Here is a 72,089-nt window from a genome sequence, read left to right on the forward strand (position 1 = left end):
ACATGGCAGGTGGCAAGTGATGTGGAAAGTGGACAATCCACAACTTGTGACAAGTGACGTGGCAAGTGATGTGGCAGGTGATGTGGCAAGTCACGTGGCAAGTGGAAATCCACAACTTGTTGCAGGTGATGTGGCTGGTGACGTGGCAAGTGGACAATCCACAACTTGTGGCAGGTGGCATGGCAGGTGATGTGGCAAGTGACGTGGCAAGTGGACAATCCACAACTTGTGGCAGGTGATGTGGCAAGTGACGTGGCAGGTGATGTGGACAATCCCCAACTTGTGGCAGGTGACGTGGCAAGTGACGTGGCAAGTGGACAATCCACAACTTGTGGCAGGTGACGTGGCAGGTGACGTGGCAAGTGGACAATCCACAACTTGTGGCAGGTGACGTGGAAAGTGACGTGGCAGGTGATGTGGCATGTGACGTGGCAAGTAGACAATCCACAACTTGTGGCAGGTGATGTGGCAAGTGACGTGGCAGGTGATGTGGCAAGTGACGTGGCAAGTGGACAATCCACAACTTGTGGCAGGTGATGTGGCTGGTGACGTGGCAAGTGGACAATCCACAACTTGTGGCAGGTGGCATGGCAGGTGACATGGAAAGTGGACAATCCACATCTTGTGGCAAGTGACGTGGCAGGTGATGTGGCAAGTGACGTGGCAAGTGGACAATCCACAACTTGTGGCAGGTGATGTGGCAAGTGACGTGGCAGGTGATGTGGACAATCCCCAACTTGTGGCAGGTGACATGGCAAGTGACGTGGCAAGTGGACAATCCACAACTTGTGGCAGGTGACGTGGCAAGTGGACAATCCACAACTTGTGGCAGGTGACGTGGCAAGTGACGTGGCAGGTGATGTGGCAAGTGACGTGGCAAGTAGACAATCCACAACTTGTGGCAGGTGATGTGGCAAGTGACGTGGCAGGTGATGTGGCAAGTCACGTGGCAAGTGGACAATCCACAACTTGTGGCAGGTGATGTGGCTGGTGACATGGCAAGTGGACAATCCACAGCTTGTGGCAGGTGGCATGGCAGATGACGTGGAAAGTGGACAATCCACATCTCGTGGCAAGTGACGTGGCAGGTGATGTGGCAAGTGACGTGGCAAGTGGACAATCCACAACTTGTGGCAGGTGATGTGGCAAGTGGACAATCCCCAACTTGTGGCAAGTGACGTGGCAAGTGGACAATCCAAAACTTGTGGCAGGTGACGTGGCAAGTGACGTGGCAGGTGATGTGGCAAGTCACGTGGCAAGTGGACAATCCACAACTTGTGGCAGGTGACGTGGCAGTTGGACAATCCACAACTTGTGGCAGATGACATGGCAAGTGACGTGGCAGGTGATGTGGCAAGTCACGTGGCAAGTGGACAATCCACAACTTGTGGCAGGTGCCGTGGCAAGTGACACGCTAAATACAAGTACACTGCAGCTCTCACAGCTGCTGCTACTCACTCTGGTCTCACAAAATTGCTGAAATAGTTAATTTTTGAGCTGGGGAGGGTCCATGATGTTAGCTTAACTAAACGCTTCTAGACGCAAACGCGGTAAAACGCGGTAAAACGCCGCTAAATCGCGGTAAAAATCGCGGCAAAACGCGCGTTTCTAAACGCCGGTTTCAACATGTGTCCAGCAGCGTTTGCATCTGCGTCTCGTGTGCATGAAGCCTTATATGTGCCCCATTAGCAGCCAAATAGCACCGCTAAAATGATGGTAAAGAGCCGCTAAAACTTGCGTTTTACCATCAACGCCTACCCGCTCCAGTGTGAAAGCAGCCTTCATAAGTGATACAGAACATTTCTTACATTTAAACATTTATTAAACAAAACAAACCTCCAATCAGTTTACTTGTATGTATGATTTAGATTAAAAAAAAAAAAAAAACCTATATATTAAATAAAAACAGGTAGTCAAAACTTTTGGACGAAAAAAAAAATGGGCTAACTTTACTGTTTTTATTTTATTTTTTAAATAGTGTATTTTTTTCCCAAAAAAATGCATTTGAAAGACCTCTGTGCAAATGCCGTGTCACATAAAATATTGCAACAACCGCTATTTTATTCCCTAGGATCTCTGCTAAAAAAATATGTATAATTTTTGGGGGGTCTAAGTGATTTTCTGGCAGAAAATACAGGATTTTTACTTGTAAGCAACAAGTGTCAGAAAAGATTTAGTCTTTAAATGGTTAAACTGAGAACTTCTACACACTGAGATGACTTCATTCATTGAAGTGTAAACATTGTATCTTTCTGTTCTTTTCTTGGCAGCCTGCCCAGAGAGGAGGAAAGAGGTTTCTATGACAACTCAGGCAACTTACACTGACTTCTATTACAGAAGTCATTTCAAAGGCCCGCTGTAGTTCTAAATCGGCTTTTTATTAGCACAATCGGCCGATGCCGATTATATAAAAAACGGCAAATATCGGCCGATATATCGGCCGGTCGATATATCGGTCGATCTCTACTTACAATGTTGTGGCAAAACCAACACCTTGTTCCGCCATTTCTGCAGAGTATATAGGGCAGGCCCCTACTTTCAAACATCCAACTTACAAACATCTCCTACTTGCAAACGGAAGGAGACAACAGCAAGTGAGATGAAAAAAGATGGACGACAAAACAAATTATACAGGGGTGATAACCCTTCCCTATGTTTTCCAAAAAGCTTAAAAAATTTTTTTTTGACTGGAGCTACACTTTAAAAATGTACCAGTTGAAAATTACAAACAGATTCAACTTAACACAACAAACCTACACAGTCCCTGTCTTGTTTGCACCGCCTGTATACTGCTGTTCTGAGTATATAGGGCCTGGGGGCCACATGCATTTACTTTTTTTAATATGGGTACGGGGTTCCCCTTAATATGCGTACAAGACCCAAAGGGGCTGGTAATGGGCAGGGAGGGCTACCCATGCCATTTTTCTCAATGATTTTCAACCATATTGCAGGAACCAGATATAACATTAAAACCGCAAGCAGCTTTAAATGACGTTATTTCCGTTAAATGTCATTTTGTGCATGGACTGTTCTAAACACGGGAGACACGTGGCACTTCACAGGCATACTACAGACACCCTCCAGGCACCATATTTAAAGGGATATTTCACTTTTTTTTCCACTTTAATCATCATTAAAATCAGTGCTCCCGCCAAAACGGCCGTTTTTAAAACTTTTTTTTGCATTGACCCATGTCCCCTGGGGCAGGAGCCAGGTCCCCAAACCCTTTTTAGGACAGTATCTTGCATATTAGCCGTTAAAATTAGCACTTTTAATTTCGAACGTTCGAGTCCCATAGACTTCAATGGGGTTCTAACGTTCGTACGAATTTGGGGTCCGTTCGAAAGTTCTGGTGCGAACCGAACCGGGGGGTGTTCGGCTCATCCCTAATGGCTACCTAATGAACAGTATTCTGTAAAGTCTCCCTGGAGACAATCTTCAGGACATTAATCCGTATGTTCATTTTGCACTACATCCATGATGCTAAAACTGGAAAATTGTATACTCATCTTATGGTAATTTTCCTTTCCTGGCAAATTCCTGGTGCTACATATACCCTCCCGTGATGGTGTGATAGTTGCACAGAATACCATGGCAGGCTCCAGTTCTATGCGGTTAGAAGGGCAGAGCCTAGCTCATTCTTATGCTGTCATTGAATGCCGAAGTGACTGTAGATACCTTAAGCCTAGTACAGGCGGAATGTCAGACGGCATCAGCTGGTTCAATAGAAACATTCGTCCCATGTGTACTGGAGTCAGTCCGACAGAAGCCGGCCATTAAGCCAGTTTCTGTCGAAGGGGTATAAGCAAAAAGGTCTGCCGACTGGCTCCCATTCAGCGCTTTCAGCCAATGGCTGAGATGCTGACCAGAGTGTTCTGGCGGGAGGGCCGTCCCAGAACACAATAGCACAGCAGGAGAGATCGCTGTACTACGTAATATTGATTTGAATTGTTTTTCTCTTCTGTTCATTTACTTTCAATTTTGTTAATTGATAATAATTAATTGTTAACACTTCTATTTCTGAAAGCATCCTTAACCACTTCCTGACCACCTCAAAAATATCCCATAGTATGTAGATGCTATAACTTTTGCACAAACCAATCAATATATGCTTTTTGGGATTTTTTTTTTCCAAAATCATGTAGCAGAATACAAATTGATGAGGAAAATTAAATTTTTACACTTTTTTATTGGATATGTTTTAGAGCAGAAAGTAAAAAATATATATTTTTTTTTCAAAATTGACAGGCGTTCTTTGTTAATAGCGTAAACAATAAAAGCCGCTCTATTTGTGGGGGAAAAAAAGGACATCAATTTTATTTGGGTACAGTGTCACATGACCACGCAATTGCCAGTTAAAGTAAGGTAGTGTCATATCGCAAAGAATGGCCTGGTCAGGAAATGGAGTAAACCTTCAGGAGGTGAAATGGTTAATTTACAGCATTTTTCACAGTACGGTATATTAGTCTCTCGAGGGAGGACTGTCCTTTGAAGCTGGGTCAAGTAGTTTACCTCCTGAACCTCTACTAGTCTTTCACAAGAGGATTGCATTCTGGGCTATACAGAAGAACTGTTCCCAAAGATTGTAACAGAGAAGAGAATCCTCATATTTCTGTTAAAAGTTCTGGAGTATCCTATACTACCCTACTCCATATCCCAGTTATTTAACACTAAAACCACAAAAATACATCCTCTGCACTGCTCTTTGTGTCAGTGTGTCTAGACTGTTATCTGTGTGTATGCTGGGCCTGTTGGCAGCATCTGTATTAGTGAGAGAGAACTCTGGTAATCATCATCATTGGTGCTGATAATGTATAGTGACTATGCCTCAGACCATCATCATGTAGCGGCCCTCTCAGGGGTATAAACATTGTGAGCACTGCTAAAACACAAAAAGAGGAAATGCCTAAATGTATTTAGAAATTAGATAAAAACATTTTAGGTACACCAGTGACAGAAATAAAAGATATTGTGGGATCACAAAAATGAAAATTGATACTATATTTATGTTGAGGGCATTTGGATATAGCACACCATTTAAACAATTAGATCTGTTAAAGTGGTTCTAAAGGCAATTTTTTTTTACCTTAATGTATTCCCTACATTAGGGTTAAAAACATTTTACAGCTTGCTCTTCACCCCCACCACTCTAAATACTTACCTGAGTCCTCAATCGATCCAGTACTATGCTCAGCTGGATCTCTTCCTCTTCACACAGGGACTTGGGCAGCAGTCAAATTCTGTGAGGAGGAATTGGGGGGTGGGACACACCATGCTGTGTATGTCTATGGATCATGGATTCATAGACACACACAGCTCGGGAGCGAGCACATATATGTCCCCACAGCCAATGGCTTGTTATGGGGCACACAGAAGCCAAGATAGCTGGCGGGGGATGCCAGAAGAGGAGGATCGGGGTTGTTTGATGATGAATACCACTTCAGAGAGAAGGTGAGTATAACATGTTTATTCTTTTAATAAAAAAATGCTTTTAGTAATACTTTAAGTCCTCTCAGAAGTAAATACATCAAAAATAAAAATAAATAACAAGTTGAAGGTGGTAAAGGTTAATTTTCAGAGTTTCTAAAAACAGAGATAGCCAATTAACTGGCTCTCTAAGATAAATATGAGCTACAGTTGTTAGGGCCATTAACAGATCTTTTTTAAATATGATTGTAGAGTCAGCTCCTGAAGAGCACGCGCTATGTGTTTTGTCATTTAACTTTACCCTTGAACCGCAGTTTGGTTTTGGGTTCAATTATCCTACATTTAGACCACAGCACCAGTCTAGCTGGACTGCCTGGTGTTCTGCCTGACCATAGGTGGCACTGTCATCATGGAAGGGTGCAGAACGCAGTTTAGTTGGGTGCATTAAGGTTACTCTCTCTCTTGGAACCAGCCCAGTGGGAGTGTCACTCTTGCTGTGCCTTCTGGGAGAGGGTACTTAAGGTGAGGATGTCACGTGTTTCTGGTTTCTGGTCCAGAAGTGCTTTCTGACTGTTTGGTCCTGGTCCTCCTGACCAGCCCCCAGGACTGCCATGGCCTGGGGTGCAGATCCACCCAACTTAAAACCTTGGGGCTGGCTAGCCCGAGGTAACGAAACTGAAGGAGGAATTTGGAGGTGGTCCGGTGCCGTCTCGGTTAGTGGAGAGGCCCAGCAATTGTGAAGGTTTCCAGGGGAGGACTCTTCGGGAGAAGGCCACGCAAGGGTTGGCTTCTCAACAAGAGCCTGGACCAGTTGGAAGACCCCAAGTGAATCCAATCTTTTGTGGTATCGCCGGACTGGCTGTAGGACACTGGTGTCATACGAAGGTTCGACAAGTTGTCTACAAATTCTTCAGTTTTTACCAAAGTGTTCTACACCAAGTCTGTGGCAGAGACTTGTATCTGAGTAAAACACCTTGTTGGCTGCTAGACCTGGTGAGAGAAGGACTATCCAATAAGAGTGAGGATCCAGTTGTGAATGGCTGTTCTCTGGGTTTACTGATGTGTGTTTTTCCATACTGGCTTAACGCTAAGAGTACCTGGACTTTTCCCTACCTAAACCCTCTAACCCCATGTTGAGAGACTGTGTTCGTTAACTATCTTTTGCAAATAAAAATCCCTTTGAGCGGATCTAGTGTCAGTCTCTGCAGTTCTTGGGCCATCTGCCTCGGGAAACCCCTATACGCGCACAAGGTGAAGAAGGTAACGGTAAGCCCAATTAATTCAGCCGCGCCTTTGGGGGTCAGTGCAACATGATTTTTTAACAGGAGATGTTTTCCATAACCGATGAACAGCTAAGAATGTACTTATCCACAAAAGGGTTAGTAAGGAAGAAATCAGAACCTACAAGCCAGTGAATTTAAGGCCGCTGCCAGGAGCCTAACTGGAGAAGACATGGCCATGATAATTTGCACAAAAATGTGCGCGTGCCTGTGTGCACTGGTATGCGGTGTGCATTGGTACAGCTGTGTGTGCGACGGCATACTGGTACACATAAAGCGTGATAGTTTGTGGCGTCCGATGACGTTTATAAGGCCAGCAGTATTGCTCATTAGTTTCTACATTATCGTCAGCTTCTTATGTCCTATGTTTACTGTATTATTTGATTACCCTGGACTGACCCAACTTGCCTATGGACCTGTCTTGGCTTTTCTCCTGGCTCTGATCCAGGCTTATTTCCACAGACTTGCTACTACCCGTTTTCCTATGCATGACCCTGGTTTGATCTTTTGTCTGTTCCTGATTGATGTCCTGTGTTTTGCTCTGGCTCCTTCCTGCTCTGCCCTGCTGTCAAGATTCATCTGCTCATTAGAGTTGGGTGAACAGTTCGACTAGGGTTGCCACCTCATCCCTTTAAACCCGAACATATATGAATTACACAGGTTCTGAGGCTAATTTAATGTAGATACTGTATGGCACAAAGTGAGTGTATTTACCACCTTAATCATCCACAGAACCTGTGTAATTCATATGTGTTCGGGTTTAAAGGGATGAAGTGGCAACTGTAAGTTCAAGCCGAGCAAAAGTTTGGCATGAACATTGCTTGTTAGCCTGTTCGGCAAACACCCAAATTTGCGGGGCATTTAGAGTGATGTTCACCTAACGAGCACTCAACAATGCACTGCACAGTGCATTCTAGGGCCCTAATTGGTGGTCAGGTGCAAGGCTTTGCCCAATCAGGGCACAGAGCACAATCAGAGCTATGATTGGACAAAGTCAAAATGACTTTACCCAATCATGGCTCAATGCTCATAGTGCTACCCCACACTATAAAAGGTTCTTTCCCACAGGAACCTTTTGCAGTGTGTTGTTGGAGTGGAGATAGATATAGCAAGGCTCTGTTTGCGACTCACAAATTAGTGTGTTATTGTGAGTGAGTGTAGAGTGTCAGTGTAATGTTAGTGTAGTCTGAGTATTGTGTGAGTATAGTGTAGTGTCATTGTAGTGTGAGTATAGTGTAGTGTGTCAGTATAGTGTGCACATAGTGTTAGTGTAGTGCAGTGTTTAATACATCATTACATAACATTTGGTGTTGTATACAGTGCTGTATACCCTTTTTTTTGGTTGCTGCGCTTTTTTTTTTGTTTTGTTTTGTTTTTTTGTCCCGTGCCTGCCTCCGTTTTTCATATTGCCAGCAACAGTTTTTCTGACTGCAATTTTGTCGTTCCTTTTTTTATTTAGTTATTTTTATTTTTTATGGTTTTTACATTTCTGTCAGCAGAAGTCCTCAATTTAAAATGCACCTAACACCACTTTTCATTAAATAAACTGCATCCAATTACACATTTCCCAGAATCTATGAAATTTGGGAAATAAGCTCCCCCATCATGTCTGGGTGGCCAACAAGGAGAGGCAGATGTTTCCATGCCACTATGAGGGGGCCAGCAGCATCTGTGTCCATGAGTAGGGATGAGCTTCGTGTTCGAGTCGAACGTACGTTAGACTCGAACATTGGCTGTTCGTGCGTTCGGCGAATTCCGAACGTTTTGGCCGTTCGCGTCAAAATTCGAGTGACGCGCGCGCGGACCACAATGCACTGCGTTGGCGCAGTGCATTGCTGTCCGATGATTGGCCAAGCATGCACTGTGACCCCGCATGCTTGGCCAATCGCAGCGCCGGCAGCGAGGAGAGCCATGATTGGCCACAGGCATCCTGCCTGTGGCCAATCATAGCTCAGACTGTGTAGTGCACGCCCCACACTATATAAGGCCGCCTTTAAGGCGGCCTCCTGTAGTGTGTTACTTTGCATCTGAAGCAGTGGGTGTTCTGTGTACCTTCAACACAGTACACACCAATCGTTTTTGGCTGATTTCCTATCTTGCTGCTGTGTAGTGGTTGTTGTCTGTGCCCTGACTGCAGTATACACCACTATATTCACCTCACCTATATAGCTAGTGATCTAGCTTTAACCACTTAACAACTGCCCATTGCCGATTAACGGCTTCAGGGCGGTTGTTTAACTCAGAGAGGCCGTTAATTAACGGCCTCCCAGAATTCTGCTCTCGCGTGCCCCGAGGTGTGCGCACTCGAGAGCATCCGTGACCGCCGGGTCCATAGGACCCGGCGCATCACGGTAAACGGCCGCTCATAGCGGCCATTTACCACGTGATTGCTCCGTCAAATGACGGAGTGATCACTTGGAAACAAACCGGCGTCATGTTATGACGCCTGTTCCTCCCTCCCCTTTCTGTACCGATCGGTACAGCGGAGGGGAAAGAGATCGGTGTCAGCAGCGATGTGGGCTGCATCTGCAGTGCCCACATCGCTGCTCACCGAATTTAACCCCTCAATTCCCTGCCAATACTCTGCAATACCAGTGCATACTCTGCAGTACCCTGCCATTACTCTGCAGTACCCCGCCATTTCTCTGCAGTACCCCGCCATTACTCTGCAGTGCAGTACCCCGCCATTACTCTGCAGTGCAGTACCCTGCCATTACTCTGCAGTACCCCGCCATTACTCTGCAGTACCCCGCCATTACTCTGCAGTGCAGTACCCCGCCATTACTCTGCAGTGCAGTACCCTGCCATTACTCTGCAGTACCCCGCCATTACTCTGCAGTACCCCGCCATTACTCTGCAGTGCAGTACCCCGCCATTACTCTGCAGTGCAGTACCCCGCCATTACTCTGCAGTACCCCGCCATTACTCTGCAGTACCCCGCCATTACTCTGCAGTGCAGTACCCCGCCATTACTCTGCAGTACCCCGCCATTACTCTGCAGTACCCCGCCATTACTCTGCAGTGCAGTACCCCGCCATTACTCTGCAGTGCAGTACCCCGCCATTACTCTGCAGTACCCTGCCATTACTCTTCAGTACCCCCCATTACTCTGCAGTAACCCCCATTACTCTGCAGTACCCCCCAATACTCTGCAGTACCCTTCCATTACTCTGCAGTACCCCCCATTACTCTGCAGTAACCCCCATTACTCTGCAGTACCCCCCAATACTCTGCAGTACCCGCCATTACTCTGCAGTACCCCCAATACTCTGCAGTACCCTGCTATTACTCTGTAGTACCCCGCCAATACCCCGCCAATACTCTGTAATACCCTGCCATAAATTGCCATACCCAGCCATACTCAGAGATACCCAGTAACCCAGCCATACTCGGTGATACCCTGAAGTACCCAGCCATAGACGCCCCCCACCCCTCACCGCCCTCTGGTGCTTCTACCAACTCGCCAGTACGATCAAAGCCAGAATCTTTTTTTTAATTTTTTATTTCAGGCTTCCCAGCCTAGAGGTGAGATGTGGGGTCATATTGACCCCCCAGATTTCACTGTAAAGAGGACCTGTCATCCCATATTCCTATTACAAGGGATGTTTACATTTCTTGTAATAGGAATAAAAGTGATCAAAAATATATTTTTGGGAAAAAAAATGTCAAACTAAAATAAAGTAAAATGAACAATAAAAAAATAAAATAAAAATTAAAGCGCCCATGTCCCCATGTGCTCGCATGTGCCACACATGTGAGGTATCGCCGAGAATGTTAGAGCGAGAGCAATAATTCTAGTCCTAGACCTCCTCTGCAACTCAAAACATGTAACCAGTAAAAAAATATTTAAAGCGTCGCCTATGGGGATTTTTTAAGTAGCGACGTTTGGCGCCATTCCACGGGCATGTGCAATTTTGAAGAGTGACATGTTTGATATCTATTTACTCAGCATAACTTCATCTTTCACTTTATGCAAACATTGGGCTAACAAGTGGTTAATAATAGAGCTTGCAGTCTGTAGTGTTAGGAGATAGTGCGTGCTGTCTGCGTGCTCTGTACCCAGTACATACCGCTATAATATAGGGCAGGCCCCTACTTTCAAACATCCAACTTACAAACATCTCCTACTTGCAAACGCAAGGAGACAGCAGCAAGTGAGATGAAAAAAGATGGACGACAAAACAAAATTATACAGGGGTGATAACCCTTCCCTATGTTTTCCAAAAAGCTTAAAGATATTTTTTTTGACTGGAGCTACACTTTAAAAATGTACCGGTTGAAAATGACAAACAGATTCAACTTAACACAACAAACCTACACAGTCCCTGTCTTGTTTGCACCGCCTGTATACTGCTGTTCTGAGTATATAGGGCCTGGGGGCCACACGCATTTCCTTTTTTTAATATGGGTACGGGGTTCCCCTTAATATGTGTACAAGACCCAAATAGGCTGGTAATGGGCAGGGAGGGCTACCCATGCCATTTTTCTGAATGATTTTCAACCATATTGCAGGAACCAGATATAACATTAAAACCGCAAGCAGTTTTAAATGGTGTTATTTCCGTTTAATGTCATTTTGTGCAGGGACTGTTCTAAACACGGGAAACACGTGGCACTTCACAGGCATACTATAGACACCCCCCAGGCACCATATTTAAAGGAATATTTCACTTTTTTTTTTTCACTTTAATCGTCATTAAAATCACTGCTCCCGCCAAAACGGTAGTTTTTAAAACTTTTTTTTGCAGTGACCCATGTCCCCTGAGGCAGGAGGCAGGTCGCCAAACCCTTTTTAGCACACTATCTTGCATATTAGCCGTTAAAATTAGCACTTTCCAATTCGAACGTTCGAGTCCCATAGACTTCAATGGGGTTCTAACGTTCGTACCGAACGCGGGGGTCGTTCGCAAGTTCTGGTGCGAACTATCCATGAGTAGGGATGAGCTTTGAGTTTGAGTCGAACTCGTGTTCGACTCGAACATTGCCTGTTCGCCTGTTCACTGAACAGCAAACAATTTGGGATGTTTGCGGCAAATTTGAAAATCCGCGGAAAACACCCTGTACAAGTCTATGGGAGAAATCTAAAGTGCTAATTTTAAAGGCTTATATGCAAGTTATTGTCATAAAAAGTGTTTGGGGACCTGGGTCCTGCCCCAGGGGACAGGTATCAATGCAAAAAAAAAAGTTTTAAAAACGGACGTTTTTTGGGAGCAGTGATTTTAATAATGCTTAAAGTGAAACAATAAAAGTGTAATATTCCTTTAAATTTCATACCTGGGGGGTGTGTATAGTATGCCTGTGAAGGGAAGCATGTTTCCCATGCTTAGAACTGTCCCTGCACAAAGTGTAATTTCTGCAGGAAAAAAAGTCATTTAAAATCACTAGCAGCTATAATAAATTGCCGGCTCACCGTAATATAGAGAACAGTCATTGAAAGTCATTGATAAGAAAAAAAAATGTGGGTTCCCCCAAATTCAATTACCAGGCCCTTCAGGTCTGGTATGGATATTAAGTGGAACCCCCGCGTCATAAAAAATGACGTGGGGTCCCCCCCCCTTCAGATCTGGTATGGATTTTAAGGGGAACTCCACGCAAAATAAAAAAAAATGGCATGGAGTTCCCCCTAAAAATCCATACCAGACCCTTTATCTGAGCACACAACCTGGCAGGCCACAGGAAAAGAGGGGGGATGAGAGAGCGCCCCCCCTCCGGAACACTGCGGGAATCCCAGCAGCCTGACACTTCTTATCTGAGGAGGGCGGGGCCACCCGTCACCTGACCCCCCCTGACTCAACGGGAAATCCGGGCTTCCCCAGTGCATACGGGTGACCCCGTATCCCTCTGATGTAACGGAAACCTGTCTTACATGTGTGTGTGTCTTTTTTAACTATTTTTTACACTTTGTTTGTGAAATGGTAGGGGTACTTTGTACCCCCTTACCATTTCAAAGAGGGGAGGCTGGGATCTGGGGGTCCCCTTGTTAAAGGGGGCTTCCAGATTCTGATAAGCCCCCCGCCCGCACACCCCCACAACCACTGGCCAGGGTTGTGGGGATGAGGCCCTTGTCCTCATCAACATGGGGACAAGGTGCTTTGGGGGGGACCCCAAAGCATCCTCCCAACGTTGAGGGCATGTAGCCTGGTACGGTTCAGGAGGGGGGGCCCTCTCTCGTCTCCCCCTCTTTTTCTGCGGCCTGCCAGGTTGCGTGCTCGGATAAAGGGTCTGGATTGTTTTTTAGGGGGAACTCCATGCCATTTAAGAAAAAAAAAAATCCTTAAAATCCATTCCAGACCTTTTTTTATTTTTTTAGCAATGACTTTCAATGACTGTTCTCTGTATTACGGGGAGCAGACAATTCATTATAGCCACAAGTGATTTTAAATGACTTTTTTTCCTGCAGAAATTACACTTTGTACAGGGACAGTTCTAAGCATGGGGAAACATGCGCCCCTTCACAGGCATACTATACACACCCCCCAGGTACGAAATTAAAAGGAATATTACACTTTTATTGTTTCACTTTAAGCATTATTAAAATCACTGCTCCCGAAAAAACTTCTGTTTTTAAAACTTTGTTTTTTGCATTGATACATGTCCCCTGGGGCAGGACCCAGGTCCCCAAACACTTTTTATGACAATAACTTGCATATTAGCCTTTAAAATTAGCACTTTTGATTTTGAACGTTCGAGTCCCATAGACTTTAATAGGGTTCTAAAGTTCACACAAAGTTTAGGTCTGTTCGCAGGTTCTGGTGCGAACTGAACCGGGGGGTGTTCAGCTCATCCTTATCCATGAGCAAAGGTGAACAAGGTCCTTCCTCAGGCAGGGCACGTTTTTCTCTGTTTAGTGATGTTGCCCATGCTTTCCAGCCACATCATGCAGAGGAGGTGGTGGACTGGCTTACTAAACCATCCTCATCCTCTATCGCCCAAGCTGAGACTAGTGCACAGTCCATCACAGCTGCCAGAGGAGCTTATTCTGCTTCCTTGTCCACAGCTAATCCTGCCATAGCCCCAGCATTATGCAAGGATGAGTGAGCTGAATTATTTGAACACAGCATCAACAACTCGCTTCTTGGCAATGCACAGACATTACTTTTTTCTGGTTCTAAGGTTGAGGAAGGGAGTAACATGAGCCTACAGAGAGGGGAGAACACTAATAAACAACAAATTGGCAGTCATGGTCCCCCAGCCGCAGCATATTGCCAAGTTGGTCTAGTGATGATGATGATAATGGAGGGGATGATGATGATAAGGTCAGTGACGTGACTTGGATAGAGCAGAGGAGCAACGTAAGGGAGAAGCTCAACCCCAATGAGGCAAGATGTCCTCCAGAGGCAGCCATAATGGAACAGTAAAGGGTAGTCACCCTATTCCATCAGATTGTAGAGCTGTTATCTCCTGGCCCACTTCCCACAGCTCACTGTGTGGGCCTTTTTTAGCACATGTACAGCTAAATGCACTGTTGCAATTTGCAATCTCTGCCGCAAGCAGATCAAGATCAAGGGTGGCAAAAACACCATCTATTTGGGTACCGCATGCTTGACAAAGCATTTAACCTCCCATCACTCAGCCCATTGGCAAGAGCACATGAAAGCCACACAAAAAGGACACAATTCTTTTCCTCCTCACTTCTCACCTTTTGTCAGAAAAGGATCCATCCGCTGGTAAGAGCCATCATTTGGCATGCAGTACTGAGGTCCACCAGCAGGTGTCTCATGGCAGTTTGTAACTGTCAGGAGAGACTTTCCCTGTTGGTGTTATGTCACCATTGGGCCGCAGTACTAGCGTCCACCAGCGAATGGATCCTGGCAGTAGGGAGCAGGCAACACTTCCTGAACTCAGGTGTTACTTGAGGACAATTAATACAGTCCTATAAATACCTGGCAAGCCCACACATGTTTGCCTTGGTATCTTTCTCCCTGCTATCCTGACCTTGAGCCTGCTATCCTGATCTTGAGCCTGCATCTGCCCCCATCCTGGACCTGTCCCTCCTGTTTGCCTTGGATCCCTGCTCTGCAGCCCATCCATCCGTACTCGCCCTGTCCTGTTCATTCCCCATCCTTACCTATCTGCTGATTCCCCTGTGTATGACCTCGGCCTGGCTTTTGTTACGATTCTGGTATTTCCAATTATTTATATATATCATTGTTGTTTTGTGGTTTTGGGTTGGTTGTGCACTATTATATTCACTTACTTTTCACCTATGTAAATAAACACCATTATTTTTCACTTACATGTGTTTCTGGTTTCCTCTGTGCAGTCCACACAGTTCTGGTCTTATCTGATACGTGACACCTTTCATGTCTACCCCCGCTATATCTCATAACCTCTCAGCAGCCTCCACTGACAGAGATGATGGTATAGCAAAGGGTGTCACAGGTTCTTGCAACACGCCTGCCAGCAGCACACCATCAGCTATAGAATATAGCAGACAAATTTATCTGCCCCAGCCCAGTGTCTAAATTCCAACTTGTCCAAATTGCTAGCTTTACAACTCCTGCCTTTTTGTCTGGTAAATTTTGTCCCTTTCCATTAATTTACAGAATGTGCTGTACCACAATGGCAGGTTCCCAGCCTCTATTTCTTTGCACGTAAGGCCATTCCAGCTCTGTACCATCACATGGAAGGGAATGTTTTGGCATTGTTGGGCAAGGCTTACAGCAGCAATGTCCACCTTACTGCTGATATGTGGCTCAGCAAGCAAGGTCCAGGACAATAAATTTAGTTTATAGCACACTAGGTAACTTTGCCTGCAACTAGGAAGGATACAGGGCAGGGCTCAGTGCTGGAGCTTATTTTGCCACCATGTCTCCATACAGCTGGTGATGATGATGCAAGATCTGTCAGCTCCACCCCTCCTCCTCGTCTATTCCCTCCTCTGCTGAATTGTCCTATGAACCACCAGTACCCACTAAGCATTTAAGGGGCTAATCAACGAGTCAGGCTAAAAGATGCCATGTAGTGCTTCAGCTAGTCTGTCTAGGGGCAAGAGCCACACTACAGCAGAGATTCTATAAGATTTGCAGGGGCAGGCCCAAGGTGGTTCATGGAAGCTTGACCGAGGAATGGTGGTGTGCGATAATGGCACTAACCTTCTGTCCGATCTTTCACAGGGAAAGTTGACACATGTGCCATGCCTCACACATGTCCTCAATTTGGTGGTGCAGCATTTCTGAAACAGGTACCCAGGTTTGCAAAATCTTCTAAGGCAGGCCAGAAGAGTCTATAGCCATTTTAGGCAATCATATACAGCCAGTGTTCGATTGGCTGAAATTCAGCAGCAATTGCACCTGCCCGTAAACCTCCTGATATGTGACATGCCCATCAGGTGAAACTCAATTTTGGCAATGCTGCAGTGACAGCACATGCAGCATAGGGCCAACAATGAGTACCTGTGTGAGTATGGCACAAGGACAGGCTCAGGGGTGCTCTGCTTTTTTCCCCATGCCAATAGCTGCTGATAAAGGATGCATGCACTGTACGGTCACTGTTTGAGGAGGCGACAAAGATGTTGAGCCTTGACAATGCATGCATCAGTGACACTAATCCCTCTTGTGTTCCTGCTGGAGCATACTCTGCGTGGCATTATTGACAGGGCACTTGAGTCAGAGCAGTGGGAGAAAGCGAGGACTTCCCTTCCTCTCAACGCCCACTTGTTAGGGCTGGCTTAGCCCTTCCTTCTCTGGGCGGGCTGCTCAGCTGTCAGCTAATTGCCAGCTCTCATCTCTCTCCACAGTTACTAGCTGTTCCTGATCATGCTCGTCTGTCCTGCCTACTTAAAGCTGTCCAGCTCACTTCACCTCTGCCTTCGCATAATAAACAAGTGTGATTTAATTGTACTTCTGTCTTGGTCTGATTCATGGTTTCTGACACCACTTTATGCAGACACCATTCTTGCAATGCCACAGAACACAAAAGAGGAGAGGGAAGAGGACGAGAACTCTGGCAGTTTTGAAGGAATTGAAGCAGAGTAAGACATATGTCAAACCTTAAGAGATGGTTTTCAGTCTCCAGAAACTTTGGGAGTAGTACGTGGCTAGGAGAAGGCAGTTCCAGACACCATAATCTTCAGTGACCACGAGGACTTTGCTTCTCCTGCCTCTGCAAACTTGCAGTGCATGGGCTCCCTTATTCTTCAAAGCCTGCAAAAAGAGAAGTCATGGCATCAAGGAGAAGGATCATTATTGGTTGGCAACCCTCCTTGACCACTGTTACAAGGGGGAAATCTCAGATCTCATCCTACCCTTCGCAGAGGAAGCACAGGATGAAATATCTTGAGAACACCTTAAAGAGGAGTTTATGTAACACTTTTCCACACTCTAGTAGGTTGCAGTCTCATGGAAAAGGTAGTTTTGAGGCTCCTGTTGGTCAAAGGAGGAGTGGTAAAGAAGAAGGCTGCCTAAGTGATGCAAAAATTCTGGTCCTCTGCGCCCAGGGCTAACAACTTCCACATCCCAGCAGCAGCGTCTGCATCATAGGGTGGAAGATTATCTAGGGGCAAAAACAGGCATGGAGAGATTTCCAGTAGATGATCCACTGGGTTACTGGGTCATGAGAATAGCCCACTGGCTAGAACTTGCCCAGTATGCAATTGAGCTGCTGGGCTGCTTGAGGTTTTGTGACAGATAAAAGAACATGTCTGTCCACAGATTCAGTTGACCAGCTGACATTTGTCAAAATGAATCAGTCCTGGCTTAGCAACAGCTATCAAGCTCCTGATGCCGATGTCGCTGATTAAATGTTTTTGGGATATGGAATCTCTGCAAGACTATTTTGGCTGCCTAGCTTTGTGGGTGTTAAAGTATAACTAAAGGAAAAACTTTTTTTTTAGTTTTGGATAGAGGGGAGAGGGATTAGAACCCCTATCAGGATTTTATTTCTGGCTGTGCTCCCATTAAGCGAGTTACCCTCTCTATTTGTCCGGTTTACCGTTATTGAAAATGAAAGTAAAAGAAAATCACACATTTTTGGTTGCCCCAGAAAAGTAATGGAGGGAAAATCTTCCAATGGGGACACTAGTTTTGATGACCTGAGGGTTCCCAAAAAATTTCCTTAATTTGCAGGGATTTCTTCTCACTTCCTGTTTAGCTACAGGACAGGAAGTGAAGGCAAATCTTCGCAATGGGACAGAGACGGCAAAAAAATTATATGATAGGGGTTATAAAACTCCTGTGCTCTATCCAAAATGAAAAAAAAAAGTTTTGCCCATAGTTCTTTAATTTTATCTTTATGTAATTTTTGGTATAGGTCTCAAGGACCAATTTTTCCGTACCTGTTTGACAGGTGCACGTCATTTCAAATTTTTGGAGCAAGGCCAATTCTTGCTTAAGACCCCTTTCACATTGGGGTGCATTTCAGGCATTTTAGCACTAAAAATAGTGCCTGTAAAGTGGCTGAAAAGTGCCTCTCATGCCTCCCCAGTGTAAAAGCCTGAGTGCTTTCACACTGGGGTGGTGCGCTTACAGGACGGGAAAAAAGTCCTGCAAGCAGCATCTTTGGGGCAGTGCGGGAGCGGTGTATACACCGCTCCCAATATGCCCTGTCCATTGAAATAAATGGGCAGCAATGCCGAAACGCCTGCAAAGCGCTTTGGCAGTGCTGCCTGCAACACAGGCGCTTTTATCCCTTTCTTTGGCCACTAGCCAGGGTTAAAAGCTCTACAAATCTATAACTGACCATTGCAGTAAGCAGCATTGGGGGACGACATAAGGTAAAAACAGGGCCAAGAATAAATCCAAGGGAAAAAGACCAAGCTTCCTAACCAACCAGCTCGCAGACAACCAAGTCAACCTGTCTAAGCCCCTGTACACACAGTCGGAGATTTCCACAACCAAATCCGTCGGATTCTGCCTGTCGGATTTTGTCCATCGGATCTTGTCCGAAACTGTTGCCTACACACGTTCGGACAAAGTTGGTGAAAAATCTTTCAGAACGCGATGATGTAATTTCGTTACGATGGGACTACATTCAGGCTAGTAGCCAATAGCTTTGATGTAGGAATTTGATCTGAGCATGCGTGGCACTTGGTCCGATCAAAATGCTCTACACATGATCGGATTAGGTCCGACCGGCCCAGTTGGTTGGGAAATATTTCCAACATGTTGGAAAATTGGGTCCGATGGAGATTCGGACGGAATCAGTCCGATGCATACCACACACAGTCGGATTATCCGACGACACGGTCCGATAGGACACATTCTGACGGATTCTCCGACCATGTGTACAAGGCTTAACATTATGCGTTAAAAGCAGGGATTTAGTCTGCACATATTTGCAAATGCATGCGTAAGCCACTGAGCCTTGCCACGGCACCCTGGTATCTATGGTCCCTAACAATAACTTATAAGTCTCTCCACAGTGGAAGCACATGCATTCTGATGGATAGAGGAAATGAAATGAAAAAAAAACGTTTTCCCATAGTTCTTTCATTTTATCTTGATATCATTTTTGGTATAGGTCACAAGGACCAATTTTTCCACACCTGTTTGATAGGTGCACATCATTAAAAATTTTTTCAGCAAGGCCAATTCTTTCTTAAGACCCCTTTCACATTGGGGTGCATTTCAGGCATTTTAGCACTAAAAATAGTGCCTGTAAAATGCCTGAAAAGCGCCTCTTATGCCTCCCCAGTGTGTGGCTGCAAAAGGTGTCAGTGCATTAGCTGACCAATATACAGTGAAGCAAAAAAAGTGGCACTGCCCCATCTATAACTTGCAGTAAGCAGCATTGGGGGGGGTCGACATAAGGTAAAAAAAAAACGCTGCTATAACAGTGATAAAGCACCACTAAAATTAGCGGCACTTTACCCAGTAGTGTATTTAGGCTTTGTGCTGCCCTAGGCCTGACTAAACTCGTGCACCCACCCCTTCCCCTCAAGGCCACACCCTTGCTGTTTAAGACCCGCCCTGGAATTTTCGAGTAGGGACGCTATTTCTGAGGGCCTGGGGGGGGGGGGGGGGGCAATGGATTCCCTTAATTTGCATAGATTTCCTCTCAATTCCTGTTTGGCTATGGGGCAGGAAGTGAAGGGAGATCTCTGCAATGGGACAGGGATGAACTGACAGTGGCTATAACCCTCCCTCACTCGTTACAAAATGATAAATAAAATTGTTGCTCTCAGGGTACACATGCCAGCAGACAAGTTCGTCCCTCTAGAACAGGGATATGCAATTAGTGGACCTCCAGCTGTTGCAGAACTACAAGTCCTATGATACCCAACAAGACTCTGACAGCCACAAGCATGACACCCAGAGGCAGAGGCATGATGAGACTTGTAGTTTTGCAACAGCTGGAGGTCCGCTAATTGCATATCTCTGCTCTAGAAGTACTCCAAAGCGCAGAAGAACACTTATTCCCTTTGCTCATAGGAAACAAGCATTGGCGCATAGAAGTGCGCATGCCGGAACTGGCGTGCAAACAGGAGCCGTCGCACATTCCCATGTGTGCCAACACTTGTGTGCACACGCGCATGCCTGTGGGCACACACACGCACCCGTGATTGTCACTGGTGCCAAACAGCCTATTTAAACCCATCCAGTGCCTGCCTCCAGTGCTGCTTCGTCTCAGCTCCTGTGTGCTCTGTTACCCGTGAAACATGTGTCCTGATCTCTGTGTTGACCTGGCTTGTTTTGACCATTCCTTGAACTCCACCTGCATTGACCTCGGCTTGGCTTGTTCGCACTCATCCAGTTCCAGACCTGGCTTGTCTCCTGACTACGCTCCAGCCTGCACCCTGCATCTGACTGTCTTGCCGTGTATGACCCAGCCTGCCTGACCCTGCTATCTTTTGCTGTCTCCTGCACCAGCTGCCTGCCAAGATCTTCTGGTATCTACTCCAGCCATTCAGGACATCCGCCCTGCTGCCTGCAAGATTCCTTGGCACTCGTGCGACTCTGCACTCCGGCGCCTTCTGTTCACATTATCAGAAGCCCAGAGTCAGAGGTGTTAGGGAGGCCTTCCTCGTCCAAACAGCCTCTACTACCAGGTACGTGATAGTTGCCTATAGCTCTACTTTAAGTACAAATTTCTGATAATTTTATTGAGAGGACTAAGAAGATATAACCATGCCAATAGTTCAGCAGAAAACATATAACATAGTGAGCAGGGCTGTCTTTAATATTGACTGGACCCGGGGCAAACATTTTCATGGGCCCCCTCTTCCATGCAATTTCGCTCTCTGCATGCTTTGAGACATACAATAAATAGCAGCTAGACTCAAAATCAGTTTACTGAATCAGATCAGGCAGCTATTGCGATTTGTTGCCAGAGGTTACAGTATATCATTACTGCTCACTGACTGGCTGCTAGACATTACAGCACACATGGCTCACTGTTATTTTCTAGAGATTACAGCACATGACTTCTGCTTGTTGATTGGTTGCTAGAGATTACTGTAAATCAATACAGCTCAATGATTGAATGCTAGAGGTTACTGAACATCTATACTACTCACTAATTGGTTGTTAGAGGTTATTGCACATAATTACTGCTCGTTCACTGGTTGCAAGAGGTTAATGCATAGCATTACTGCTCACTGATTGGTTGCTAAAGGTTACATCACATCACCTCCTCACTGCCTGCCTGCATATTCACATGCACCAAAATTAAGGGTGCTGTGGCATCATGTTATTTTGAAGAATCCACCTCCAATTTGCTTACTTTTGCAAAACATGATGTTAAGTTTAATAACCACAATTGTAGGCAGGACTTTCAAGCATGCTCCTTTACTTCCCTGGTGGGCAGCATTCAGCAGAAGTGATGGTGGATGTGACCTCAGGGGGAGATGATATACGTATGAATGCCGCCTCTACTTAAATATCAATGCTATGGACCACGACTATTTACATATTAATGTCACCACTATTTACATATCAATGCAGGTTATTTACATGTAAACACAGGGTCTGCAGGTGAGTCATCTGTACATGGCAATAGGGCAGAGCTGGGCAGCAGCAGCAGAAGTTTACACTGAGCATGGGCCAAAAACTTCAAGGGATAAGGGAATTTAAACAGGGATAGTTGGCAAGTATCAGACAGTTGCTTTGGGCCCCACTACAATGATTGGGGAAGCTACCCCTTTTGCCATGACTTAAAAATGGTGCTGACAGTGAGGAAGGTTTGTGGTCCAGGATGAAAGGGCAGTCAAAATTAGAAGTGGTGCCCCCGCAGTTGCGAAATGCCAGTAGCCGCATACCGGAAGCAGTGCAGCCGCTTTATGGGGGCGCTAGACTTATTTGCCTCTCAGCCAGTCCGCCCCATAAGACTGGTGCTACACTAACAGCGCAAGCCATCAGGGTTACTTTCTGTGCTGCTCCCCTGCAAAGTGCTGCCCTAGGCCTGGGCCTTGTTGACCTAGGCCAGGATACAGCGTTGGCTTTACCACTAACACCAGCACCGCCCCAGTGGAAAAGTACCCTAGCCATTTCCTGCTCTCTCTGGCAGTGTATCCACAGAGCATTCTTCCTTTCACTGGTCTGTAGATCAGTGGGAGCTTCAGCAGCAGAATGGGTATGCCACTAAACTCAAAACCATTCCTTAATGGCCTTACTTGTAAGCCAATAATGGTGAAACTGAAGTGGGGTTAGGGTTGCCGCCTGTCCAGGATTCACCCGGACAGTTCGGGTTTGAAGTCATGCGTCCGGGTTTCAGACTGCCTTAAACCTGGACACATTATTCAGAATGGACTATGGCCTCCCAGCAGGGTTGCTGGCTGCAGTTGTCTAAGCTGCAAGTCTGTGTTACCCTCCTTCCCACTGCCCAAAGCTAGAACTAACAATCACCCCCCCCAAACACACACAAACACACAGACAGGAGAGGAGAGAGGGCTCGATCTGCACCTCTTCCCCACTCCCCTACTCATGTGTCTGCCTGCACTCCAATCGCTGGATTCCCTTTAGAAAAGGAATGCGTGGGATGGAAATTTGAAGCCCAGCAGCCTCAGATAGATCTTTATGAGAGGTGCTGACTACCAAGGGGTGAGTGAGCTCACCATCCATCCATGTCTGCAACTGAAGTCTCCCCCAGCCCCCTCTCTCTCCTGCCTCTGAAGTACACTAAGGCAATTCAGGGTTCTCAGAGCACCCCTTACAAGAGTTCTCCTTTACACCAGAGGTCACAGTGTTTCTCCTTACATCAGAGTCTTCTCCGTACATCAGAGTTCTCAGTTTTCCCCCTTAAATCAGGGTTCCCAGAGCATCCCTTATGTTAAAGTCCCCAGAGCTCTCCTGTACATCCGAGTCTGCAGAGCCCCCCCTTAAAGTGAAAGGGAACTCTGTGAGTTGAAAAGTAAAAGGGGAACGCTGATATAAAAGGGGGATGCTTGTTTTTACCTTCATATGATTAGAAATGTTATTTAATAGCAAAATATATGTATAGTTTATACAATAAAAAAAAATTGCCATGCGCCGCTAAAGTGTTCGGGTTTGACTTGAAGAAAAGGTGGCAACCCTAAGTGGGGTATGGAATACAAGAGATACCTGGTCTCTGTGGATGGCTACATGAACATACAGCTCACCAATACAGAAGAATATATTGATGGGGAATTGTCTGGACATCTTAGGGAAGTTCTAATAAGGTGTAATAATGTATTGTATACACATGGAGTAGAAGAGGAGGAAGCAGATGGCAAAATGACAGAATAAAGCAATTTCTAAACTAGCTTTGTAAATTTCTTTTGAAAATAGATTTTTGGGGTTATTGTTAGGCATTATTTTTCTTAACAAAATGTACAAAAACAAACAGTTTTTTTTCAAGAGTACCTCTATAGGGTTACAGTGTGAAGGCAAAACCAACACCCAAAGCCCAATTTTTCTGCACCTGTCACTTATATCCAAAGTCTGTGAAAGACACAGCAGACTTTATTTATTTTTTTATGTTAATCTTGGCCTGAGTGTACTATAATTTGGCTTCTTCATATAAGGCTTGCTCACTGTGTTGCAAAAATTTGTTATTTCCATCCAAAGTCTGCCAAAGAGACACCAGAATTAATTTAAAAATCTCTAGTCTTTTTCCAAGTGCACTAAATTGTGGCCTCATCATACAGACTGGCTCCCCAAGCCGTTGTTTACAAAATATAGAAAGCTTGCAGGGAAAATCTATTTAAATGTATTTTTTTTCTTTATAAATGTCAGTTTTCCCACAGCAGTTCTATACACGGCACAGATGTGCCACGTTACAGGCAGACTAAGCCCTTGTACACACGGTCGGACATTCTGACAACCAAATCCGTTGGATTTTGTCCGACGGATTTTGTCCGATGGATTGTGTCCGAAACTGTTGCATACACACGGTCGGACCAAGTTGTCGGAATTTGTGGTTGCTAAGAACACAGTGACATAAGCCGTGTACGGCGGGACTAGAAAAGGGAAGTTCAGCACCACGTCCAGCACCCTTTGGGCTCCTTCTGCTGATCTCGTGTTAGTAGAAGTTTGGTGAGAGACGATTCGCGCTTTTCAGATTAGTGATTCAGATCGCTACTGCTCTTCGGTTTGTGCTTGTGTGTGCGTATCTGATAATCAGTGCGTGCAGTCAGTAAGTATTTTGGACTATATCTTGGTATAGTACGCCTTGAAAGGCATTTCTTATTGTCTGCTTGCTTCTGCTATTCAGGTCGTTCTTTTTCAGGCCTTGCTCTTTATCGGTGCTTTCTGGTGTCCGTTATGACGAGCCAACCATTTTGAAACCATGTTTCGTCTACGTACTCGTCGTAGAGTTTGTGCTGTGCAGGGGCTTCGTGTTGGGGTTGTTACTTTGACACAAGCCTGGTCCATGAACAGGGAGGGGAGGCGTTTGTGGACCAAGAATTGGTTGCGCCAGCGTGACCAGTTCTCGCACATGCCTTTGCTCCGTGAGATCCGGGAGAATAATCCTGATGATTTCAGGAATCATCTTCGGATGACGGACCCCGTTTTTCACTGTCTGCTGGCTTTGCTGACCCCTTATATCACCAGGCAGGATACCTGCATGTGACAAGGCCTCACTCCGGAGCAGAGGCTCATCGCCACATTGCGTTCCTTGGGACTGGGAGAAGCCTTCAGGACCTCAAGTTCTCTACAGGCATCTCCCCCCAGGCTCTGGGGATCATTATTCCAGAGACCTGTTCTGCCATCATTCAGGTCCTGCAGAAGGACTATATGAAGTTAAGTTTTATCCTCATGCATATTTGCCTCACTAACTTCCCCACCATGCTCTTCTTGGCCCATAAAACTATAGTCTAGTCACTTATCAATGTCTTTTGTCAGCTCCATAGTATTGTTTTCGCCTAAACACCCCCTATAATGTCTACAAATGTGATGTGTGTGCTTCAATTCATGCAGAGTGACATTTTTAAAAATTTTGGGTTGTGCCAAACTCATTAGGAACCCCCTCCCCCCAACTGCTAGCTCAGCTGATAGCAATCCTCTATCTGATGATTTTACCAAACACAATACACACTCTACCTACCTTTTTGATGATCACATTTATGGATGAATTCACCTAAGCATGTAGTGCAAGGGCCTGCCTCAATACTTTCAAATGCTATTTTTTTTTTTTTTTAACCTATTAATTATCTGGATATGTAATAGCAGAATGTCAAAATGTGCTTCCATTTTGTTTTCTTTTTGGGATTATGACACTTCTTACCTGTCCGGTGGGCTGCCAATAGTGTAACTAAGGAGGGGCTTCCCAAAGTATCACACATTATTTAGGCATTCAGCTCTCAATCAAGTGGAGAGGGTTACCTGTCCAAAACACCCCCCCTCATTTTTTAGCAAGGGCCCATCAGATGGGGGGGGGGGATGGGGGGGTGATGACTCTCATAGGGGACCTTATACTTTAGGCTTTAAATACTCAGTTCCCAAAACGTTATACTATTTTGGACCAAAAATGTTGGTGTCTAATCTGCTTGCAATGTTGATTTGTGAAATTACAAATTTTTGTTCTTGTTTCACTACACAGTGTCCTTCAACACCACAGGAATGGCAGACTGTGGCCTCCCACTTTGCCAGTCGTTGAGACTTTCCCAATTGTGGAGGAGCAATAGATGGGAAGCACGTCCGCATCGTCCAGCCACCCAACTCGGGGTCCTACTATTTTAACTACAAGGGGTTTCATAGTATTGTGATGTTGGCGGTGGTGTCTGCGACATATGAGTTTTTGTATGTGGACGATGGGCAAAATGGACGGATGTCGGATGGTGGAGTCTTCGCACGGACGGAGTTCTACTGGCGTCTCCAGAGTGGCAGTCTGGGCTTGCCACCCCCAGAGGAGAATCAGGAAGGACTCCCGTTCGTCTTTGTCGCAGATGAGGCATTTGCCCTGGCGAACCATCTGATGCAGCCTTTCCCGATGAGGACCCTCACCCCAGAGCAGAGGATTTTTAATTTCCGCCTGTCCAGAGCCTGAAGAGTGGTGGAGAACACTTTTGGTATACTGGCCAGCCGGTTCCGCCTTTTTCTTACGCCTATTCACATGGCGGAATACAAACTGAATCCCATAGTGCTGACGTGCTGTGTTCTGCACAATTTTATGAAAAAAGTTTCTGTGAACTATGCGGTCTCAGTTGGCCAACAAGAAGCAGACTTGCTGGAAAATGAAGATAACCTCACGGGCCTTGAACCTGCTCCTCCTGGCTTGCCCCCCCCCCCCCCAAAGCGCCCGTGAGGTTAGAACCCAATACATGGACTACTTTGTGGGTAGGGGGGGCCATTGATATGCCAGACAATGTCTGAGCGGCATTTTAAGAATACATTTTTCTATGAAACTCCTTCATTTACTGCTTGGCTTGGTTTTAGGTGTCTCCTAGGTATATTTATGTTTTTTCAAGTTGTGCCTTTTTCAACAACAGTGCAAACCCAAGTTCAGAGCGAGATGAGGGGACAGTCTCTTCAGATAATCTTATTATGTTGTGGGTCTGCTACACACACACCTTGTTTTTGCAACTAATGTATGTAGTGCATTACTGACCAAAATCGTGCTAATTTTCAGCACCATGGCAGGAAAATGGCATGATTACCAAATTTACACCTCATTGTGGGTGTATTTTTAATAAAGGCACATCCACTATGCACTACAGGTGCACTGCAAAAGTACACCTGAAACTGCACTTGGAGTGCAAAGTGGAGTTTCCTTTAGTAAATCACACTCCTTCTCAGCACAAACTAAAATTTGACTACAAATAAATTTTTTGCGCAAAGAAAAAGGAAGCCACACATTGTTGATAATGAAACTTTTTAATCCAAGCACATTCACATGTGCGTTTAGAAAAGGTTTTTACAACAAACCAAGAAATTGTGTGTATCAAAAACAGAGTTTAATCAAAATTTGGTTTACTTGGTGTTTTTGTGTAAACAGGCATGTATCAAACTGTAAAATAAAGAACACAGGAACTCACAAAGTTGAACTTTGAAAAGTGAAGACAACATCAGACATGAGTATGTACAAACTGGGCTGATATTGCCTTCATCACATGGGGTGTGACCCCTGAAAAATTCAAATTTGTAAGATGCACACAGTGTGCCAACATGTGCTATCTCCCATCATGGGGGATCAATGTACGTGTTTGTAATTTCAATACAAAAGTGGTGTTTTAAAATATCAAAACTAAAACCCTATCTATTTTTTTCTGTTTCACACTCTCCCCAAAACATCAATGCTGTATATTTTCCAAATCCCGATTGCACCCCATTATCTCCCCAATCAGGATCTGGGCACTTTCACTGGTAAAACGGGAATCTTCTTCCATATCACCTACAAAACAAAGCAAAAAAACACACCATGTAATCAAAATATGGTGACATACATGGCTGAGCTTACCGGAAGCTGTGTTCTCCGAAACTCACCTGTTGTGGTGACAATTTGCCCAACCTCGACGATCTCTCCTTCCTCCTCCTCCTCCTCCTCCTGCTCCTCTGTTTCTGGTTTTCGAAGTTGCCCTTCTTTGGGAGGGGTGTGGTCCCTGGTGTCCTCATACTTGCCGAGTCTTCTCTCCCCTAAGAGAATGGAAAAAAAAGAATAATTAGCACACAGGGGGCAGAATTAGGAATATGAAACATTGTTTGGTAGTGTTGAACGATGTTTCCTACGAACGAATGAAACCATGAACTTGAAAGTGGCCATTTTAAACTGCACAACATGAAATCAAAGCACATGGAGCAGGATGCAAGCAATAATAATCATATGAACACACGACAACTACTTACTTTTGTCAAGAACACGCTTGATCCTTATTGTCACGGTCGTTCCACCACCCCGGTCACCCAAGTAAGACTTACCCGCAGGTTCCCGGTACGAGGGGATCGTCGGTGCCTTCGGACGCGGGTTGGCGCTAACGAACGCACGCGAGTGCACATAGTCCCCAACAGGCGCACGCGGGTGCGCGTTGACACGAGCGGGCACACGCGGGGGCGCGACGAGCCGAACGGGCGTACGCGGGTACGCGGGGTCACGAACGGGAGCACGGTCACCCGCGGGGATACGTAGACGTACCGTGCGACCGTTCTTGGCGCCCAGTTGCCTACTTAAGGGACCTGCTCCTGCTCCTCTGTGCTGTCCCGTCTGCAGCTTTCCCGTGACTCCTGTTATCTGTTCCTGTGTGTGTGTTCCTGACTCTGTACCCGGCCTGTTCCTGGACTTTGCCTGTTTGCCGCCTGCCTCCGACCCTTTTGCCTGATTGACCACGCTTCTGCCTTCCGTCTTGTACCTCTGCTGCCCGATTGTTGCCGACCCAGCTCGTCCCTGACTACTTCTGCCAGTCTGCCTACGGACCTGCTCTGACTACTACTTCCGCAGCTCCTGCCTGTTCACCTGTGCCAGCCGTCCAGCAGTTCCTGTCCAGCATCCTGCGCTGGTTGCACCCTCTGCTCCGGTCCACCATCTGCTCCGGTCTTTTCTACCAGCTGACCAGTCTGGCACTTGTGCCCTCCGGACTCCTGAATCCCTGTTCCCATCTCCAGGGGCTCTCGAGCCGGGGCTTACGAGGCGCCGCTCCCTGCACGCTTGGGCTCTCCAACCAGGTACGTGACAGTACGGGACAGCCATGTCCGAGCCCTCGCAGGGAGCGTCTCCGATGGATGAACTGTGCCACCATCTAGCCGGCCTCACCCAGGCCGTGAAGAACCTGCAAGAGGGTTATGGTCGTTTGGAGGAACGGGTTCAAGCCCTATCTGCCGCAGCTCCAGTTGCCTCCGGATCTCCAGGTCCCCCTTCAGTGGTCATGTTGCCGCCAGAGCCAAGGGTCCCTACACCAGACCGTTTTTCCGGTAACCGGAATAAATTTAGGGCCTTCCGGAATTCCTGCGAGCTCTTCTTCGCCCTTCAGCCCCGGACCTTTTCTCTTGAGGCTACGAAAGTAGGGTTCGTTATCTCCTTACTTACCGACGAACCCCAGGCCTGGGCACATCGCCTCCTTGAACGAAAAGACCCCTGTCTGGACTCCTTAGATGTCTTCTTCCAAGCCATGTCTCGTCTTTATGAGGACCCCCAGCTCGCAGCCACCGCAGAAGCGGCTTTGCATGCACTCCAGCAAGGTCGCAGGCCAGTAGAGGACTATGTGTCTGAGTTCAGGCGCTGGAGCGCCGACACAGAGTGGAACAGCTCAGCTCTCCGTTACCAGTTCCGCATGGGACTCTCGGAGGCTTTGAAGGACGAACTGGCCCGTGTAGGAACTCCTGAGACCCTGGAAGCGCTCATCGACCTCTCTGTCCAGATCGATAGGCGGTTAAGAGAGCGTCGTCTGGAGCGCTCTTCTTCCACCTCGAGCCCAGTCTGGATGATGCCACGGGTTCCAAGTGCCAATCCACCGGTTCTTCCTGATCCTTCTTCTCCGGATTTATCGGAACCCATGCAGCTGGGATTACTACGTTCACCTCTGACCCCCGAAGAGCGCCAACGCCGAAGATCTGGTAACCTGTGCCTCTACTGCGGAGGATCTGGACATTATGTTCGCACTTGCCCCGCCAAGTCGCGTAAGTGCCTGCTTATACCTCCCGCCTCTCCTCCTACTCCGCCTAGTACCAGTACCATCTCTCACCTGGCTGTGCCTCTTCTTTTACAGTTCTCCGGCAAGACTATCCGCGTCAACGCGATCATTGACTCTGGGGCCTGTAGCGGTTTTATGGACCTATCCTTCGCCCTGAAGAACAACATTCCCCTTCGGCCCAGGGCCAAGGAACTTCCAATCTATTTGGCCGACGGTTCCTCTCTGAGATCCGGACCTGTAACCCAGGAAACATCTCCCCTTCTTGCCACCATCACGGGGGACCACCAGGAGCACCTGTGTCTGGACATTATCGAGTCTCCCCTCTTTCCCATAATCCTTGGCATACCCTGGTTGAAGGCCCACAATCCCCTGATAAACTGGTTCACTGGAAAGATCGAGTTTCCATCTGCCTACTGTCATCAGTATTGCCTTCCAGCCATCAAGACGGACCCTCCTTCCCTGCTCTGCTTGGAGACAGACACCGAAACCCGACTGGCAGTGCCCGAAGTCTATCACCAATTTTTGGATGTTTTTAGTAAGAAGGGCGCAGAGACTCTACCTCCCCACAGACTATATGATTGCTCGATAGACTTGCTTCCGGGAGCGGAGATTCCCTTCGGGAGAATCTTTCCCCTATCTGAGACCGAGCTGGGAGCTCTAAAGACCTACCTGGACGATAATTTAAAGAAGGGCTTTATCCAACCTTCCACTTCCCCCGGCAGGTGCAGGGATTTTCTTCGTCCAGAAGAAGGATCACTCCCTACGACCATGCGTAGACTACCGGGCACTCAATAAGGTTACTGTGAAAAACCGCTACCCTCTACCGTTGGTGCCTGAATTGTTCCAGAGACTGGGGTCGGCTAAGGTGTTCTCCAAACTGGATCTGCGGGGCGCCTACAACCTGGTCCGTATTCGCAAAGGCAATGAGTGGAAGACCGCCTTTCGTACCCGCTTCGGGCATTATGAGTATCTCGTCATGCCCTTTGGACTCTGTAATGCCCCTGCTACATTCCAGCATTTCGTCAATGATGTCTTCAGAGAGTACTTAGACCTGTTTGTTGTTATATACCTTGACAATATACTAATCTTTTCTTCCTCCTTAGCCGAACACCGGGAGCATGTGAAGATTGTCCTGGCTCGTCTCCGTCTCCATGGCCTGTACGCCAAACCGGAGAAGTGCGTCTTCGAGCAACAGAGCATTCAATTCTTGGGCTTGATCATTTCCGTAGACGGAATAGAAATGGATCCCCAGAAAGTCTCAGCCATCCTAGACTGGCCCGCTCCCTCGGACCGGAAAGGGGTCCAACGGTTCGTGGGATTTGCCAATTTCTATAGAAAGTTTATCAGAGGATTTTCATCCATTATCTCCCCCATCACGGAGCTGACCAAACAGGTTCAAAGATTCCTATGGACTCCCAAGGCGCAAGAAGCCTTTGAAACCCTGAAGAAACTATTTGTTTCAGCTTCGATCCTGAGACACCCCGACGCTACGCTGCCCTATATCCTGGAGGTGGATGCCTCGGAAGTAGCCGTTGGGGCGGTATTATCCCAGAGACAGGGGCCTAAATCACTTTTGTACCCAGTGGCCTTTTTCTCCCGCAAACTCTCAGAAGCTGAGCGGAACTATGACGTCGGAGACCGGGAATTACTGGCAATCAAGGCGGCGTTGGAGGAATGGCGCTACCTCCTTGAAGGTGCTTCCCACCCGATCCTGGTTTATACGGACCACAAGAACCTGGAGTATCTTAAATCTGCCAAACGACTGAAGCCAAGACAGGCCCGGTGGGCACTTTTCTTTTCCAGGTTCGTGTTCCATATCACGTACAGGCCCGGGTCGAAGAACGTGAAGCCTGATGCTCTTTCCCGGATGTACAATGAGCCAATGTTATCTCCTACGCCAGACACCATTCTTCCCCCAGGAAACTTTCTCCTGCTCCATGAAGATCTCTTGTCCCGAATTAAACAGGCCTCCAGTGATCCGGCTCTATCTTCTGACACCTCTTTAACCTCCAAGGACGGTCTTCTCTGGCACCAGGATAGAATCTTTGTCCCCCAGGAGTTACGTACTGCGGTCCTCAGCTCCTGCCATGACCACCCATTGGCCGGTCACTTTGGAGCATTCAAAACCTTAGACTTACTTCAACGCACGTTTTGGTGGCCCCAGATGAAGAAACACTGCAGGGAGTATGTAGAAGCGTGTACCACCTGCATTAGGAATAAGGGGAGTAAGTCGAAGGTTTGGGGCTTGCTGAGACCATTACCCATCCCGGATAGGCCGTGGAAAATTATATCCATGGATTTTATCGTGGAACTGCCCCCCTCTGAAGACTTTTCCTCGATCCTGGTGGTAGTGGACAGATTTACTAAAATGGCTCACTTCTTACCCATGAAGGGGACTCCATCGGCCACAGAGATGGCCAGGACTTTTATTAAAGAAGTAGTAAGGCTCCACGGCATTCCTGCTGACATCACCTCTGACAGGGGTGTTCAATTCACGTCCAGGTTTTGGAAGGCTCTCTGTGGGGCCCTGAAAATCGAGCTTCGCCTATCTTCAGCCTACCACCCTCAAACTAACGGCCAGACCGAGAGAACCAACCAAACGCTGGAGCAGTATCTGCGTTGCTTCTCTTCCTTCTCCCAGGACGATTGGGTATCGCTTCTACCTTTAGCGGAATTCGCATATAATAATTCCGTCCATTCGGCCACCAAACAGTCCCCCTTCTTTGCAAACTTCGGTTTCCACCCACTTTTTCTGCCCAGTAATCTTCCTGAGTGTTCGGTACCGGCGGTCCAGGAGGACCTTAACTTCTTCAGGAATAATAACAGGATTCTTCAAGAAACGCTGGCTAAAACCCAGGAACACTATAAGGAAGTCTTCGATAGGAAGAGAAGGGGCGAACTTAACCTCCAGGTCGGGGACCAGGTCTGGCTGTCTACGTTAAACTTGAAGTTGGCCTGCCCTTCCAGGAAGCTGGGCCCGAAGTTTGTGGGTCCATTCCCCATTCTGAGGAAACTAAATGAAGTAGCCTTTGAGCTGAAACTCCCGGGGTCATTCCGGATCCACCCGGTTTTTCATGTTTCATTACTCAAGCCCGCGGTTCCGGACCCCTTTGCCGACCGGAGTACCAACCCCCCAGAACCCGTGATGATTGATGGGGAATTGGAATTTGAGGTTGAAGCTATCTTGGATTGCAGGAGGAGACGTAACCAGACCCAGTTTCTGGTTAAATGGAGGGGATATGGCCCTGAGGAGAATTCATGGGAACCGGAGTCCAACCTGCATGCCGAAAGACTAATCCATGCCTTCAAAAGAACTCACCCGGATAAGATGGCACAGTTGGGCATCCGGAGGTTGCCCCTTGGGGGGGGGCAATGTCACGGTCGTTCCACCACCCCGGTCACCCAAGTAAGACTAACCCGCAGGTTCCCGGTACGAGGGGATCGTCGGTGCCTTCGGACGCGGGTTGGCGCTAACGAACGCACGCGAGTGCACATAGTCCCCAACAGGCGCACGCGGGTGCGCGTTGACACGAGCGGGCGCACGCGGGTGCGCGACGAGCCGAACGGGCGTACGCGGGTACGCGGGGTCACGAACGGGAGCACGGTCACCCGCGGGGATACGTAGACGTACCGTGCGACCGTTCTTGGCGCCCAGTTGCCTACTTAAGGGACCTGCTCCTGCTCCTCTGTGCTGTCCCGTCTGCAGCTTTCCCGTGACTCCTGTTATCTGTTCCTGTGTGTGTGTTCCTGACTCTGTACCCGGCCTGTTCCTGGACTTTGCCTGTTTGCCGCCTGCCTCCGACCCTTTTGCCTGATTGACCACGCTTCTGCCTTCCGCCTTGTACCTCTGCTGCCCGATTGTTGCCGACCCAGCTCGTCCCTGACTACTTCTGCCAGTCTGCCTACGGACCTGCTCTGACTACTACTTCCGCAGCTCCTGCCTGTTCACCTGTGCCAGCCGTCCAGCAGTTCCTGTCCAGCATCCTGCGCTGGTTGCACCCTCTGCTCCGGTCCACCATCTGCTCCGGTCTTTTCTACCAGCTGACCAGTCTGGCACTTGTGCCCTCCGGACTCCTGAATCCCTGTTCCCATCTCCAGGGGCTCTCGAGCCGGGGCTTACGAGGCGCCGCTCCCTGCACGCTTGGGCTCTCCAACCAGGTACGTGACACTTATGTACTGCTCGTGCTCCCTCAGTTTCAGGTCTGACCAGCATTTTCTCAGTTGATCCTTGGATCGGCGTACCCCAAAATTCTTATGAAGACTCTTCACAACTTTATTCATGATCTTGGCCTTTCTGATATTTGAGTTTGGGTAAGGTCCATACTTCCCATCATAGTTGGTCCTGTTCAATATGTCCACCATCTCCAACATCTCTCCAAAAGACATATTTGAGGCCTTAAATCTTCTCTTCCTGGATCGGGACGTTTCAGGCTCCAGGCTTTCCTCACCCTCCTCCTCGTTAGTGGAACTATTATTAGTGCACACCTGCGTTCTCTCCGCCATGTGCTCTCCCCACTGTGCCGGAAGCGAAGGGGCGGAGAATAGTCTAGAAAGAACGTCATGGGTAGGCGTAGTTTCACGCATGCGCACTGTATATAAAACACAACACGCGTGTGTTGTCTGTACGATCGGTGAACAGAGGGAGAAGCTGACGCGACGAACGTGCAAACGAAGGTAAAATTTTGAACTTGGTACATCACTAGGCTATACTGCTTCTAGATTGAGGCCTGCATTAGTGGAGTTTAGCCAGACATTAGGGTTTGTCTTGTTGTGTTGGGTCTTGCAGACATTATGGACGGGTTCAACGATCATAGCTTCCTCCCTCTGTTCATCGATAAATACAGAGACATGCCCTTCCCGTGGCAAGCAACACACCCACAATATAGTAACAGACACAAGAGGCAGGCAGCAATGTTGCAACTGGTTGAGTTTGTGAAGCCGGTGGTCCCCAAGGCAGACGTCAACTATTTAAAAAAGAAAATTGGTAGCCTCAGGAGTACATATATGAGGGAGAGGAACAAGGTGCTGAAGTCCATGCAATCTGGAGTTGCAGCAGATGACGTTTATGTCCCCACCCTGTGGTATTATGACAGGATGCATTTTCTGTCAGACCACGCTGAGGTCAGAGAATCCCTCTCTACTCTTCCTTCCACGCGTCCTATGCTCTATTCCACACCCGATGAGTCTTCCGACGCCCAACCTGGGCCTTCCACTCAGGAAGAACTGTGGGAGCCCAGCTTGAGCCAGGTATAGTATTGTTGTACATATTTTGGGAGTAAAAATGAATGATGTTAACTTGATTTTTGCTCACTAATTGCTGAGTTTTGAAAGTGTTTCACATATCAATAGACAGTAGTGGCCAAAACACTTTGGGACAAGAAAGAAAAATGTTGGGCACAGAATGATAGTCTTTTCTAGTGGTTAACAATTTGCAACAGTGTTGATGTGAAAATTGTGTGTGTTTGATGAACCAAAAACACAAACTATGTCCCTTTTTCATACACAGGAAGAACTCAGCCAGGAACAGGAGGGTGTGGAATGCAGCAGCCAGGAGGTGGCTGTGGAAAGTGGCAGCCAGGAGGAGGCGGGGGTAAGCGGCAGCCAGGCGGTGGGCGGGCAAAGGAGTCTCACTGAATGCCAGGTCCCTCCCCTCCGCCTTCCACGTAAAAGGGCGAGAAAGGGGGGGAATGTTGAGGAGTCGGCCCTGAGGCTGATTGATGAGGCTTCTGCGGCCCTCCAAGCAAAACCCACCTACCAAGAGGCCTTTGCCGCCTTGGTTGCCTGCAAGCTTGATAAAATGGAGCAGGGGCAACAGCTCTTGTGTGAGGAGGTTATTATACACACCCTCAACAAGGGTCTGTTGGGCCAAATGACACAAGAAACACACTTGTGTGGTTTGGCCCATGCCCCTGCTCCTCCTCCTCCTCCTCCTTCTGCCACACCTTCAGCACCACAGCCACAGCCTGGAAGGAAGCATGGAAGGAAGACCAGAGAGTGATGACCTGGGTTCAGTCTGGTCTGACAGAAGATGCAGCCTGTTGTAGTACCACAGCCTGGGAACATAGATGTCATCTGCTGCTGTTCCGGGTTTCATGGACTTCAGGACCAGACTTCTCTTCCTCAGATATGTATTCCTCAGGCCACCAAGTTTTGCATTTAAATAGTTGATGTGTGCCCTGGGGGCCAAAGGCTTCGCTAATCTCCCCAGTTTCAACATCGCTGCCTCCCTCTTTATTTGTTACTGACACCTAAATAAAGGTATTTTTTGTTTGAAGAAATACTTGCGTATGTGTTTTACTTCCAAAAGGCCAGTTTATTTGTGAGCAGGCAGGTACATTTAAAAAAAAAAAGGGGAAATTAATAACAAGGGGTACCAACACTAAACAACCTCCTGTAGATTAAAAAAGATAAACAAAATATCAAAAATACAATAATGTTGTTGTGGTAAGTTAACACACAAAAAACACCCTAAAAAATTGAGAAATGAGCAAACTGACAAAAAAGGAGATGTTTAGGAAAAAAAAAAAAAATGCATCCAAAAAAGAATAAACTAAATCTAAAATTGTGTAGATGTGATGAAATCAAAAATTGTATTGCTGAAATGGTTAAAAAAGAGTCAGGAAATACGTTCGGGAGAAGTGTGTGTGACTATGAGCATCAAAAGAAGTTCCTTCTTGCAGCATTGTAAAGAACAAGAGAATGCGCTTCATGAAAGAATTTTTAACATTGCAGCGTGACGAATGTGCTTATGAGTAGTAGTTTTACCTGAACGAGCGGTTCCGTGTCGGAATTTGAATGTGAGCATGCGTGGCACCTTGTCCGTTGGAGTAGGTAACACATGATCAGAGTATGTCCGATCGGACCAGTTTGTCGGAAAATATTTCCAGCAAGTTGGAAAATTTGGTCCGACGGATATTCCGACGGAAACAGTCCGATGCACACCACACACAGTCGGATTATCCGACAAAACCGTCCGATAGGACACATTCCGACAGATTCTCCGACCATGTGTACAAGGGCTAAGGGGATCCCCCAGGCACTAAATTTAAAGGAACTTTTCATTTTTATTGTTTCACTTTAACCATCATTAAAATCACTGCTCTTTTAAAAACAATCTTTCATTTTTTTTGCATTGGTACATGTCCCCCAGGGCAGTACCCGTGCACCCTTGCCCTTTTTAGGGCCAAACACTTGCACATAAGCCTTCAAAATGGGCACTTTTGATTATTTTATTTTTTTTCAAGTTTGGGTCCCAGACTAATAGGGTTCTCAGTTCAGGTCCAAACTTTTGTGATGTTCGAGAGTTCTGGTGCAAAACCAAACCTGGGGGGGTGTTCGGCCCAACTCTACTGCTCACCCAGAGCATCATCAACCCTGTTGGCACACCAACTCTTCAGCTGTCTCTGTGTCTGGAATCACCAGGCAGCGACATCAATGGCAACCTGTGGTTCTTTGGGCACAGCACTCCCTGTCACCTCTCTTAGGGGTGCTCTGTACTCAGCCGTAAGGGGCCAGGTAAATGACAGTATTTTTGTCATATATAAAGGGATGGCTAATAATATGTTATTAGCCATCTACTGCAATGAGTTCAATGGTTCTTTTCCTTAAGGCCTGTACACACGATCAGACTTTTTGACAACAAACATGCAAATTAGCTGTTTTGGAGCAACATCCGACCGTGTGTACGCTCCATCGGACAAACTTTTTCGATTTTCATCGGAATTTTGTTGGCTGTGCGAACGGACAAACTTTCTGGCAACAAAAGTCCGATGGAGCAAAGTCTGATTGTGTGTACAGAAAACCATAGGACTTTTGTACAAAGTACAAACACACATGCTCAGAACTAAGGATGAGCCGAACACAGACCTAAACTTCGTGTGAACATTAGAACCCTATTAAAGTCTATGGGACTCGAACGTTCAAAATCTAAAGTGCTAATTTTAAAGGCTAATATGCAAGTTACTGTCCAAAAAGTGTTTGGGGACCTGGGTCCTGCCCCATGGGGACATATATCAATGCAAAAAAAAGTTTTTATAACGGCTGTTTTTTCAGGAGCAGTGATTTTAATAATGATTAAAGTGAAACAATAAAAGTGTAATATTCCTTTAAATTTCGTACCTGGGGGGTGTCTATAGTATGCCTGTGAAGGGGCGCATGTTTCCCGTGCTTAGAACTTTAAAAAAAGTATTTTAAAATCACTTGCGGCTATAATGAATTGTCGGCTCCCGTAATACAGAGAACACTCAATGAGTGTTCTCTGTATTATGGGAGCCGACAATTCATTCATTGAAGAAAAAACGTGGGGTTCCCCTAAATTCTATTACCAGGCCCTTCAGGTCTGGTATGGGTATTAAGGGGAACCCCATGTCAAATTTAAAAAAAAATTGATGTGGGGGTCCCCCTAAAAATCCATACCAGACCCTTTATCTGAGCACGCAACCTGGCAGGCCGCAGGAAAAGAGGGGGGACGAGAGAGTGTCCCCCCTCCTGAACCGTACCAGGCCACATGCCCTCAACATTGGGAGGATGCTTTGGGGGTCTGTGTCCCCTCAAAGCACCATGTCCCCATGTTGATGGGGACAAGGGCCTCATCCCCACAACCCTGGCTGGTGACCTCACCCCCCTCTGATGTAGTGGAAACCTGCGTTACATCAGAGGGGGGAGGGGTCACCCATACGTCATTGGGGAACCCCTGGCTTCCCTCACTAGCATCAGAGGGGGCGGGGTCAGGTGACGGGTGGCCCCTCCCTCCTAATGTCAAAAACGTCAGGCGCTGGGATCCCCGCAGTGTCTCCTTAGTGGAGACAGAAGATGGATGCATGAGTAGAGTAGATGGACTGTGCTGGACTGAAAATCACCCGTCACTGGATCAGATCAGCCATCGCTGGACCCTGAAGAGATGATCATCCATTGCTGGATAGCAAGAGTGGATTACCACCGCTGGAATCTTTTTTGTTATTTTTTTTATTTTTAATAAAGGAATTTTTCAAAAGTGTGTTTGTCTTATTTAACCATTTTTTACACTTTCTTTCTGAAATGGTAGGGGTACTTTTGCACCCCCTTACCATTTCAAACAGGGGGGGCAGGATCTGAGGGTCCCCTTGTTAAAGGAGGCTTCCAGATTCTGATAAGCCCCCCACCCGCAGACCCCCACAACCACCGGCCAGGGTTGTGGGGATGAGGCCCTTGTCCCCATCAACATGGGGACATGGTGCTTTGAGGGGACACGGACCCCCAAAGCATCCTCCCAATGTTGAGGGCATGTGGCCTGGTATGGTTCAGGAGGGGGGGCGCTGTCTCGCCCCCCCTCTTTTCCTGCAGCCTGCCAGGTTGCGTGCTTGGATAAAGGGTCTGGTATGGATTTTTAGGGGTACCCCCACGTCAATTTTTTTTTTTAAATGCTTTTTTTTTATCAATGAATTAATTGTCGGCTCTCGTAATACAGAGCCGACAATTCATTATAGCCGCGAGTGATTTTAAAATACTTTTTTTCCTGCAGAAATTACACTTTGTGCAGGGACAGTTCTAAGCACGGGAAACATGCGCCCCTTGACAGGCATACTATAGACACCCCCCAGGTATGAAATTTAAAGGAATATTACACTTTTATTGTTTCACTTTAATCATTATTAAAATCACTGCTCCTGAAAAAACTGCTTTTTTTTGCATTGATCCATGTCCCCTGGGGCAGGACCCAGGTCCCCAAACACTTTTTAGGACAGCAACTTGCATATTAGCCTTTAAAATTAGCACTTTAGATTTCTCCCATAGACTTGTACAGGGTGTTCCGGCTTTTCGAATTTGCCGCGAACAGCCCAAATTGTTCGCTGAACAGGCGAACAGGCAATGTTCGAGTCGAACATGAGTTCGACTTGAACTCGAAGCTCATTCCTACTCAGAACCAATGCAAAAGATCAGACAACAACACAGAAGTTGACCAAAGGTGGCAGTAAAGAGCAGAAAAACCACATGATTTGGTGAAAGTTGGCTGAAAAAGTCCTGCCGTGTGTATGCAATACAAGTTCTTGGCCGACGCTCTTTGTACAAACATCCACGGGTGTATGAGGCTTTACAGATGACAAAATCCAGCAGAGTATTTGTAAATATTACAATGAACAGCAGCCTTCAAAGTCCCATCCTTCATGTTATAACAAGCACAGAGGCACCACACCATCCAGCATAATATCTCCAATCTATAATATGCACCTAGGTAGCTTCCATACATTCAAAAATGTATACTACATTCTAGACCTGTGCTTTTCTAATCATGTTGTGTCAAAGAGGAATGAATGAATGTGTGAGTCTTAACAAATAAAAACATCCCCTGATATACCATTGTCAAAGCCCTTTTACGCACTGTTGGAGATTCCGGCAACCAAATCCGTCAGATTAATTCCGACGGATTAATTCCAGAAGAGGTCCAGAAGTGATGTTGCATACACATGGTCGGACTAAGTTGCCGGAATTTCTGGTTGCCAAGAATGCGGTGATGTAAGCCGCGTACGGTGGCACTAGAAAAAGGAAGTTCAGCACCACATCCGACACACTTTGGGCTCCTTCTGCTGATCTTGTGTTTATCGCGTGTTAGTAGAAGTTTGGTGAGAGACGATTCGTGCTTTTCAGATTTGTGCTTCAGTTCGGTACTGCTCTTCAGTTTCTGCTTGTCTTTGCGTATCTGATTATCAGTGCGTGTAGTCAGTAAGCATTTGTTTCTCATTGTGGACTATATCTTGGTATAGTACGCTTTGATTTGCATTGCTTATTGTCTGCTTGCTTCTGCTTTTTAGGTCGTTCTTTCAGGCATTGCTGTTTATCGGTGCTTTCTGTTGTCCGTTCTGACCAGCCGACCATTTTCAAACCATGTTTCGTGTACGTACTCGTCGTAGAGTTTGTGCTGTGCAGGGGCTTGGTGTTGGGTTTTTAGCTTTCACACAAGCCCGGTCCATGAACAGGGAGAGGATGCGTTTGTGGACCAATAATTGGTTGCGCCAGTGTGACCAGTTCTTGCACATGCCTTTGTTCCGTGAGATCCGGGAGAATAATCCTGATGATTTCAGGAATCATCTCCGGATGACGGACCCCGTTTTTCACCGTCTGCTGGCTTTGCTGTCCCCTTATATCACCAGGCAGGATACCTGCATGCGGCAAGCCATCACTCCGGAGCAGAGGCTCATCGCCACGTTGTGCTACTTGGTGACAGGGAGAAGCCTTCAGGACCTGAAGTTCTCCACAGGCATCTCCCTCCAGGCTCTGGGGATCATTATTCCAGAGACCTGTTCTGCCATCATTCAGATCCTGCAGAAGGACTATATGAAGGTAAGTTTTATCCTTTAACATCACATTCTATGTATTTAATGATTGCTAATGTATTGCATTTCTTTCCTCCTTCCCTAATTACCATGATTGCAATATGCTCTAATTCATATGCTGTGCCCCTTTGTCCTCATGCATGCTGGAAGCTTTTCAAGTACCGTTTTTGTCCTTCATGCATATTTGCCTTCACTAACTTCCCCACCATGCTCTTCTGGGCCCATAAAACTATAGTCTAGTCACTTACTAATGTCTTTTGTCAGCTCCAGAGTATTGCTTTCCCCTAAATACCCCCTTAAATGTCTCCAAATGTTATGTGTGTGCTTCAATTCATGCAGAGTGAAAATGTTTTTTTTGGTTGACCCAAACTCCTTAGGAACCCCCCTCCCCCCAACTGCTAGGTCAGCTGATAGCAATCCTCTATCTGATGACTTTACCAAACCCAATACACACTCTACCTACCTTTTTTATGGCCACATTTATGGACAAATCCACCAAAGCATGTAGTGCAAGGGCCTGCCTCAATACTTTCAAATACTATATTTTTTATTTTTTACCCTATTATTATCTTGATAGGTAATAGCAGAATGTCAAAATATGCTTCCATTTTGTTTTAGTTTTGGTATTATGACACTTCTTACCTGTCCAGTGGGCTGCCAATAGTGTAAGTAAGGAGGGGCTTCCCAAAGTATCACACATTATTTAGGCATTCAGCTCTCAATCAAGTGGAGAAGGTTACCTGTCCAAAACACCCCCCCCCCCCTCATTTTTTGCAAGGGCCCATAAGATGGGGGGGGATGGGGGGGTGGGGGGGTGATGACTCTGATAACGGGACCTTATACTTTAGGCTTTAAATACTCATTTCCCAAAATGTCATACTGATCTTGGCCAAAAATGTTGGTGTCTAATCTGCTTGCAATGTTGATTAGCAAAATTACAAATTTTTTGTCTTGTTTCACTCCACAGTTTCCTTCAACGCCACAGGAATGGCAGACTGTGGCCTCCCACTTTGCCAGTCGTTGGGAGTTTCCCAATTGTGGAGGTGCAATTGATGGGAAACACATCCGCATCGTCCCACCACCCAACTCGGGGTCGTACTATTATAATTACAAGGGGTTTAATAGTATCGTGATGTTGGCGGTGGTGTCAGCAACCTATGACTTCCTGTATGTGGACGTGGGGCAAAATGGCCGGATGTCGGATGGTGGAGTGTTCTCACGGACGGAATTCTACTGGCGTCTCCAGAGTGGCAGTCTGGGCTTGCCACCCTCAAAGGAGAATCAGGAAGGACTCCCGTTCGTCTTCGTCGCGGATGAGGCGTTTGCTCTGGCAAAACATCTGATGCAGCCATTCATGAGGACCCTCACCCCCGACCAGAGGATCTTTAATTTCCGGCTGGCCAGAGCCAGAAGAGTGGTGGAGAACACTTTTGGAATACTGGCCAGCCGTTTCCGCCTTTTTTTAACGCCTATCCACATGGTGGAATATAAAATCAATCACATAGCGCTTGCCTGCTGTGTTCTGCACAATTTCTTAAAAAGATATTCAGCAAACTATGTGGTCTCAGTTGGCCAAGATGCAGACTTGCCTGAAAATGAGAATCTCACGGCCCTTGAAGCTGCTCGTCCTGGCTTGCCCCCCCAAAGTGCCCGTGAGGACCGAACCCAATACATAAAGTACTTTGTGGGTAGGTGGGCCATTGATATTCCAGACAATGTCTGAGAGGCATTTTTTAATACATTTTTCTTTGTAACTACAATAATCTTTGTTTTCATTTACTGCTTGGCTTGGTTTTAGGTGTCTCCTAGGTACATTTTTGATTTTTGTTGTTGTGCCTTTTTCTACAACAGTGCAAACCCAAGTTCTGAGCGAGATGAGGTGACAGTCTCTTCTTCAGATAATCTTATTATGTTGTGGGTCTGCTACACACACACCTTGTTTTTGTTAACTAATGTATGTAGTGCATTACTTACAAAAATCTTGCTCATTTTCAGCACCATGGCAGAAATATGTGGGGTCAGGAAAATGGCATGATTGTGAAAATTAACACATCACTGTGGGTGTTATTTACTAAAGGCACATCCACTATGCACTACAAGTGCACTGCAAAATTACACCTGAAACTGCACTTGGAGTGCAAAGTGAAGTTGCCTTTAGTAAATAACACCCATTGTCACCGAAAACAACAATTTTACTCCAAATACTGCTTTTGCGCATTGAAAAAGGAAGCCACACATTTGTGATAATTTAACTTTTTAATCAAAGCACATTCACATGTGCGTTTAGAAAAGGGTTTTACAACAAACCAACATATTGGGTGTATCAAAAACATTATTTAAGGTAATTTTTTTGTAACTTGGTGTTTTTGTGTAAACAGGCATGTATCAAAGCGTAACATACAGAACACAGGAACTTACAAAGTTCAACTTTGAAAAGTGAAGCCAATATCAGACATGAGTATGTACAAACTGGGCTGATATTGCCTTCATCACATGGGGTGTCACCCCTGGAAAAGCCAAATTTGGAAGATGCACACAGTGTGTCAACATGTGCTATATCCCATCATGGGGGATCAATGTACATGTTTTGGGGGTGCAACCCCTTCATCTCAGCCACTTTCCACAAAACACGTACATTGATCCCCCATGATGGGAGATAGGGCATGTGGACACACTGTGTGCATCTTCCAAATTTGACTTTTTGTAAAATACAAAAGTTGTTGTTTCAAAACACAAATATAAAACCCTAGATAGTTTGGGGTGTTTCAGACTCTCCCCAAAACATCAATGATGTTCTTCATTTTATTTTGAACATCATTGATGTTTTTCTGTATATTTTCTAAATCCCGATTGCACCCCATTATCCCCCCAATCAGGATCTGGGCACTGGTAAAATGTGATTCTTCTTCCACATCACCTACAAAAAAAAGCAAAAAAACACACCATGTATTATAAATATGCCGACATACATTGATTAGCTTACCGGAAGCTGTGGTCTCCGACACTCAGCTGTTGTGGTGACAATTTGTCCAACTTCAACAATCTCTCCTTCCTCCTCCTCCTGCTCCTCTGCTTCTGGTGTTGGAATTTCGCCTTCTTTGGGAGGTGTGGGGTCCCTGGTGTCCTCAGACTTCCCTAGTCTTTTCTCCCCTATGAGAATGTAAAAAAGGAATACTTAGCACACAGAGGGCAGAAATAGGAACATGAAACATTGCTTGGAAGTGTGGTACAATTGTGTTTTTTGGCCGAGTTCAAAGGTGAGAACATTATTGTGGACACCTTGTTAAGCTGGAATACTTACCCGCAGAACAATGTTTCTTACGAACGATTGAACCCATGAACTTGAAAGTGGCCATTTTAAACTGTACAACATGAAATCAAAGCACATGGAGCAGTATGCAAGCAAGAATAATCATATGAACACACGACAACAACTTACTTTTTTGAAGAACACGCTTGATCCTTCTTTACTGATCGTGCTCCCTCAGTTTCAGGTCGGGCCAGCGTTTTCTCAGTTGATCCTTGGATCGTCGTACCCCAAAATTCTTCTGAAGACTTTTCACAACTTTAGTCATGATCTTGGTCTTTCTGGTATTTGGGTTTGGGTAAGGTCCATACTTCCCATCATAGTCGGTCCTCTTCAATATGTCCACCATCTCCAACATCTCTACAAACGACATATTTGAGGCCTTAAATCTTCTCTTCCAGGATCGAGACATTTCAGGCTCCGGGCTTTCCTCGCCCTCCTCCTCATTAGTGGAACTCTGATTGCGCACCTGCGTTCTCTCCGCCATGTGCTCTCCCCACTGCGCCCACAGAGAAGGGGTGGGGAATAGTCTAGAAAGATTGTCAGGGGCAGGTGGAGTTTCACGCATGCGCACTGTATATAAAACGCAACACGTGTGTCGTACGTACGATCTGTCAACAGAGTGAGGAGCTGACGCGACGATCGTGCAAACGAAGGTACAATTTTAACTTGGTACATCACTAGACTAGACTGCTTCTATCTAGGCCTATGTTGCGACAAGATTAGGAGGGTTTATCATGGCATTATTAGTATTTTAGGGTTTGTCTTGTATTGTGTCTTGCAGACAAGATGGATCCCTTCCAAAAATGACAATTTTAGGGGGCTATTCATTCAACTGTTCAGGGAGATGCCCTGCCTGTGGCAGATCAACAACCCATTTTACCATGACCGAAGAAAGAGGAAGGCAGCGATGGAGAAACTTTTGCTGTGGTGAGGATCATGGTCCCCACGGCAGACATGACCTATGTGAAGTTGAAAATTGGTGCCATGAAGAGTACATATCTCAGGGAGAGAAAGAAGCACCTGGAGTCCCTGAGATCAGGAGATCCAGATGCCATTTATTACCCCAGGATGGTTTACTTCGAGAGGCTGCATTTTCTGGTAGACCAGGGGGTACCCAGGCCACCACTCGACCGTCTTCCTTCAAGGCTTCCTTCACCCCCAGCTGAGGCTTCCAATGTCCAACCTGGGTCTTCCACGCAGCAACATGTGGAGGGGCCCAGCTTGAGGCAGGTATTGCATTGTTGAACATATATCTTGTCGTACATTTAATGATGTTAACTAGATGTTATTGATCAGTAAGTTGTGATTTTACAAAGTGGTTTACATATCAATAGACAGTAGTGAGCAAAAATGTTTGGGATGAGAATGAAAAATGCTGGGCTCAGAATGATAGTCTGTTCTATTTGGTAACATTTAATTTGCAACAGTCATGAGCACAAAATTGTGTGATTGATGAACAAAAAACTAAAACTATGTCCCATTTTCATACACAGGAAGACCTCAGCTGGGGGGAGGCTGTGGAAAGTGGCAGCCAGGAGGTCGACCATCGCCCTCCTTCTCCTCCTCCTGCCACAACTACAGGAGCCCAGCCACAGCCTGGAAGGATGCCTGGTGGGAAGTGCCTAAGGAAGACAAGAGAGTGATGACCTGGGTTCAGTCTGGTCTAACAGAAAATGCAGCCTCTTGAAGAACCACATCCTGGGGACATAGATGGCATCTGCTCTTCCTGATCTCTAGGACTTCTGGACCAGACTTCTCTCCCTGAGATATGTACTCCCCAGGCCACCAATTTTTCTTTTTCAAATTAGTTCATGTCTGCCCTGGGGGCCAAAGGCTTTGCCAAATTGACAAGTTTCTCCAGAGCTGCCTCCCTCTTTTTAGTTGTTTGACACCTAAATAAAGGTTTTTTTGGTTTGAAGAAATACTTGCGTATGTGTTTGACTTCAAAAAGGACAGTTTATTTGTGAGCAGGCAGGTCCATTTCAAAAATACAAAGTGAAATGAATAACAAGGGGCACCAACACCAAACAACCTCCTGTAGATTAAAAAAGAAAAACAAATACAAAAAAGATAATAATGGTGTTGTGGTAAGTTGAAACCCAAAACACACCCCAAAAAATGCAAAGATGAGCAAACTGACAAAAAAGGAGATGTTGATGAAAAAAACAAACCACAAAAAAAAATGTGTAGATGTGACGATTTAAAATATTGTAGTGCTGAAATGAGTAAAAAAGACTCAGGAAGAGTCGGGAGAAGTGTGTGTGACTATGAGCATCAAAAGAAGTTCATTCTTGCAGCATTGTAAAGAACAAGAGAATGCGCTTCATGAAAGAATTTTTAACATTGCAGCCTGACGAATGTGCTTCTATCGATTACAAGCAGTAGTTTTACCTGAGCGAGCGCTTCCATGTCCGAATTTGATTGTGAGCATGCGTGGCACCTTGTCCGTCGGAGTAGGCTACACATGATCGGAGTATGTCCGATCAGAGCATTTTGACGGAAAATTTTACCGGCAAGTTGGAAAAGTTGGTTTGTCGGATATTCTGACGGAAACAGTCCGATGGAGACCACAAAAAGTCGGAATATCCGACAAAACGGTCCAATAGGACACATTCCGTCGGAATCTTCGACCGTGTGTACAAGGGCTAACACTGGAGGGGTTTCTGATTTGTTAACCAAACACTTTTGATCTTGTTGTTAATCAAAATGAAAAGACCCTACTAATAATTACTGGCAATAACAATTAAAGTCATTAAAGTCATTATACTGTTTGCCAGGTAAACAAGTCACCATTTCTCATGAATACCCCCTGGAGTCTAATTATCATCCAAAAATACATACTGTTTGGTCAAATCACATTCTTTATCATCCTTAAATATGTAAACACTGTACCCTTTGAAATACCTAACCAGACAAATCTGCATTGCACAATCCCTTGCAAATTTCCAGCCAGTATGTCTGAGGCGGAAAGAGGTGATTCCCCATTATAGGCTCTGTGTCAGCAAGTTGCAGCCCTCATCCTGGTGGTGAAAATTTAGCAAGAGGGATATTTCCAGTTAGAAGGCCACCTGCAGAACCTTGCCATATGCATCACTCCAACGGATTAGAGCCCATCTGCTGCATCCTCTGTATCTGCTGCTCCAGCTCAAAAGAGGTCCACTGCCACTCCCGCAGTGATGTACCACCTCCCGAACCAAGGGTACCTGTATCTGAAATGCTTTTCAGGTGACCAAAGAAAGTTCAAAGGCCTCATCCAGCTGGCCATTCAGCTTGATCAACGCCTGTAAGCCCTTGTACACAGGGTCAGACATTCCGACAACAAAATCCGATGGATTTTTTCCAATGGATTTTGTCCGAAACTGGTGTTGCATACACACGGTTGGACAAAGTTGTCGGAAAATCCGATCGGAACGTGATGACGTTTGTACGTTACGACGGGGGACTACGTTCAGGCTAGTAACCAATAGCTTTGGTCTCGTAATTTGATCTGAGCATGCGTGGCACTTTGTCCGATCGGAATTCTCTACAAATGATCGGACAAAGTCCTATCGGATCATGTTGTAGGAAAATTTTATATCCAGCTCTCAAACTTTGTTGGTCGGACATTCCGAGAAAGTCCGATGGAGCCCACACACTGTCAGGTTATCCGACAACATAGTCCGATCAGATATTTTCCGTCTGAATTTCCGACCATGTTTACAAGGGCTAAGAACAGCAGTCGGAAAGGACTCTTACAGACCCACCTGGATGCTGCACAAGGTTCTGTCCATACTTACAATACAGCATACCTATGTCTGCCTCCACTCCAGCTGCCACTTCGAGGGGGAGAACCTATGCAGATTGGCCTGATACGCATGCTCTGACTCCTGGTGAGAAGATGCGTCAGTGGCAGGAAAATATTTGCCTCTCTTGTGGAGGAACTGGACACTTCCTGCGCAACTGCCCAGTGAGCCCTAGTAAGCCCTTGTACACACGGTCGGAGATTCCGACAACCAAATCCGTCAGATTTTGTCCGATGGATTTTGTCCGAAACTGTTGTATACACACGGTCGGACAAAGTTGTCAGAAAATCTGACGTGATGACGTTCTTTCATACGACGGGACTATGTTCACGCTAGTAGCCAATGGCTTTGGTGTAGGAATTTGATCTGAGCATGCGTGGCACTTTGTCCGATCGGAATTCTCTACACATGATCGGAGTATGTCCGATCTGAGAATTTTGTCGGAAAATATTTCCTGCAAGTTGGAAAAGTTGGTCCGACGGATATTCAGACGGAAACAGTCTGATGCAGACCACACACAGTCGGAATATCTGACAAAACACTCCGATCGGACACATTCCGACGGAATCTCCGACCGTGTGTACAAGGGCTAAGTCTACCATATCCTGTCTACTTCCAAGTCTCTGGATTTTCACCTGCTCATATCATTCTTTTAATTTCATTGTACATGGCAGAAAAGGAAGTCAAGCTTCAGGCAATCATTGATTCTGGAGCACACAGTTGCTTCCTGGACTTTACCTTGGCAAGGAAGTTACAGATATCCCTTAAATTCAAGAAATAAGGGGGAGTGTAATGAAGGAGTGAGGATGTGCATCTCCTCAGCTCCGCTTACACCGCCGCTTAAGTCATAGCTCATTTGGTCTCCAGGCGCCTTACACATGTCCCAGCGATGACGGATGTCCTCCCAGCCACCAAGGACTGATCGCTCGTGGCAGGGACAGCTGAAATCCTTCTTTCCCGGTATCCGCGGGTAGGGCCGCGAGGCTTCCAAGATGGTGCAGGCCCCACAGGCCTAGAAGGCCACAAAGGCACACCGCAGCCCAGCTCCAGAGGATTGCTGCCCCCCCCCCCTTCCGATTCCCTCCCCACACTCGGTGAGTGACTCTGCTCCTCCTGCCTCACCTGGCTCCATGGCATCACCTGACAGAGGTTCTGATATGGCAGACCTTCTGGAAGATGGGGATATCAAGTGCCATATTTGATCTCTCCCCACTGGAGAAGACCTGGAACGATTCACTACCAGGGTAGAGAAAGCTTTTAAAGAGGACATTGCACAACTCAAAGCAGAAACCACACACCTGGGCACTAGATTGGAGTCACTAGAGCAAAGATTTGATGAAGCACTGCCCATCATTTCTCTGCTACATAATAAATGCATCACACAGGATCAGCACATTGAAACATTATTGTGCCAGCTGGAAGATGTAGCAAACCGCAGCTGACGGGCAAATACCCGAATACGTGGCTTGCCAGAAGCCACGGCTCCCAGGGACATCATTCCCACTTTAGTGGACATATTCAGGGAAATCCTGGAGCTACCAGCCATGGCCTCCATCGAGATTGATCAATAGGGCACTTAGACCCCCTTCCCAGGCTGTAAACAATCCTAGAAGTATTATCTGCAAATTACACAAATATACGCTTAAAGATCGCATTATACAGAAAATGTGGGGCAAGCCTTAATTTGATTTTGATAGAGCACGCTTATTCTTTTACCAAGATATTTCCAGGTGTACTCTCATGCAATGCAAGGCACTTCACCACCTACTGGCTGCTATCCAGGAGGCAGGTCTGACCTATTGTTGGCACTTTTTCTTCTATCTACAGGTGACCAAGGAGGGATGACAAGTCACGCTACACACCAGAGAGGAACTACCACTTTTCTTGTTTACTCTTAGGTTGGATTCTGTGGACTTTTTGGATTGTAGAGGATCATCGGATTTTCCTACTATTCTGCTTCCTCAACCTTGGCTACCTGCTAAACGACGAAGTTGCAAAACGGGTCTGCAATGTCCCACTTCTGGTTCCTCTCTGGGCCCATCCAACCCCAGAGACTGAAGGGGAAGGTTTCTTTTTTTTTCTTTATATAATCAATTTATTTTATTTATATTTCAACATATCCATTAGATATTATACATTCTTGTATTCCATGTTCCAATAGTATATAATCCAAAAATAATAGAAATTACAAAAAAAATTAAACATAAAAATATCTTATATTGTATTTACCCATTTTTATACCCCCCCCCCCCCCAAAAAAAAAATATACATATATATAATCATATCAAGAAAAAACGAGGAAGAAAAGAAAAAAAGGAAAATAATCCTCACCCCTTCCCCTCGCTCCACTATGCCATCCTTGGTTGTAATGGGGTTCATCTATCCCTTTACTTCTCGCACCGTTCCTTCTACTCAAAATTATGTGTACTCCTTCTGTAACCTTCTGTGTAAAAAAAAAACATTCACCTTCTACCAAGGTATTTATTAATCCCCTCTCCACCAAAGCATCATATAAGAGGCCACTAATGGCCATAGTGACCTTTCGTTTGTGAATAAAAATAAAGTGCTTATACAGCATAATTGTGTATTTATCGAACATAATTATATATAAGCAGCCCTCATGGCCTACTTCTACTAACCTGAAACTTGCCATTTTAAAATGTCCTACAGTAAATAAAATCACATGGCGCAGCATGCAATAATAATAATCAGAAAACACGACAACTACTTACTTTTTCTTGATCCTTCTGTACTGATCCTGCTCCCTCAGTTTCAGGTCTGACGAGCGTTTCCTTATTTTCTCCTTTTATCATCGTACCCCAAAATTTGTGTGCAGACTCTTCACAATTTTCGTCATGATTTTAGCCTTTCTCACATTCAGGTTGGTATACGGTCCATTGTTCCCATCATAGTCATCATCTTCAAGATGTCCACCATCTCCACCATCTCACCAAAGGACATATTTGAGGCCTTAAATCTTTGCCTCCGGGATCGGGATGTTTCTGGCTCCGAGCTTTCCTCATCCTCCTCGTTGCTGAAATTAGCACACCTGCTGTGTCTCCACCACGTGCTCTCCCCACTGAGCAGAAAGAGAAGGGGCGGGGAATAGACTAGAAAGAACATCAAGGGCGGACGGAGTTTTACGCATGCGCAGGGTATATAAAACATAACACATGTGCGTTGTATGGACGATCTGTGAGCGGAGGACGGAGTATTGGAAGCGATGATCGTAATAAAGAAGGTACAATTTAAACTTGGTGCATCACTGGCTATACTGCTTATAGATTGAGGCCTATATTGGGTCAAGATAAGGAGAGTTTAGCCTGACATTAGGGTCTGTCTTGTGTTGTGTCTTGCAGAGAAAATGGATGGGTTCAAAGACAGCAGCTTCCTCCCAATCTTCATTGACAAGTACAGGGAGCTGCTCTGTCTGTGGCAGGTCAAACACCCCCATTATAATAAAAAATGAAAGAGGCAGGCAGTGCTGGAGAAACTGCTGGAGTTGGTGAAGCCTCCGGGCTTTCCTCCTCCTCGGTACTGGAATTATTAACAGACACCTGGTCTGTAACTGCCATGTCGCTCCTACTGCGCGCCGAAGAGAAGGGATGAGGAATACACTAGAAAGAACGTCAGGGGAGATGCATGCGCAGTGTATATAAAGTAACATGCGTGTGTCGTACGTAAATTCGGTGTGCTAAGGAAGGAGGATGAACATTCTAACAAAGGTAAAATCTTAACTTTGGTACATCAGTGGCCTATACTGCTTCAAGATTGAGGCCTATATTGGGATAAGATTATGAGAGTTTAGGTTGACATTAGTGTTTTTGTCTTGTGTATTGTCTTACACCAAATATGAATCACTTTAAGGACCCAGAATTTATGGCCAGTTTCACTGACAAGTACAGGGAGATGAGGAATTTGTGGGACATGAAACACAGTTTAGATTATATTAACCACCTCAATACAGTGCACTTACACCCCCTTCCTGACCAGACCAATTTTCAGCTTTCAGCTCTCTCACAGTTTGAATGAAAATTACTCAGTCATGCAACACTGTACCCGTATGAAACTTGCGTCCTTTTTTCCACACAAATAGAGCTTTCTTTTAGTGGTATTTAATCACTAGTGGGTTTTTTATTTTTTGTGCTATAAATAAAATAAAACGTAAATTTTGTGAAAAAAATGCCTTTTTCTTTGTTTCTGTCATAAATTTTTACTAATTAGTAGGCTTGTGCAATTCGTTTCGTAACGAATCGAAATTTGGCCGAATTTTGTATCTTTCGGACATTCGGATGCAAAAATAACGAAGAACAACAAATACAAAAGAAATATAACAAATGAATTCTAATGAATTCGAATAAATTTGGTATTTCTTTAAAGATCTAGTGAAACAAAAGGTCAGCTCAAAGTAAATCTTATAGTCTAATAAGCTAATTAATTTTGTGTCGGAGGTTGGATTACTGGCAAAGTGCATTCCTGAGAACTGAGTTAGAAGGGTGTTGTATTGTATTTGAGCCGAGGAGAAGAGACGTTGTCATTGTGTGTGTTAAAAGATTCAATAAACAAACGACTTTCCAAGCTACGAATCATTATCACGAATGTATATACATACATAAATATTGAATTTCAACTAATACGAACGAATAAATTCGACACTCTACGAATAATAACGAATTATCCGAAAACGTAGTAACGTAACATAATGAATATAACAGAACGAAATGATGTATTTTACGAATGACAATGAACCGAAACTAAATGAAATTTTCCGTTGTGCACAAGTCTACTAATTAGTAATTGTTCTTCATACATTTTGGCCAAAATTTATACTGCTACATATCTTTGGTAAAAATAACCCACATTAGTATATATTATTTGGTCTTTGTGAAAGTTATAGAGTCTACAAACTATGGTGCCAATCGCTGAAAATTGATCACATCTGATCAGGCCTTCAGTACATCAGGTGTATCTCATTTCTTGAAACACTAATAAGTCAGGAAAGTACAAATACCCCCCAAATTACCCCTTTTTACAAAGTAGACATTCCAAGGTATTAAGTAAGTAGCATGGTGAGTTTTTTTAAGTTGTCATTTTTTCCCACAATTCTTTGCAAAATGAAGATTTTTTTTTTATTATTATTTTTTTTTACAAAATTGTCATATTATCAGGTTATTTCTCACACACAGCAGATGCATACAACAAATTACACCCCAAAATACATTCTGCTACTCTTCCCGAGTATGGCGATATCACATGTGTGAGACTTTTACACAGCCTGTCCACATACAGAGCACCAACATTGATGTAGTACCTTCAGACGTTCTACGAGCAAAAATGACTAATTTCTCAACCACCTATTACACTTTTGAAGGCCCTGGAGTACCAGGACAATGGAATTTCCCATAAAATGACCCCATTTTGGAAAGCAAACACCCCAACGTATAATCTGCGAGGCATAATGAGTCTTTTGAACTGTTAATTTTTTTCCAGAAGTTTTTGGAATATATGGAAAAAAATTCAAACGCATTTTTTTTTTTTTTACATAAAATTGTCAATTTATAAGATATTTCTAACACATAGCATGTATATAGCAAAAATTACAACCCAAAACACATTCTTCTACTCCTCCCAAGTATGGCGATACCACATGTGTAGGACTTTTACACAGCCTGGCCACATAGAGAGGCCGTACATTGAAGTAGTACGTTCAGGCATTCTAGGAGCATAAATGACACATCTCATTTCATTCCTACCTATCACACTTTTGAAGGTCCTGGACCACCAGGACAGTGAAATTACCCACAAAATGACCCCATTTTGGAAAGCAAACACCCCAACGTATATTCTATGAGACATGGGCTGCAAATAGGTACTCGGGTACTCTGATGGACTGGAGATAGGTACTCGGGTACTCTGATGGCCTGGTGACAGGTACTCGGGTACTCTGATGGCCTGGTGACAGGTACTTGGCTACTCTGATGGCCTGGTGATAGGTACTCGGCTACTCTGATGGCCTGGTGACAGGTACTCTGATGGCTTGGTGACTGGTATTTGGGTACTCTGAAGGGCGGTGACAGGTACTCATATGGACTGTGACAGGTACTCGGGTACTAAGATGAACTGTGACAGGTACTCAGGTATTTAGATGAACTGTGACGGGTACTCAGATGGACTGGGACAGGTACTCAGGTACTCAGATGAACTGTGACAGGTACTCGGGTACTCAGATGAACTGTGACAGGTACTCGGGTACTCTGATGGGCTGTGACAGGTACCCGGGTACTTGGATGAACCGTGACAGGTACTCGGGTACTTTGATGGGCTGTGACAGCTACTCGGGTACTCGGATGAACCGTGACAGGTACTCGGGTACTTTGATGGGCTGTGACAGGTACTTGGGTACTCTGATGGACCGTGACAGATACGCGGGTACCATGATGGACTGTGACAGGTACTCGGGTACCATGATGGACCGTGACAGGTACTCGGGTACTCTGATGGACCGTGACAGGAACTCGGGTACACTGATGGACCGTGACAGGTACTCGGGTACTCTGATGGACCGTGACAGGTACTTCGGTACTCTGATGGGCTGTAACAGGTACTCGGGTACTCCGATGGGCCATGACAAGTACTCGGGTACTCTGATGGGCCGTGACAAGTACTTGGGTACTCTGATGGGCCGTGACAAGTACTCGGGTACTCTGATGGGCCGTGACAAGTACTCGGGTACTCTGATGTGCCGTGACAGGTACTCGGGTACTCTGATGGACCGTGACAGGTACTCGGGTACTCTGATGGGCCGTGACAGGTACTCGGGTGCTCTGATGGGCCGTGACAGGTACTCGGGTGCTCTGATGGGCCGTGACAAGTACTCGGGTACTCTGATGTGCCGTGACAGTACTCGGGTACTCTGATGTGCCGTGACAGGTACTCGGGTACTCTGATGGGCTGGGACAGGTACTCAGGTACTCAGATGAACTGTGACAGGTACTCGGGTACTCAGATGGACTGGGACAGGTACTCGGGTACTCTGATGGGCTGTGACAGGTACTTAAATACTCTGATGGACTGTGACGGGTACTCTGATGGACTGTGATTGACAGGTACTATGAGGGGTGGTGGTGGTACTCAGGTATTTAGATGAACTGTGACAGGTACTCGGGTACTCTGATGGACTGGGACAGGTACTCAGGTACTCAGATGAACTGTGACAGGTACTTGGGTACTCAGATGGACTGGGACAGGTACTCGGGTACTCAGATGGGCTGTGACAGGTACCCGGGTACTCTGATGGGCTGTGACAGGTACCCGGGTACTCTGATGGGCTGTGACAGGTACCCGGGTACTCTGATGGGCTGTGACAGGTACCCGAGTACTTGGATGAACCGTGACAGGTACTCGGGTACTTTGATGGGCTGTGACAGCTACTCGTGTATTCGGATGAACTGTGACAGGTACTCGGGTACTTTGATGGGCTGTGACAGATACTCGGGTACTCTGATTGACCGTGACAGATACTCAGGTACTCTGATGGACCGTGACAGATACTCAAGTACCATGATGGACTGTGACAGGTACTCGGGTACTCTGATGGACCGTGACCGGTACTCGGGTACCCTGATGGACCGTGACAGGTACTCGGGTACCCTGATGGACCGTGACAGGTACTCAAGTACTCTGATGGACCGTGACAGGTACTCGGGTACTCTGATGGACCGTGACAGGTACTCGGGTACTCTGATGGACCGTGACAGGTACTCGGGTACTCTGATGGACCGTGACAGGTACTCGGGTACTCTGATGGACCGTGACAGGTACTCGGGTACTCTGATGGACCGTGACAGGTACTCGGGTACCCTGATGGACCGTGACAGGTACTCGGGTACTCTGATGGACCGTGACAAGTACTCGGGTACTCTGATGGGCCGTGACAAGTACTCAGGTACTCTGATGGGCCGTGACAGGTGCTCGGGTACTCTGATGTGCTGTGACAGGTACTCGGGTACTCTGATGTGCCGTGACAGGTACTCGGGTACTCTGATGGACCGTGACAGGTACTCGGGTACTCTGATGGGCCGTGACAGGTACTCGGGTACCCTGATGGGCCGTGACAAGTACTCGGGTACTCTGATGGGCCGTGACAGGTACTCAGGTACTCTGATGGGCCGTGACAAGTACTCAGGTACTCTGATGGGCCGTGACAGGTGCTCGGGTACTCTGATGTGCCGTGACAAGTACTCGGGTACTCTGATGGGCCGTGACAAGTACTCAGGTACTCTGATGGGCCGTGACAGGTGCTCGGGTACTCTGATGTGCCGTGACAGGTTCTCGGGTACTCTGATGTGCCGTGACAGGTACTCGGGTACTCTGATGGACCGTGACAGGTACTCGGGTACTCTGATGGGCCGTGACAGGTACTCGGGTACACTGATGGGCCGTGACAAGTACTCGGGTACTCTGATGGGCCGTGACAAGTACTCGGGTACTCTGATGGGCCGTGACAAGTACTCGGGTACTCTGATGGGCCGTGACAAGTACTTGGGTACTCTGATGGGCCGTGACAGGTGCTCGGGTACTCTGATGTGCCGTGACAGGTACTCGGGTACTCTGATGGGCCGTGACAAGTACTCAGGTACTCTGATGGGCCGTGACAGGTGCTCGGGTACTCTGATGTGCCGTGACAGGTACTCGGGTACTCTGATGTGCCGTGACAGGTACTCGGGTACTCTTATGGGCCGTGACAAGTACTCGGGTACTCTGATGGGCCGTGACAAGTACTCGGGTACTCTGATGGGCCGTGACAAGTACTCGGGTACTCTGATGTGCCGTGACAGGTACTCGGGTACTCTGATGTGCCGTGACAGGTACTCGGGTACTCTGATGGACCATGACAGGTACTCGGGTACTCTGATGGGCTGGGACAGGTACTCAGATGAACTGTGACAGGTACTTGGGTACTCAGATGGACTGGGACAGGTACTCGGGTACTCTGATGGGCTGTGACAGGTACTTAAATACTCTGATGGACTGTGACAGGTACTCTGATGAACTGTGATTGACAGGTACTATGAGGGGTGGTGACAGGTCCTCTTTATTGGGGGGGGCAATCAGTGTGATGGGTGTACACTAGGCGGTAACGAGATTTTACCGCAATCTCCTCCTCACACACGATCGGTGTGTGAGGAGGAGAGCCCGGTAACATCTCGTTACTGTGGTTTGTTTACATTTTAGTGATCGGCTGTGAAAGGATCACAGCCGATCACGTGGGTAAACAGCCGGCCAATGGCTGTTTACCAGCGTCGGTGATGAGCAGTGTTCCCGGGGAACACGCCGCCACCGACGTGGTCGCGCGAATGCGCCGTGCACAGTTGGGGTGTGACCATCTGTGATCACGTGGTAAACAGCCATAACCAATGGCTGTTCACCCCCTTCGGTGACGAGCGGTGTCTCCGTGACACGCCGCCACCGAAGAAACAGGGATGCGCGCGCACGATCACGCGCATTCCCTGTTTAAACGGGAGGCCGTCATATGATGGCCTCCCGCCACAATAGGTGCGCCGCCTGGCCGACATTTGACTGCCGGCGGTCAGCAACCAGTTAAACAAGCTAGGAGGTCAATGCTGGAGAAACTTCTGGAATTTGTGAAGACTCATGTCCCCGATGCAATCATCATGTTCTTGGAAAAGAAAATTGGGATCTTGAGGAACATGCATAAGAAGGAGCATAATAAGATCCAGAAATCACTTTGATCAGCAGCATCAGCAGCGCAAGTGTATGTACCCAGGCTGTGGTACTTCAACGAACTGTAGTTTCTGGATGACCAGACTAAAGCCAGGGAATCACTTTCTACCCTTCCCTGCAGCGTTCCCTTCACCCTTCCCTCCACCCCAGCAGAGGCAGAAGAGGAACAACCTGGGCCTTCCATCCTGGAAGAAGTGGATGCGCACAGCTGGAGCCAGGTATATTATTTTTATACATATTTATTGTCCTAATATTAATAATGTTAACTAGATGTTATAATTGATAACAAATTAATGATTAAAAAAAAGTGATGTATACATATCAATTGACAGTAGTGGCCAAAAATGTTTGGGACAAGAATGAAAAATGTCGGGGTCAGAATGATAGTCTTTTCTATTGATTAATATTCAATTTTCAAGTCATGAGCTGAAAATTGTGTGTGATTGATGTGCCCAGTGTGAGCCAGGAGGAGGCCATGCTCAGTGTCAGCCAGGAGGAGGGCGGGCCCAGTAGGAGCCTCACCCAATACCATGTGCCTCCCCTCTGCCATACAACCAAAAGGCCCAGGAAGGGGACGATGATGCAGCACTGGGCCTCATTAGGGAAGCAAGCAATGTCCTCAGAAGCCCCCCCACACTGAAGAGGCCTATGGCTGCTATCTAGCCACTAGATTGCTTAAATTGGAGGCAGGTCAATGCCTCCTCTGTGAGGGAATTATTGGTGAGGCCCTAAAAAAGGGGTTGAGGGGCCAGCTGACTGAGAACAGCCACATATGTGAACTTGCCCATCCTCTTTCTCCTCCTCCTCCTGCCACAAGTCCACCACAAGAGCCACAGCCTCCAAGGAAGGCTGCAGGAAAGGGTGCAGGGAAGGCTTCAGGGAAGCATGGAGGGAAGCCTGCAGCGAAGAGAAGAAAGTGATGACCTGGCTTCAGTCTGGTCTGACAGAAGACACAGGCTGGTGTAGTACCACAGCCTGGGGACATATATGTCATCTGCTGCTGGTCCTGATCTCTGGGAGTCCTGGACTAGATTGTGCTCCAAATTATATGGACTTCATAAGCTACCAATTTTATTTTCCACGGACTTGATGTGTGCCCTGGGGGCCAAAATGCTTTGCATATTCCAAAAGTTTATTCAGCGTTGCCTTCCCCTTTATTTTGTCACCCAGAATAAATTGAGATTTTATTTTCTGAAAATACTTGCCTGTGTGTTATGATTCAAATAGGACAGTTTGTTTGTGATTAGGCATGTACAATTCTAAAAGACAATGTCAAATTAACAAGGGACGCCAACCTCCTTGAAGTTAATAAAAAATACAAGATAATAATGTTAATGTTAATAATGGTAACTTGACACCTAAAACATTTTATTATATTTGGAGATCACTAGAAACATTTTTTTCAATGATCCATAAAAAAAGAGATCTTGATGAAATAAAATAAAAAATAAAAGATGACTATAAAAAATAATTGTAAACATTATTATGGAGATAGGGCTTTTAAAAAATACAATATTATTCATAAGATAAGCAGAAGTAATGAAGAAATAAGTTTGTGAGACGCAAAACAACTTCGTTCTTCTAGCATTATATAGAAGAAAAGAATGCGCTGCATTAAAAAATCACAGAATTTGCTGCATGAGGAATGTGCTAGCTCCATTCCAAACGCTAGTTTTACCACACCGAGCGCTTCTGTCTCATACTTGCTTCAGAGCGTGCGTCGTTTTTGGTACGGCGGAACAGCATACAGACGAGCATTTTTTCCGATAGGAATTAGTTCCATTGGAAATATTTAGAACATGTTCTCTTTCTAGGTCAGTCAGAATTTTCGTCGTAAATCGTCCGATGAGGCATACACACGATCGGTATATACGATGAAAAACTCCTGTCTGACTTTTTCTGTCGGACATTCCGCTCGTGTGTACGGGGCATAAAGGTGATTTCATACAATGTTCGTGGTCTCAGTTCTCCAGGCAAATGTATTAAACTGTGGTGGGAACTAAAGTGGTCTGGGGCACAGGCGATTTTTCTGCAGGAGACACATTTTACTACCCAATCAGTGCCCAAGCTACCCCCTCACCTATACAATCAGTGGTTCCTAAGTACCTCTTCGGTATCCTGTTCCTTCCAGCCTACTGGGAATAGGGTGGATCCCCAGGGTTGCAATGTTTTCCTGAAAGGTACCATTGCATAAGAACTGGACATGAAGATTAAATGAGAAGCTGGTGGATGATACTGTGAGGGTTGCAGATGTCTTAATGCATAATTTCCAAGAGAATACCACTGATGGCCTTAGTGCGGGTGTTGTCTGGGAGGGCCATAAGGCAGTGGTGAGGGGGGAGCTGATCTCCTTAGGCTCTAGGCTCAAGAAAGCATATCAGGCGAACTTTAATCAGGTACTTGAGGCCCTTCATCAGGCTGAACTTTGACATAGGCATAGTGGAGACCCTGAGGTCCTGAGACTAACTGAACTATGAGAGCTATTCTTGCATTTGCTAGATCTCATGGTCTAATCCTGGGGCTTTTGTACATTAGCTGTAATTTACAAGCTGGTGTTGCATCGATGCAGCATTGGGAAATCTTTGTTTGAAGAGCCATGTATCACTACTGTGTGTCATATGGAGATTATCTCTACATTCATGCATTTCCCTACACAGGCCGATGCTGCATCTCTATATATTGCCACCTCAGCTCCCGTGACAAAGCACATGCTCTCGGCCCACCCTGTGCCAGTGGCCACATGCCGCATTCACTGTCTTTGTTGGAATTCCTGTTGCATCTTCTCCTAATGAGTGGACATATCCACGAAATGCGTAGAGATATGTTTGCTGCTACAGCTACAACTTATATGGATTGTTATTTACCTACTTCCTATCATGTTTGGCGATTTCACTAATATGCATCCCAGTATATCTTAACCCATTATGTGACTAAAGATACAAATATCGGGCATGCTGCCGTTGGCACTTAGGCCATACTACCATATGTATTTATTTTATCAATTACCATGTATTCGTCATGATTATGTGTTGATTTGTTTGTACTCATTTATTCATCATGCTCATGCCCGGTGCATGTTAAATGTATATATATGTAATTATCCTCTTACTCATTTTATATCTATGTTACAAATAAAATAATCTATGACTATTTTTACCTCCGTATTTCAATTGCTTCATTTGAAGCCCCAATTCCTTTTTCTTATTTGGAGATTAAATAAGAAGCGGTTGGACAATACTGCGGAGGTTGCAGATGTCTTAACTCATTATTTCAAAGAGAATACCACTGATGGCCTTAGCAAGGGCATTGTCTGGGAGTGCCACAAAGCAGTGGTGAGGGGGAGCTGATCTCCTTAGGTTCTATGCCCAAGAAAGCGTGTCAGTGGACTTTAATCATGTTCTTGAAGCCCTTCATCAGGTAGAACTTCAACATAAGCATAGTGGAGACCCCGGGGTACTGAGGAGACTGACTAAACTACAAGAGCTATTCTTGCATTTGCTAGATCGCCAAAGCTCATAAGCAGTTTAGATATATGTCTCCTAAATATTAGGAGCATGGCAATAAATTTGGTCATATGCTCTCTGAAAGAAGTGTGCATAGGCTTATGTACAAAAGCTTCACTTCTCCTTGGAAGAATTCATGGTCTGTTCTGTCCACCAGATGTCTATGCTTACTATGTGTTGTTAAATTTACATGTAAAGTGTGTAATTTACATAAGACAATCATAAGTGGTGTGCAGGCTCCATCTAGCTTTCCTTTTTCGTATTGCTGCAGTTGTTCTGTCTTATTTGATTTACTGTATGTGTAATTAGGTAAGTTATTAGTAAGCAGGGAATTCTGGGTAGAATCTTCGCAGGAAGTGAAGCAGCCACCAGGCTTTGAGAAGACACTGCAGGAAGCAATCATGTCTTGCTCAATCTATCGCCATCACCCCTTAGAGAACTAAAAAAAATTGGATTTTTATATACAGCTTACCTGTAAAATCCTTCTCTTGAGAGTACATCACGGGACACAGGAGCTTCATTACATAGTGGTTATATCGGCACCTCTGGTGATTGGACACTGGTTGACCCCAATTAAGGAGAATTCCTCCCCTATATAACACCTCCCATATGGGAGGCACCTCAGTTATGTAGCAAAGCAATAAGAAACCACATAAAACCCAAGAGGGGCGGGAGCCCTGTGTCCCGTGATGTACTCTCAAGAAAAGGATTTTACAGGTAAGCTGTATATAAAAATCCCATTTTCTTGATCATACATCACGGGACACAGGAGCTTCATTACATAGTGGGATGTCCCAAAGCAATGCTCAGATTGAGGGGAGGGAGACACAGATCATAATTATAGGCCGCCAAGGATCGGAGGACCTAAACTGCAGCCTGCAGTACATTGCGCCCGAAGGCGATATCCTCTTGCCCTCTGACATCCACCTGATAGAATCTGGTGAATGTGTGGACCAAGTTGCAGCCTTACAGATCTGAGCCAGGGAGGCCTGGTGATGCACTGACCAAGAAGCACTTAAAGCCCTAGTAGAGTGCGCTTTCACTGGAAAAGAAGGGATTTTCCCTTTAACACTATAGGCCTGAGAAATAATCTGTCTAATCCACCTTGAGAGAGTGGATTTTGACGCCGCCTTGCCCTTCCTAGGGCCTTCCGGCAAAATAAACAAGCAATCAGTTTTCCTTATCCGAGCAGTTGCTTGAAGATATATACTGATTGCCCTAAGCACATCCAAAGTGTGCAAAGATTCTTCTTCTGCGGACTGTGGGTCCAGAAAAAAGGATGGTAGGATAACGTCTTAATTCAAATGGAATCCCGAAACCACCTTAGGTAGAAAGGACCTGTTGGGGCGCATGACCACCCGGTCCTTGTGAATAATTAGATACGGCTCCTTGCTGGAAAGAGCTGCTAGCTCTGATACTCTTCTAGCCGTGGATATGGCTACTAAGAAAACCAATTTTTTAGTCAGGAGAACTAATGAAACCAGATGCAAAGGTTCAAATGGTTGCCCCTGCAAAGCCGAGAGAACCAAATTCAGATCCCATGGGCATACCGGAGGTTTGACTGGCGGTCTTATCCGCATGGCCCCCTGGATAAAAGCCTGCACCAGGGAATGCGATGCAAGTGGCTTCTGAAAAAACACTGACAGGGCCGAAATCTGCACCTTGATAGTGCTTATGGCCAAATTCATTTCTAGGCCTGACTGGAGAAAGGCCAAGATCCTGCTAATGACATACTTTCTAGGATGCCATTTCCTGAGTTCACACCAGGAAACATATGCCCTCCAGATTTTGTAATAAATAAGCCTGGAGGCCGGCTTTTTGGCATTGACCAGAGTAGAAAGGACTGGCCCTGAAAGGCCACGGTCTCTCAGAATGTGGGTCTCAGCAGCCAAACCGTCAAATTTAGACTGTGTAAAGCAGGATGGTAAATTGGACCCTGTGAGAGCAGATCTGGCCGGAGAGGGAGGATCCATGGCCTGCCTACTACCAACTTCATGATCTCTGCGTACCACGGTCGCCTGGACCAAGCCAGGGCTACCAAAAGGACAGATTTTGTCTCCCTCTTGACTCTTCCCAGGAACCGCGACAGAAGCGGGCACGGGGGGGAAGGCATAAATCAGATTGTACTGATCCTAGGGAACTGTCACAGCATCTGAACCCTGAGCAAGTGCATCTCTTGTCCTTGACACAAAATTGTCCAGTTACCTGTTGAACCTGGATGCAAACAGATCTACGTCTGGAGTACCCCACCTGTGACATATGTTCTGAAACACATCGGGGTGCAGAGCCCATTCTCCTGGGCACAACTGCTGGTGGCTCAGAAAATCCACCTGCCAATTTTCCACTCCTGGAATGAAGACTGCAGAAAGACACGGAACATGTTTTTCTGCCCAGACAAGTATGCGATTCACCTCTTTTTGAGCAACCAGACTCCTGGTACCACCCTGGTGATTGATATAAGCCACTGCTGTGGCATTGTCGGACTGAACCCAAACAGGGAGACCTCGTAGTCTGTGAGACCACTTTATGAGAGCCATATGAACTGCCCGGATCTCCAAGATATTTATGGGCAATAGCCTCACGATCGCAGACCATTTCCCCTGCGAGCACGTCTCCTCCAACACTGATCCCCAGCCTGTCAGGCTGGCATCTGTCGTGATAATCTTCCATGGAAGAGGAAGAAAAGTTTTGCCCTTCAGCAAATTCTTAGTTTGTAACCACCAGACGAGACTCTTGCATGTCCCTGGGGATAGACGCATAGGAAGATCCAAGGATTGGGGCTTCCTGTTCCAAGCCGCAAGGATGCATCTTTGCAGAGGCCTTGAGTGGAACTGGGCAAATGGGACGGCCTCGAAGGAGGCAACCATTTTTCCTAACAGTCTCATTCACAATCAAATGGGGGATGATCTCATGCCCAGAATTAGGCGCACCAGATCCCCAATGGCCAAGGCTTTTGGCCTTGGAAGAAACACCTTGCCCTGAGCGGTGTCGATGATCATACCCAGGTATTCCAACCTGGTGGCAGGCTGTAGGGACGACTTTTCTAGGTTTATAATCCAACCTAGGCGTTCCAGGTGTTCTAGCGTTCTGGTAACGCTGTGGTTCAGGAACGCTACTGTTTTCTCCATGAGAAGTAAATCGTCTAGATAAGCCATGACGGCTATACCCTGAGCTCTTAGGTTTGCCAAGAGAGGGTCCAGAATCTTTGTGAAGACTCGAGGGGCCGTAGCAAGCCCGAACGGCAAGGCCACAAATTGAAAATAGCGCCGCTCTACCACGAACCTTAGAAATTTTTGGTGTGCGGGAAAAATTGGCACATGGAGATATGCATCTTTGATGTTTATTGATGCCATAAATTCTCCCCCTTGCAGGGAGGAGACCACAGTGCGGATTGACTGCATTCGGAAGGACCAGATGCGTAAAAACCGGTTCAGATCCTTCAGATCTAGGATAGGTCTGACACTTCCATTTGGCTTCGGAACGGTGAAGAGATTCGAGTAAAACCCTGAACCCTGTTCTTTTGAGTCCACTTCTACTATCACCCCCTGGGATAGTAAGTGATCTAAGGCCAGAAATAGCGGTTTTTGCTTTACTGGATCCCTGGGGATCCTTGACCTTAGGAAACGAGAAGGTGGAATCTCCTGAAACTCTAGTCTGTAGCCCAGAGGTACCGAAGAGATCACCCACTTGTCCCGGATCTCTTCCCGCCAGGCTCCTGCAAACTGCAGGAGCCTTCCCCCCACTCGGCCGAGCAGGGGCGCTCCTTCACAAGGAAGCTTTTGGGCTCTGCTTGGAAGGCTTTCGCCCCCAAGTCTTTTTCTGCCCCTGGGCTTGGCCCTGAGCCTTTCCTGTAGAGGAGGGTTGAGAAGGCCGTCGCCACTGCTTAGAGCTTGATGCTCCGGGAGAGAGAGCACGCCTAAATGAAGGACGCTTGCTCCTTTTGACTGGAAGGAGAGTAGATTTACCTCCTGAAATTTTTTGGACGAATTTGTCTAATTCTTCTCCAAACAAACGTTCCCCTTTAAACGGGAACCCAATCAAATGCTTCTTGCATGACAGCTCAGCTGCCCAATTCTTTAGCCATAGGGCCCTTCGCATGTGTACCAACATGAGAGACAAACTTGATGCTTGTTGGACAGAATCCAAAATCGCATCAATCATGAAACACAGAATATGAGGCAATTCTGCATAATTTTCTACTTCCTCACTGGGAAGAAGCCCAAGCATCTGGTTAACCTGTTCCTTGAGGAACTGACACAACCCCACGGCTGTGACTGAAGGTTGCACAACAGCGCTAGTCATGGAAAAGGAGGTTTTTAATAAGGTTTCCAGCTTCTTATCAGTTGGATCTCTAAATACCTGCGCATTATCCAAGGGACAAGTCAGGTTTTTATTCACGCAAGAAACAGCCGCATCAACAGATAGGACCCCCCACTTCTTGAGGAAACTTTCCTCCAGAGGATAATGCATAGAAAACCTTTTAGGAGGAGCAAACAGTTTATCGGGATGTCCCCAATCCTCATACAACAATTCATCCAGTAAGGGATGAATTGGGAAGGAATAGGCAGTCTGTGGGGCTTTCCTGACTCCCAGGGAAGAAACAGGACGTAGCGACTTCAGCAGCAGGCATTCTGAATGTGGTACGCACCAATTCAGTATAATACTGCACCTGTTTTCTGAGTGCCTGGGAGGAGGGGACTCTCTCCTCTTCCTCTGCTTCATCCAACTGCTCATGATCCCTGTCCCAAGATAGGGATCTCTCCTCATTGTCAGAAGAATCATCTGAGAGAGGAATTTCAGCAGAGGGAGGGGATCTACCCCTTTTCCTGCTATCTTTCAGGAAAGCAGAAATAAAATTCATCATTCTCCCTTCAAAACCCTCCAATGTAGCCCTAAGGGAGTCCTTAACATTGACATAAACCGAGGCTGGGACATTAGGAGAGGCTGCAAAATCTGACAGGGGCACTGACTCGTCCTGAGAGGCTGGCTCCAGTCTTGCAGGGGGGGTGGTACGGCACGCGTGCACGTGGACCGCGGAATCCAGGGGGGGAAGGAAAACTCCATCGGAGCTGCGTGGGACCCCTGTATTACCTCTATTGTGGCAGGGACTGCAGTGGAGACGTGAGACAGCTGGAGAACCAGGCTTCACTGAGCGTGTGTACTGAAAAGGCATGTAAGTATGCATCAGGCTGCTCTTACTCCCTCTAGTGGTGGAATCCAGGTAAGACATACAACTACTCAAAATGAAGAAATCCATCATATAATTATATATATAGGATTAACTTCCCTTATCTGTCCCCGCCGCAGGAATTGCTGAAACTGACAAATTCCAGCCTTCACCCATCACGGCGTGCAGTGTTAGCCAACCTTCAGGTTTATCTGGGGCTCTTTCTCGGAAGAGCCTCCTACCTGGACCATGTAAAAGACTCTGCCAGAAACTTTCGTGCGCTCTGTGTAAACAGTACACCAAGTCTGGTTTTCCCAGAGCCCAGTCTTCCAATGGAGAGGACTTACAGGCCAAACCTCGTTTCTTCGGCTGACGAGGCCCGGGTACCATACCATCTTGGGAGTCAAATATCAGCCCGAGATATGGATCCGGTTTGTTGTAGCCCTTAGGCCCCCGCAGGGACCTGCACAGAGCTAAAGTTTTACGTGACCAACCACCATAGACACTGGCGAAAAAACTGAGGTGCCTCCCATATGGGAGGGGTTATATAGGGGAGGAATTCTCCTTAATTGGGGTCAACCAGTGTCCAATCACTAGAGGTGCCTATATAACCACTATGTAATGAAGCTCCTGTGTCCCGTGATGTATGATCAAGAAAGTGAGTTTTTACTATCACATCTTGTATTGTATATTGTTGTTTCTGCAATGTATGCTGTATTGTATGCAATATTGTACTTAGAGGTCTATTTCTGTTATATTGTAGTTTCACCTGGCTTGTTCTAATAAAACTGAGATCAAAGAAATATGGTATCTGAAGTTATTGGGACAAGAAGGTTTAGCTATATGTCCTTGAGACAGAACAGTGACATTTTTAAGCTGACCTCTGAAGGGAAGATAAGCTGACTTTGGAAGTCTGTACAGCCCGGGGTTATGCAGTATCCATACAGTCAGAAGCCTTAAAGAAACAGGCTTGTGGCAGGCGAAGCAAGCAATCACGCTACACAGAAACGCACTCTGTCAAGCAGCATCGGCACTAGAACACTAGAACAGTCTATATGCAGCAAGTTTCTTCCCCGCAGCCATGTCTCAAAGAGGGACATCTTCTTACAAAACACATTCAGAAATAAGCTCATCTAGGTCATCTGTCGCAAATGCAGCAGCTATCGCCCGTTCAAAAGCTGAAGCAGCAAGAGCCAGGGCCGCATTCGCAGACCAAGAGCTGCAGATGAAAAAAGAAAAGGCCCACCTTTCCTGTTCCTGTCTCAGCCAAGAAAGGGTGAGACAGGAACAAGAGAGAGAGAGAAGGAAAGAGTATGGATGGAACAAGAGAGAGAAGGAAAGAGTACACATAGAACAAGAAAAGTACTCATGGAACAAGAGAGAGCAACAAATAATACGGAGGTCGAGCTAGCTCAGCAGGAGGCATCTCTGGAATTTCAGCAAGCTATCTTAGAAGCTAACATGGAGAAGCTGGCAGTGGACCAAGATGCTGCTGCTGCCATTGCAGAAGCAGAAGCTTTAGAAGCACCAGTCTACAATGAGCCAAGAGTAGGAAGCAGTATACCGGGTCTAGAGGAGAACCAACAAGAGACTTGGCAACGCACGTCAGATTATGTCTATCAGCACTGGGAACCAAGCAGCCTCCCACAACAAGAAATTAAACATGACATCAGTGAGTCACATCAAATAAAGCAGCAACAAGACGACCTTGGACCCCTGTGCTACAAACAAGAAAAATCTGACAGAGTTCCAGACTTTCCAGTCCCAACGAAACTTTCTACTCTACAAGGTACCCAGCCTTCAAACAAACACCAGTCTTCACTCCAAAGGTGTATGCAACAAGCCCAAAGGTGTATGAACTGCCAACCTTATGGAAGTTTTAGCCCAGCGCGCCTAAGGAAGAGACTTCTACCAGGTATGCCTTCACACCGCACCACAATACACCAGCAGCCTACCCCAATGCCAATCAGGCTACTGTAGACTTTGCTAAGTTCCTGGCCAAAAGAGAGTTAGTTACCCAAGGACTTGTCAAACTCAGTGATCGCCCTCAAAACTACATGGCGTGGTGATCCTCTTTCCAGAGTGTCGTTCAAGGTCTAGATCTATCATGCAGGGAACAGATAGAACTCCTCGTAAAGTGGCTTGGCAATGATTGTGCTGAACATGCCAAAAGGATCAGAGACATTAACATAAACCACCCTGAGATAGGTCTTACAAACATCTAGAACAGACTGGATAGATGTTATGGCTCACCAGAAGCTATAGAGCTGTTTAAAAGGATAGAAGACTTCCCAAAAATACCTAGCATAGGTTACCAAAGACTCAAGAGAATTCAGTGACCTGTGTATGGAGTTACAAGTGGCTAAAGCAGAAGGAGACTTGCCTGGCCTTGACTCTGCTAGAGGTATTAACTGCTTAGCACAAAAACGTCCTTCCTTACACAAAAGATGAATTACTCATAGCTGTAACTACAAACGAAAACACAATGTGCCTTTTCCACCCTTTAGTGAGTTTGTGGACTTTTTAGACAGACAAGCAGGAATGAAAGATGACCCCAGCTTAATTTTTCCAGTGTCTTGTACCACTTCTTCTGGCCCTAAACAACTAAGCAATGCACAAATCTAACATTTCTTCCCACAGATTTGTCTCAGCCAGAGGATCAAGACAGCAACCCTACTAAGTTTCGCCCTCTACATAAGATGCCACATCCTCTTCTGAAATGCAGAGCCTTCAGGACAAAGACCATTTAGGATCGCAAAGCTTTCCTCAAAGAGAACATCTGTTACAAGTGCTGCTCTTCACACATTTTACCAAGGACTGTAAGGTCAGTGTCAAATGCACAGAATGTGACAGCACAGAGCATAACACAGCTCTACACCCAAGGCCTACTCCAAGAACTTTCCCACCTGTTCATAGGGACAAGGAGCAAGGGAGGGAGACCAAAGGTTCTTGTACAGATGACATAGCAATCACTTTGCAGTGCACTGAAGTCTGCAAAAGAAGTACAGGTGGCAGATTCTGCTCTAAAATCTTTCTCGCGAGTGTTTACCCAAAAGGACACAGATACAAAGCAGTCAAGCACTACGTCACCTTGGATGATCAGAGTAACAAGTCACTAGCTAGATCTGTGTTTTTTGACATTCTAAACCTTAAAGGCCCCAGCAGTCCTTACTCCCTTAGGACTTGTGCATGTACAGTGGAAACGGCGGGGAGAAGAGCTGATGGCCTACAAACTGAATCTATGGATGGTAAGACATGCCTACCCTTACCGACCATAATAGAGTGCAACCAGATGCAAGACAACAGATCAGAGATTCCCAAGCCAGACGCAGCAGCTCACCAGACTCACTTGAACCACATAGCATATCTCATACCAGAACTAGATGATCAGGCTCAGATAAACTTACTCCTAGGGAGGGATATCTTGCAAGTTCAAAAAGTAAGAAAACTGATCAATGGTCCTCAAAATGCCCCATATGCCCAAAAACAGGATCTCAGGTGGGTCATTATAGGTGATGTTTGCCTATGAGGTGAACACAAACCAGCATCTGTTAATAACCTGCTCACCAGTACCCTCGAGAATGGTCACCCTTCTCTTTTCCTACCCTGTCACAATCACATCCTCATAAAGGAGCTACCACACTACAACCCTGTACCTCTTCCCTTCCTAAGTCCCCTCTGTGACAGCAATACCTATGATCATGACCAAAGCAACTTAGGAAGCACAGTGTTCAAGGGAAAAAAGGAAGATAACCAGATAGCAATGTCCATTGAGGAGATGGGACTAATAGCTGGGTTGCACCTCTTCCCTTTAGGCCACAAGGATGACATTTGCCTAACAGAGAACTAGCATATAAACGCCTCACTTCCCTAAGGCTGGGTTCACACTGCTGCGGGGGGAGATCCGGATGCGATTCGCACAGCAAATCACATCCGATCTCCGTAGCGATGCGAGTACAGCCATACAGATAGTATGGCTGAATTCGCATCGCTCCCGCAGCAAACTCGCACGGGACCCTTTTTTTGGTCCGCAACAGAATCGGATCGCATGGGGGTTCACACCATGCGATCCGATTCCTGTGCGAGTCGGCAGATCGCACTGCGATATGCCGACGGATCTGGGGGTGTCATTAACATAACATTGACACTCCCAGCCGTCCGCATAGGGCAGTGTGAACTGCCGGCGGGAGGTGTGCGATGCGGGAAAACGCCGCGGATTTGCGGCGTTCCCGCATCGCAGCGGTGTGAACCGGGCCTAAGACACAATCTTAAAAGGAAACCAGAGAAGGGAGAACATTTCTGTTCCTTCATGGAGAAAATATTCCAGAATGGTCATGCTGAGATAGCCCCAAATCTCAAAGACTCAGAGGAATGTTGGTACTTACCCATATTTGGGGTTTATCACCCTAAGAAGCCAGGGCAGATTAGAGTGTTGTTCGATTCCAGCGCCAAGCATGAGGGTGTCTTTCTAAATGATGTCCTTCTCTCTGGCCCTGACCTGAACAACAGACTATTAAGAGTACCTCTCTGCTTTTGCAAAGATTCAGTCGCATTCATGGCAGACATACAGCAAATGTTAAATTGCTTTCTTGTTAAAGAAGAACACTGTAACTTTTCTGAGGTTTCTCTGGTTCAGGAACAACCCCTCTGGAGACATCACAGAATACCGCATGAGGGTGCACATATTTGGCAACAGTCCTTCCCCTGCAGTTGCTATATATGGCCTCAGACACTCTGCTAGAGTGGGAGAGTTAGAGTATGGGTCAGATGTCAGACAGTTTGTGGACAAGGATTTCTATGTAGACGATTGCTTGAAATAGCTACCCACAAACAAAGCAGCAATCAGTCTCCTCAAAAGAACTCAGGCAATGCTTGCTTGTTCCAACTTAAGACTAGAGTTGCACGGACACCTGGATGTTCGGCTTCGACCGGTTCGAGTTGGGGACCTGAACTTGACCCCGAACCCCAACCCGAACCCCATTGAAGTCAATAGGGACCCGAACCTTTGAGGACTAAAATGGCTCTAAAAAAAGTAATGGAAAGGGCTAGAGAGCTGCAAATGGCAGCAAAATGTTGTTAAGAGCTAGGGATGAGCCGAACACCCCCCCCCCCCCCCCCCGGTTTGGTTCGCACCAGAACTTTCGAACAGACCAAAAATTCATACGAACTCTAGAACCCCATTGAAGTCTATGGGACTCGAATGTTTGAAATAAAAAGTGCTAATTTTAATGGCTAATATGCAAGATATTGTCCTAAAAAGGGTTTGGGGACCTGGCTCCTGCCCCTGGGAACATGGATCAATGCCGATTTTTTTTTTTAAAAACTGCTGTTTTTTTGGGAGCTGAAGTAACTGATCAATTCAGTCTAGTACTACTATTATCAGTTATGTATTCCTTTGTCTAGTCCCTATAGTTTAGCTATCAATCTATTACGCCAAGCACATGTTATTGTTAATATCACAATGCTACCACCCTTGGCTATGAAATCAATACACGGTCTAAGATCAATCAAATCTCATTTATTTCCCAAGGAAATAAGAAAACGTGCATCAAGTATCAGTAGAAGTTACAATAATACATAGCATACAATCACGGTGCAATATAAGCC

The 72,089-nt window shown here is 46.2% G+C and overlaps 1 protein-coding gene across 1 annotated transcript; it reads left to right on the forward strand.

The window, feature by feature from the left end:
- The first annotated feature begins 22,213 nt into the window (after positions 1 to 22,213).
- On the forward strand, positions 22,214 to 23,350 carry LOC143942131 (small nuclear ribonucleoprotein F-like). The gene is made up of 3 exons (XM_077463408.1): positions 22,214 to 22,284; position 22,411; positions 23,162 to 23,350. The coding sequence occupies exons 1-3, from the start codon at positions 22,214 to 22,216 to the stop codon at positions 23,348 to 23,350; spliced, it is 261 nt and encodes an 86-aa protein (XP_077319534.1).
- The last annotated feature ends 48,739 nt before the right edge of the window (positions 23,351 to 72,089 follow it).

This window comes from Lithobates pipiens, unplaced genomic scaffold (assembly GCF_037356315.1).
Source record: "Lithobates pipiens isolate NorthernLeopardFrog02 unplaced genomic scaffold, aLitPip1_a1.2 Scaffold_30, whole genome shotgun sequence".
Lineage (NCBI taxonomy): Eukaryota > Metazoa > Chordata > Amphibia > Anura > Ranidae > Lithobates > Lithobates pipiens.

Coding starts and splice junctions, on each gene's coding strand:
- LOC143942131 (XM_077463408.1), top strand. CDS start 22,214: ATGGGTATGCCACTAAACTCAAAACCATTCCTTAATGGCCTTACTTGT.